General features: G+C 40.2%; 4 protein-coding genes across 6 annotated transcripts; 1 reads left to right on the top strand and 3 right to left on the bottom strand.

The window, feature by feature from the left end:
- Positions 1 to 2402: 2402 nt before the first annotated feature.
- Positions 2403 to 33686, bottom strand: ahnak (AHNAK nucleoprotein). The gene is made up of 6 exons (XM_088379445.1): positions 33484 to 33686; positions 27465 to 27528; positions 22530 to 22589; positions 22282 to 22438; positions 21951 to 22168; positions 2403 to 21870 (listed from the first exon to the last, which is right to left on the bottom strand). Exons 4-6 carry the CDS (start codon positions 22436 to 22438, stop codon positions 3244 to 3246), a joined length of 19002 nt encoding a protein of 6333 aa, XP_088235571.1. The 5' UTR covers positions 22530 to 22589; positions 27465 to 27528; positions 33484 to 33686; the 3' UTR covers positions 2403 to 3243.
- Positions 33687 to 46388: 12702 nt separating this feature from the next.
- eef1g (eukaryotic translation elongation factor 1 gamma) lies at positions 46389 to 55257 on the bottom strand. Its single transcript, XM_088379457.1, has 10 exons — positions 55179 to 55257; positions 54356 to 54514; positions 54155 to 54218; positions 50835 to 50977; positions 50179 to 50322; positions 49880 to 50009; positions 49073 to 49274; positions 48595 to 48767; positions 47494 to 47618; positions 46389 to 46730 (listed from the first exon to the last, which is right to left on the bottom strand). Exons 1-10 carry the CDS (start codon positions 55188 to 55190, stop codon positions 46572 to 46574), a joined length of 1311 nt encoding a protein of 436 aa, XP_088235583.1. The 5' UTR covers positions 55191 to 55257; the 3' UTR covers positions 46389 to 46571.
- Positions 55258 to 56103: 846 nt separating this feature from the next.
- Positions 56104 to 62382, bottom strand: polr2g (RNA polymerase II subunit G). The gene is made up of 8 exons (XM_088379469.1): positions 62239 to 62382; positions 61939 to 62048; positions 59468 to 59627; positions 58504 to 58554; positions 58354 to 58419; positions 57711 to 57782; positions 57582 to 57615; positions 56104 to 56512 (listed from the first exon to the last, which is right to left on the bottom strand). The coding sequence occupies exons 1-8, from the start codon at positions 62248 to 62250 to the stop codon at positions 56499 to 56501; spliced, it is 519 nt and encodes a 172-aa protein (XP_088235595.1). The 5' UTR covers positions 62251 to 62382; the 3' UTR covers positions 56104 to 56498.
- A 1168-nt stretch (positions 62383 to 63550) lies between these two features.
- LOC148404329 (uncharacterized) lies at positions 63551 to 67517 on the top strand. Of its 3 annotated transcripts, none has more exons than XM_088387759.1 (6): positions 63551 to 63770; positions 63846 to 64016; positions 64673 to 64772; positions 64956 to 65086; positions 65473 to 65786; positions 66663 to 67517. In XM_088387759.1, the coding sequence occupies exons 1-5, from the start codon at positions 63723 to 63725 to the stop codon at positions 65761 to 65763; spliced, it is 741 nt and encodes a 246-aa protein (XP_088243885.1). In that variant the 5' UTR covers positions 63551 to 63722; the 3' UTR covers positions 65764 to 65786; positions 66663 to 67517. The 3 variants fall into 3 exon arrangements, with proteins under 3 accessions (XP_088243885.1, XP_088243893.1, XP_088243881.1); XM_088387767.1 differs by having other exon boundaries at positions 66689 to 67517; XM_088387755.1 differs by lacking the exon at positions 66663 to 67517 and having other exon boundaries at positions 63552 to 63770; positions 65473 to 66246.
- The last annotated feature ends 428 nt before the right edge of the window (positions 67518 to 67945 follow it).

Below are 67945 nucleotides of genomic sequence, written 5' to 3' on the forward strand. Positions count from 1 at the left end.
TGTGAAAAGGTAGAGGTACATAACCACACACAGTAACAATGTTTGGCTCAGCACTGATGACAAAAATGCTCCATATGTTCTGTCAACTCTGAAATTATTATCGAGTAATATATTATCTTACCTGAAAATGGATTCAAAGTTTGAAACAAACTTTTAGATGCAATACCATCACAACTGCACGGTACTCGCTGTCTTCTCTTACAGCACACAAATGCTTGCCTCTCCACAAAGGAAAGGGGGGCACTTTCCTCTTTCAAAGGAAGCAGTTCCTTCCTTTTTCTGCATGGCCATAGAGTCACAAGAATCATGCAAGGATTGTCTTGTATTTGAGGTCTAATGCTTCTTTCACTGAACACGCAGCTAAACGTAATTAACTTCATTCACCAAACACTAAAACAACCATCGCAGCATAGAAAGTACTGTACAGAAAAATCTAACGTGAAAACAAAGATAGTTAAAACAATAAATTAATAATATAAAGACAATAAAACAATACAAAGTATCATGCTGAGTTGATAGCCAACAAATATATAAATGTGTTTTGAGACATGAGACAGACAGCGAAAAGGCTTGCTTTCCTAACGTTTAGCAAGAGGTCATTAAGGGAGGCACCAGCAATGGAAAAAGTTCAACCCCTCTGAGCCTCTGTTTATATCTCCAGTAGTGTCTTGTACACTGACCTGAGGCATTAATCCTATGACTTCTAGCTTGATGATACAGAGTACATCTCCAAGCAGCAAGTGAGTGAGGCATCTTCACAAATCGCTTCACATTACCTGCATCCAATAGCTACAGATGTGGAAACAATATACTAAAGGTGGGGTCATCTATTTACTGTATATGTCAGTGGTTCTTAACCTTGTTGGAGGTACCGAAACCCACCAGTTTCATATGCGAATTCACCGAACCCCTCGTTAGTGATTTTTTTTTTTTTTTAATTCAAGACATAGATGTTTCTTACTGGTGCACAAAATGAGCCATGCATGAACATCACCTTGTTCAAAGAACAAAACCAACACAATGCATGAACTCACAACAAATTACATACTGTCAAATCAGAATTTACATGATAAATCAGGTTTGTTTGGACCTCCTCTGACGAAACCCTGAGACCGACTCACCAAACCCTAAGAACCACTGGTATATGTACTGCAAATGTCAATGGAAATACGTATTTGCCAGCAGTGCATTGTGCAAGAATATTTGACTGGGAATGACAGTGACAACTGTAGGGTATTACTAATTAGGGTCCCCGTGCATTTTATGTGCCCTTCTTGAAGCTCAGGTCTGAGTCTTGGTGTCATCCCAATGAGAATACAAACAGACGTCCAGACAGAAAATGGGACAAGGATAGCAGTACAATGTACCCTTAAGCAGGTTCGCCCAGCTATGGCTCATCAACAGAGAATCAGATTATTGAATTATAGCTGTCCCTCTCTTCATATCAGTAATGAGCGCGATCTCACCACATTCCTCCCGAGGGCAGGAAAATATCATTGCGTGTGATTATCTGCTGTAGCTTTTATTAATGTGCTGTTGTGTTTAGTTATTTGTTTTTGCTTATTTAGTTTGATGATATCTTTGTGTATTATTAGTTATTGTGTTTTTTCCCTTATTGCTTCTTCTTTGTTGTTGTGATTATTTAATTGCTGTTGTGTTTTTTGTTTGATTATGTTTTTTGTTAATTGCTGTTGTATTTTGCACTTAAATGGCACTGGATTAATTGCAAATACACTATTTGTATTGGCTCTTATTAGTTATCGCAAGTGCGCCTAATGTTGTGTACTATAGAGAGATACCACGTTTTTGCCACCGGGGGGCACATTTCCAAATCATAGCACACAAATGTCTGGGATGAGCATTGTTATTTAGACCCAATGAAAACAGTTTGGAAAGGGTTGTCCTGGTGATTTCTAATCCAAAACGAATAATTTACTACAACATTCCTTGGACATTTTGAATAAATTAATTCAAACGATGTAGTTCAAATTTTACAAACAGGTACAGTTTGTCAGTCCATTGGCATCAACTGAAGAGATAATGTTATTATTAATAATTATGATAAAATGATACTTCCATTTACAACTCTAAAAACGAATTTAGGGTTGGTATGTGGATTGTGTTTTATTTGCTACTGCTTTCACTGCAATATTGAAGTTGCTGCAACAATTAAACAACTTTGTACTGTATGTTAGGATTTTGTATACACATTTTTTAAAAGCAATATATCCTTTTTGAATTTTTGTAAAAAACACATTTTATCATGATCACATAAAATTGGACTTATACACCAACATGGCAGTTAACACATCAATTACGCCTTGTTAGTGACTCACTGCAGCAGTTGGTAACCTTATGGAGCCATAAGAAACAAAGGAAGAAATTCAGGAAAGACAACAACATACATTCTTTACATTTTAATTAGTTTATCAGACAGAATGCACACAAAAGGAAAAACACAATTCACACTCTGTCTGCACATATCGGATCAAATTTCTCTGAATAAAGTTTTTCTTAACACACCATCAATGACATGTATTATTGATGACATTTAATGTTGTATGAAGGGTGTAAAGGTTGACCAGGCAAACTGTACAATAAACAGGTTTAAAAAAACAAAAAACAGATGAAGAGCAAATGTGGACAGTCTTTCAAGGATGACAAGGTGCGCTGAAAAGATATGAGCTTCTAAACATAGTGACATATCTGTGCAATTAAGATCTATAAAACATCACCAAACTTAGAGTATGTTATGAAGGCCCAGCTTTAAAATGCACAAATGACTGATAATACACAAATGAAAGCTTCAGACTAAAACTGGAAACTGTTTATAATAGTGTTTAACTGTATAAACTACGTTCCTTCAAAATAACAACTGTGTCTGTTTAGCGAAACAGACCCTGCATAAAATTATACCACAACCATTCATGAAGAACATTTAATTGAATGAAGCAAGACAAAATAATACCGGTAAGTGGAAAATTTGTTGAGATGGTATATTCGCAATAGATTTTGACTATGTACAGGAAAACAATATTTATCACAATACATTTTATTTACAGTTTGATAGGGCCTTTAAGTATCCCTCTCATTTCTGCCTATCACTGGTAAGTTTAAAAATGAGATGGCTGCATTTAATCTCTTAATTAGCAAATTGAAGTTTGAAAATAGTACACGTTTGGTATCTCATATATCTGTATGGAGAGAATGTCTTTTGGAGCTGGAGTTAAGGTCATTGTCAATTTAATAATTTTTTGGTGATACAGACAGTTCAATATTCGGGAACTTGAGAGCAGCCTTTGACGCACTATCATTGCTGGATGATGAGGACAATCTTGATTTTGGGGTGTCCAATGACACACCTACACTACTTTCCACTCCTGCTTCACTGCTTTCACCATACGTCACTTCATACGAGCCCTTTGACTTGGAACCAAAACCTCCAAAGGTGCCAAACTTCAACTTGCCTTTCTTTCCTTTGACTTTGGCTCCGCTTAGATCTAATGAAATATCACTGCCCTCTGCTTCTAGGTGCCCTGAAGGGGAAGCAACTGCAAGCCCCCCCTCATCGCTCAAAGAGGGAGACGGATGCCTTGACTTCTTGAAAAGATCCAGTGACGCTGACTTGCTTTTGGGTGAAACACTGAGTCCAGCATCACCCTCAAATTGTAATTTTCCTTCTCCACTGTGTACACTGAAATCTTTAGAGACCGCTCCTTTTCCACCGGTACTCAGGTTTACGTCTGTTCCTCGAAGGTCGCCTGCACTCCTGCCCTTTGCTTTCGATTTGCCAAAGAAATTTGGTACCTTCACCTTTATCTTTCCTTCACTTTGCCTTATTTCTGGATTGGAAACTGCAATATCCTGTGAGCACTGAAGTTCTCCACTGGCTGCAACATTTGCCGCAACCTTTCCATCACCCTCCTGGCGCTCAATTTGGGGCAGGCTAAAACCAAATTGTGGTACCTTGAGCTTGGGAAATGTTACTGTACCTTCAGGAAACTGAAGGCCTCTAAATTTGCCGCCAGCAGGAGAAATTTCGATTTCTGGTATTTTGATCTGGGGAGTCTTTAATTTCACATCCAAGCCTTCGCAACTGATATTTGAACTACTGGTAGCAGAACCCTCAAACTCTACAGTAGGGGATTTCAATTCCTCAGATAAAGATCCGTCACCTTTGAGTTTTGGGGATTTGATGTCAAGTTCTACGTCAGGAAATTGAAGTTTACCAAACATGGGCTTTTTCACTTTTGATCTTTGGACATTAATATCCGATGTTCCAGCTGTTACATCAATTGATGGTGTCTCTGTGTCAAAATCTGGCTTTTTTGCCTTTCCTGTCACTTTAGGAAGTTTAAATTTACCCCTCTTCCCCTTTATGCTGACATCTATATCAGGATATGACAAATCACCTTTCATGTTTGAACTCTCAAATGCACCTGTTGGACCCTTGACTTTTGGAACATTGATATCCAATTGGGGTGCCTTGATTTTGCCATCAAAATTTGATGCTGACATATCAATGTCACCTTTTAGGTCAGAAGTTAAATTACCTTTTGGCATGGAGATGTTTGGGCCTGAGATTTTGGGCATCTTCAATTTTGGTCCCTTGATCTTACCACTGGCGGTATCAATGTCAACATCTGGTCCTTCAACATGACCTTTCAAGCCAAACTCGGGGGCTTGGACATCAATATTAGCTTTGGGAAGGTTGACATCAATGTCAGGGCCCTCCAGTTTTGGACCTGCGAAGCCAAACTGTGGCATTTTTAATCTAGGAATTTCAAATCCACCTATAGTACCTTTGATCTTTCCACTTGGACTGTCAATGTTAACATCCGGTACTTCACTTTCCAATGTTGGGCCCTTTACGTTCAAACCTGCTTTGGGGAGATTTACTCCAACTTCTGGCCCTTGGAGATCAACTTCAGGGACTTTGATGTCAATATTAGCCTTGGGAAGTTTGATGTCAATGTCAGGGCCCTCCAGGTTTGGATCTTTAAAGCCTAACTCTGGCATACTGAATTTTGGTAATTCAAATCCAGTCTTGGGCCCTTTAATGTCAAGATTTGAGCTTTTGACACCAAATTTTGGTGCTTCAATGTCTCCCTCAATATTTGGCACTGATATATTTACATCACCTTCAAATTTAGGACCTTTTACGTTGAACTTTGGCATGTTGATATTCGGACCTGTGATTTTGGGCAAACCGAATTTTGGACCCTTAATGTCGAAATTAGCTTTGGGGAGACTGACATCTACTTCTGGGTTTTGGAGTTCAACTTCAGGGCCTTTGACATCAATATTGGCCTTGGGAATGTTTAAATCAACATCAGGGCCCTCCAGATTGGGACCTTTGAAGCCAAATTGTGGCATTTTTAATCTAGGAATTTCAAATCCACCCTTAACATTTGAATCTTGGATGTCAATATCCGCCTCAAAATTGGGTACTGACAAATCTACATCACCTTTGAGTTTAGCGCTTGGTACTTTTAAATCTATGTCAGCCTTCGGAAGTGACATGTCTGGATTAACATTGACCTTTGGACTTTCAAGACCAAAATCAACATCAGGAAGAGAAAATTTTGTTCCTGAAAGAGATGGCATTTTGAGCTTTCCTCCTTTGATTTTTACATCAGCATCTCCACTTTTTATTTCGGGTCCTTCAATGTCAACATCTGGAAATTGTATTTCTCCACTGGCCTTACTCATATTAAGATCAGCTCCTGGAATTTCCACTTTAGGGACCTTAAAACCAAATTTTGGCATTTTAAATTTGGATCCTTTTATTTTGGGGCCTGTTACATCCATGTCTGCATCCAATCCCTCAATACTACCAGTCTTTCCTTTGATGTTGATATTTCCGTGTGTCTGTTTCAAATCAATTTCTGGGTTCTTTACCTTTGGGCCCCTGAAACCAAATTTGGGCATTTTGAATTTAGATTTTTTAGTGCTGAAGCCTGGAACATCAACAGTAACATCATGCACATCAAGCTCAGCTTTTGGCAAATGGATGTTTCCTTCGAGGTCACCCTGAAATTTGGGGAGGTTTATGTCAACTTGAGGATCCGCTACATTGTGACCTTTGAACCCAAATTCTGGCATTTCTAATTTTGGTAATGCAAATCCACTTTTCGGACCCTGAATGTCAATTTTGGGACTTGTAATTTCCAGTTTTGATGGATTTATATCTCCCTCAATGTTTGGTACTGACATATCTATATCACTTTTAAGATGAGGGGCTTTCAAAGATAAATCCAGACTTGGCATGTTAATGTTAGGTCCTGAGACTTTTGGCATCTTGAATTTCTGCCCCTTGATCTTTGCACTGGGGCTATCAATGTCAACATCTGGGCCTTCAATATCGACTTTCATGCCTTTAATATCCAAGTCAACTTTGGGAAGCCCAACATCAATGTGTGGCGCTTGACTATCAATCCCAGGAACCTGGACATCACCTTCAAGCTTTGGTCCTTTGAAACCAAATTGCGGTATTTTCATTTTAGGTAATTCAAATCCAGGCCCTTTAACATCAACGTTCAAGCCTCCTTTAATGTCTGGTACTTTAGTATCTCCCTCGATATTTGGCATTGAAACATCAACATCACCTTGAAGCTCCTGGTCTTTGACATTGAAACCCAGATTTGGCATAGTAATGTTAGGGCCTGAGATTTTTGGCATCTTAAATTTAGGTCCCTTAATCTTCCAACCAGGACTGCCAATGTCAACATCTGGTACTTCAACATCCAGATCTGGACCCTTGACGTCTACGTTAGCTTTAGGGAGACTGACATCAATATTGGCCTTGGGAAGGTTGATGTCAACGTCAGGACCCTCCAGTTTGGGGCCTTTAAAGCCAAAGTCTGGCATTTGTATTTTGGGCATTTCAAATCCAGTTTTGGGGCCCTTAATGTCAATTTTGGGGCCCTTAATGTCTCCTTCCGGCAATTCAATACCTCCTTCAATATTTGGTACTGAAACATCAACATCACCTTTGACTTTAGGTCCTTTCATTTTGAAATCCAAATTTGGCATATTGATATTTGGGCCTGAGATTTTGGGCATCTTCATTTTTGGTCCCTTAAGCTTCCAGCCGGGACTGCCAATTTCCACATCTGGTACTTCAACATCTACATCTGGCCCCTTAATGTCTACGTCAACTTTGGGTAGACTGACATCAACGTTAGGGACGTTGACATCAATATTGGCCTTGGGAAGGTTGATATCAACGTCAGGACCCTCCAGTTTTGGACCTTTAAAACCAAATTCTGGCATTTGTATTTTGGGCATTGTAAATCCAGTTTTAGGGCCCTTAATGTCAATTTTGGGGCCTTTAATGTCTCCTTCTGGCAATTCGATACCTCCCTCAATATTTGGTACTGAAATATCAACATCACCTTTGACTTTAGGTCCTTTCATTTTGAAATCCAAATTTGGCATATTGATATTTGGGCCTGAGATTTTGGGCATCTTCATTTTTGGTCCCTTGAGCTTCCAACCGGGACTGCCAATGTCCACATCTGGTACTTCAACATCTACATCTGGCCCCTTCATGTCTACGTCAACTTTGGGTAGACTGACATCAACATTAGGGACGTTGACATCAATACTGGCCTTGGGAAGGTTGATGTCAATGTCAGGACCTTCCAATTTGGGACCTTTAAAGCCAAAGTCTGGCATTTGTATTTTGGGCATTTCAAATCCAGTTTTGGGGCCCTTAATGTCAACTTTGGGCCCTTTAATGTCTGCGTCTGGCAATTCAAGACCTCCCTCAATATTTGGTACTGAAACATCAACATCACCTTTGACTTTCGGTCCTTTCATTTTAAAATCCAAATTTGGCATGTTGATATTTGGGCCTGAGATTTTGGGCATCTTCATTTTAGGTCCCTTGATCTTCCAACCGGGACTGCCAATGTCCACATCTGGTATTTCAACATCTACATCCGGCCCCTTGATGTCTAGGTCAGCTTTGGGGAGACTGACATCAACATCAGGGACGCTGACATCAATATTGGCCTTTGGAAGGTTGATGTCAATGTCAGGACCCTCCAGTTTGGGGCCTTTAAATCCAAATTCTGGCATATGTATTTTGGGCATTGTAAATCCAGTTTTGGGGCCCTTAATGTCAATTTTGGGGCCTTTAATGTCTCCTTCCGGCATTTCAATACCTCCCTCAATATTTGGTACTGAAACATCAACATCACCTTTGACTTTAGGTCCTTTCATTTTGAAATCCAAATTTGGCATATTGATATTTGGGCCTGAGATTTTTGGCATTTTCATTTTAGGTCCCTTTATATTCCAACCAGGACTGCCAATATCAACATCTGGTAATTCAACATCTACATCTGGCCCCTTGATTTCAACATCAGCTTTGGGGAGACTGACGTCAACATCAGGGACTTTGACATCAATATTGGCCTTGGGAAGGTTGATGTCGATGTCAGGACCCTCCAGTTGTGGACCTTTAAAACCAAATTCTGGCATTTGTATTTTGGGCATTGTAAATCCAGTTTTGGGGCCCTTAATGTCAATTTTGGGGCCTTTAATGTCTCCTTCCGGCAATTCAATACCTCCCTCAATATTTGGTACTGAAACATCAACATCACCTTTGACTTTCGGTCCTTTCATTTTAAAATCCAAATTTGGCATGTTGATATTTGGGCCTGAGATTTTTGGCATCTTCATTTTTGGTCCCTTGATCTTCCAACCGGGACTGCCAATGTCCACATCTGGTATTTCAACATCTACATCCGGCCCCTTGATGTCTATGTCAGTTTTGGGGAGAGTGACATCAACATCAGGGACGCTGACATCAATATTGGCCTTGGGAAGGTTGATGTCAATGTCAGGACCCTCCAGTTTGGGACCTTTAAAGCCAAATTCTGGCATTTGTATTTTGGGCATTGTAAATCCAGTTTTGGGGCCTTTAATGTCAATTTTGGGGCCTTTAATCTCTCCTTCCGGCATTTCAATACCTCCTTCAATATTTGGTACTGAAACATCAACATCACCTTTGACTTTAGGTCCTTTCATTTTAAAATCCAAATTTGGCATGTTGATATTTGGGCCTGAGATTTTGGGCATCTTCATTTTTGGTCCCTTGATCTTCCAACCGGGACTGCCCATGTCCACATCTGGTACTTCAACATCTAAATCCGGCCCCTTGATGTCTATGTCAGTTTTGGGGAGACTGACATCAACATCAGGGACGCTGACATCAATATTGGCCTTGGGAAGGTTGATGTCAATGTCAGGACCCTCCAGTTTGGGACCTTTAAAGCCAAATTCTGGCATTTGTATTTTGGGCATTGTAAATCCAGTTTTGGGGCCCTTAATGTCAATTTTGGGGCCTTTAATGTCTCCTTCTGGCAATTCAATAGCTCCCTCAATATTTGGTACTGAAACATCAATATCTCCTTTGACTTTAGGGCCTTTGAGATGGAAATCCACTTCAGGCATGTTGATATTTGGGCCTGAGATTTTGGGCATCTTCATTTTTGGTCCCTTTATCTTCCAACCGGGACTGCCAATGTCCACATCTGGTACTTCAACATCTATATCTGACCCCTTGATGTCTAGGTCAGCTTTGGGGAGACTGACATCAACATCAGGGACCTTGACATCAATATTGGCCTTGGGAAGGTTTATGTCAACGTCAGGACCCTCCAGTTTTGGACCTTTCAAACGAAAATCTGGCATACTAATTTTTGGCATTTCAAATCCAGTCTTGGGGCCTTTAATGTCAACTTTGGGGCCTTTGACACCCGCTTCCGGAACGTTAACATCGCCCTTCATATTTGGTACTGACACGTCAATGTCACCTTTCAATTTAGAGCCTTTAATTTGGAAATCTACATCAGGCATGGAGATGCTTGGTCCTGAGATTTTTGGCATCTGGAACTTCGGTCCTTTTATATTGCCAGTGGGACTTTCAATATCAACATGTGGTCCTTTGATGTCCAGTCCAACATCCTTAAGTTTCAAATCAGCTTTTGGAAGGCTGACATTCATTTCAGGCCCTTGAGTTTCCATACCAACACCCTTGATGTCAATATTAGCCTTTGGGGGTTTTATTTCAATGTCAGGGCTTTCCAATTTTTTAGATTTAAAGCCGAAGTCTGGCATTTTAAACTTTGGTAATCCAAAACCACTCTTTGGACTCTTAATGTCAACTTTGGGACCTTTAATTTCAATGCCTGGAGTTTTTATTTCTCCCTCGATATGGGGTAATGTTACATCATCACCTTTAAGTTTATGACCTTTAAGGTGGAAATCCACATCAGGCATAGAAATATTTGGTCCTGAGATTTTGGGCATCTTCATTTTTGGTCCCTTGATCTTCCAACCAGGACTGCCAATGTCCACATCTGGTACTTCAACATTTACATCTGGCCCCTTGATGTCTACGTCAGCTTTGGGGAGACTGACATCAACATCGGGGACGCTGACATCAATATTGGCCTTGGGAAGGTTGATGTCAACATCAGGACCCTCTAGTTTTGGACCTTTAAAGCCAAATTCTGGCATACTGATTTTTGGCATTTCAAATCCAGTTTTGGGGCCCTTAATGTCAACTTTGGGGCCTTTAATGTCTCCTTCCGGCAATTCAATACCTCCCTCAATATTAGGGACTGAAACATCACCTTTGACTTTAGGGCCTTTCAGATGGAAATCCACTTCAGGCATGCTGATATTAGGGCCTGAGATTTTGGGCATCTTCATTTTTGGTCCCTTGATCTTCCAGCCGGGACTGCCAATGTCCACATCTGGTATTTCAACATCTACATCTGGACCCTTGATGTCTAGGTCACCTTTGGGGAGACTGACATTGACATCAGGGACCTTGACATCAATATTGGCCTTGGGAAGGTTGATATCAACGTCAGGACCCTCCAGTTTGGAACCTTTAAAGCCAAATTCTGGCATTTGTATTTTGGGCATTGTAAATCCAGTTTTGGGGCCCTTAATGTCAATTTTGGGGCCTTTAATGTCTCCTTCCGGCATTTCAATACCTCCCTCAATATTTGGTACTGAAACATCAACGTCACTTTTGACTTTAGGTCCTTTCATTTTAAAATCCAAATTTGGCATGCTGATATTTGGGCCTGAGATTTTTGGCATTTTCATTTTGGGTCCCTTGATCTTCCAACCAGGACTGCCAATGTCCACATCTGGTATTTCAACATCTACATCTGGCCCCTTGATGTCTATATCAGTTTTGGGGAGGCTGACGTCAACCTTAGGGATGTTAACGTCAATATTGGCCTTTGGAAGGTTGATGTCAACGTCAGGACCCTCCAATTTTGGACCTTTAAAGCCAAATTCTGGCATTTGTATTTTGGGCATTGTAAATCCAGTTTTGGGGCCCTTAATGTCAATTTTGGGGCCTTTAATGTCTCCTTCCGGCATTTCAATACCTCCCTCAATATTTGGTACTGAAACATCAACGTCACTTTTGACTTTAGGTCCTTTCATTTTAAAATCCAAATTTGGCATGTTGATATTTGGGCCTGAGATTTTTGGCATTTTCATTTTGGGTCCCTTGATCTTCCAACCAGGACTGCCAATGTCCACATCTGGTATTTCAACATCTACATCTGGCCCCTTGATGTCTATATCAGTTTTGGGGAGGCTGACGTCAACCTTAGGGATGTTAACGTCAATATTGGCCTTTGGAAGGTTGATGTCAACGTCAGGACCCTCCAATTTTGGACCTTTAAACCCAAATTCTGGCATTCGCATTTTTGGCATTTCAAATCCAGTTTTGGGGCCCTTGATATCAACTTTGGGGCCTTTGATGTCTCCTTCTGGCAATTCAATACCTGCCTCAAGATTTGGTACGGAAACATCAACATCACCTTTGACTTTAGGGCCTTTCAAATGGAAATCCACTTCAGGCATGTTGATATTTGGGCCTGAGATTTTGGGCATTTTCATTTTTGGTCCCTTGATCTTCCAACCAGGACTGCCAATGTCCACATCTGGCACTTCAACATTTAGATCTGGCCCCTTGACGTCTATGTCAGTTTTGGGGAGACTGACATCAACATCAGGGACAGTGACATCAATATTGGCCTTGGGAAGGTTGATGTCAATGTCAGGACCCTCCAGTTTGGGACCTTTAAAGCCAAATTCTGGCATTTGTATTTTGGGCATTGTAAATCCAGTTTTGGGGCTCTTAATGTCAATTTTGGGGCCTTTAATGTCTCCTTCTGGCATTTCAATACCTCCCTCAATATTTGGTACTGAAACATCAACATCACCTTTGACTTTAGGTCCTTTCATTTTGAAATCCAAATTTGGCATGTGGATATTGGGGCCTGAGATTTTGGGCATCTTCATTTTTGGTCCTTTGATGTTCCAACCGGGACTGCCAATGTTCACATCTGGTACTTCGACATTTACATCTGGCCCCTTGATGTCAATGTCAGCTTTGGGGAGACTGACATCAACATCAGGGACGCTGACATCAATATTGCCTTTGGGAATGTTGATGTCGATGTCAGGACCCTCTAATTTTGGACCTTTAAAGCCAAAATCCGGCATTCGTATTTTTGGCATTTCAAATCCAGTTTTGGGGCCCTTAATGTCAACTTTGGGGCCTTTAATGTCTCCTTCTGGCAATTCAATAGCTCCCTCAATATTTGGTACTGAAACATCAACATCACCTTTGACTTTAGGGCCTTTCAGATGGAAATCCACTTCAGGCATGTTGATATTTGGGCCTGAAATTTTGGGCATCTTCATTTTGGGTCCTTTGATGTTCCAGCCGGGACTGCCAATGTCCACATCTGGTACTCCAAAATCTACATCTGGCCCCTTGATGTCTAGGTCAGCTTTGGGGAGACTGACATCAACATCAGGGACGCTGACATCAATATTGGCCTTGGGAAGGTTGATGTCAATGTCAGGACCCTCCAGTTTTGGACCTTTAAAGCCAAAGTCTGGCATTTGTATTTTGGGCATTGTAAATCCAGTTTTGGGGCCCTTTATGTCAATTTTGGGGCCTTTAATGTCTCCTTCCGGCATTTCAATACCTCCCTCAATATTTGGTACTGAAACATCAACATCACCTTTGACTTTAGGTCCTTTCATTTTGAAATCCAAATTTGGCATGTGGATATTTGGGCCTGAGATTTTGGGCATCTTCATTTTTGGTCCTTTGATGTTCCAACCGGGACTGCCAATGTTCACATCTGGTACTTCGATATTTACATCTGGCCCCTTGATGTCAATGTCAGCTTTGGGGAGACTGACATCAACATCAGGGACGCTGACATCAATGTCTCCTTTGGGAAGGTTGATGTCGATGTCAGGACCCTCCAATTTTGGACCTTTAAAGCCAAAATCCGGCATTCGTATTTTTGGCATTTCAAATCCAGTTTTGGGGCCCTTAATGTCAACTTTGGGGCCTTTAATGTCTCCTTCTGGCAATTCAATACCTCCCTCAATATTTGGTACTGAAACATCAACATCACCTTTGACTTTAGGGCCTTTCAGATGGAAATCCACTTCAGGCATGTTGATATTTGGGCCTGAAATTTTGGGCATCTTCATTTTTGGTCCTTTGATCTTCCAACCGGGACTGCCAATGTCCACATCTGGTACTTCAAAATCCACATCTGGCCCCTTGATGTCTAGGTCAGTTTTGGGGAGACTGACATCAACATCAGGGACGCTGACATCAATATTGGCCTTGGGAAGGTTGATGTCGATGTCAGGACCCTCCAGTTTGGGACCTTTAAAGCCAAATTCTGGCATTTGTATTTTGGGCATTGTAAATCCAGTTTTAGGGCCCTTAATGTCAATTTTGGGGCCTTTAATGTCTCCTTCAGGCATTTCAATACCTCCCTCAATATTTGGTACTGAAACATCAACATCACCTTTGACTTTAGGTCCTTTCATTTTGAAATCCAAATTTGGCATGTGGATATTGGGGCCTGAGATTTTGGGCATCTTCATTTTTGGTCCTTTGATGTTCCAACCGGGACTGCCAATGTTCACATCTGGTACTTCGATATCAACATCCGGCCCTTTTATATCTATGTCAGTTTTGGGGAGACTGACATCAACATCAGGGACGCTGACATCAATATTGGCCTTAGGAAGGTTGATGTCAATGTCAGGACCCTCCAGTTTAGGACCTTTAAAGCCAAATTCTGGCATTCGCATTTTTGGCATTTCAAATCCAGTTTTGGGGCCCTTGATATCAACTTTGGGGCCTTTAATGTCTCCTTCTGGCAATTCAATACCTCCCTTAATATTTGATACTGAAAGATCAACATCCGCTTTGGGTTTATGGCCTTTCAGATGAAAATCCACATCTGGCATGGAGATCCTTGGCATCTTCATTTTTGGTCCCTTGATCTTCCAACCTGGAGTTCCAATGTCAACATCTGGTACTTCAACATCTAAATCTGGACCCTTGATGTCTACGTCAGCTTTGGGGAGACTCACATCAACATCAGGGACCTTGACATCAATATTGGCCTTCGGTAGGTTGATGTCAACGTCAGGACCCTCCACCTTTGGACGTCTGAAGCCAAATTCTGGCATTTTTATTTTGGGCATTTCAAATCCAGTTTTGGGGCCTTTAACATCCACTTTTAGGGGTTTTATATCCACTACTGGAGCTTTAATATCTCCAACATTTGCGATATCACCTTTGAGTTTAGAGCCTTTCAAATTGAAATCCACATCAGGCATGGAGATGCTTGGCAGTTTGAATTTCGGTCCCTTTATCTTTCCACTCGGGCTGTTCATTTCAAAATCAGGTCCTTTGATGTCCACATTTAAATCTTTGATATCCAAATCAGCTTTGGGGATATTTACATCAAATTCTGTGCTCTTGAGTTCAACCTCAGGTATTTCAACTTCAAGATTAGTCTTCGGAAGGTTTACGTCAACATCAGGACCCTCAAATTTGTTACCTTTGAAGCCAAATTTGGGCATACTGATTTTTGGCATTTCAAATCCAGTCTTGGGGCCCTTAATGTCAATTTTGGGGCCTTTGATGTCTCCCTCCGGCATTTCAATACCTCCCTCAATATTTGGAGCTGAAACATCAACATCACCTTTGACTTTAGGGCCTTTCAGATGGAAATCCACTTCAGGCATGTGTATATTTGGGCCTGAGATTTTGGGCATCTTCATTTTTGGTCCCTTGATCTTCCAACCGGGACTCCCAATGTCCACATCTGGTACTTCGACATCTACATCCGGCCCCTTGAGGTCAATGTCAGCTTTGGGGAGACTGACATCAAGGTTAGGGACCTTTACATCAATATTGGCCTTGGGAAGGTTGATGTCAACATCAGGACCCTCCAGTTTTGGACCTTTAAAGCCAAATTCTGGCATACTGATTTTTGGCATTTCAAATCCAGTTTTGGGGCCTTTAATGTCAACTTTGGGCCCTTTAATGTCTGCTTCCGGCAATTCAAGACCTGCCTCAATATTTGGTACTGAAACATCACCTTCGACTTTAGGTCCTTTCATTTTAAAATCCAAATTTGGCATGTTGATATTTGGGCCTGAGATTTTGGGCATCTTCATTTTTGGTCCCTTGATCTTCCAACCAGGACTGCCAATGTCCACATCTGGTACTTCAACATCTACATCTGGCCCCTTAATGTCTACGTCAACTTTGGGGAGACTGACATCAACATCAGGGACGCTGACATCAATATTGGCCTTGGGAAGGTTGATGTCAATGTCAGGACCCTCCAGTTTGGGACCTTTAAAGCCAAATTCTGGCATATGTATTTTGGGCATTGTAAATCCAGTTTTGGGGCCCTTAATGTCAATTTTGGGGCCTTTAATGTCTCCTTCTGGCAATTCAATACCTCCCTCAATATTAGGGACTGAAACATCACCTTTGACTTTAGGGCCTTTCAGATGGAAATCCACTTCAGGCATGTTGATATTTGGGCCTGAGATTTTGGGCATCTTCATTTTTGGTCCCTTGATCTTCCAACCAGGACTGCCAATGTCCACATCTGGTATTTCAACATCTACATCTGGCCCTTTGATGTCTAGGTCACCTTTGGGGAGACTGACATCAACATCAGGGACGCTGACATCAATATTGCCTTTAGGAAGGTTTATGTCGATGTCAGGACCCTCCAGTTTGGGACCTTTAAAGCCAAATTCTGGCATTTGTATTTTGGGCATAGTAAATCCAGTTTTGGGACCCTTAATGTCAATTTTGGGGCCTTTAATGTCTCCTTCCGGCAATTCAATACTTCCGTCAATATTTGGTCCTGAAACATCAACGTCACTTTTGACTTTAGGTCCTTTCATTTTGAAATCCAAATTTGGCAGATTAATATTTGGGCCTGAGATTTTTGGCATCTTCATTTTTGGTCCCTTGATCTTCCAACCGGGACTGCCAATGTCCACATCTGGTACTTCAACATCTATGTTTGGCCCCTTGATGTCTACGTCGGCTTTGGGGAGACTCACATCAACATCAGGGACGCTGACATCAATATTGCCTTTGGGAAGGTTGATGTCGATGTCAGGACCCTCCAGGTTTGGACCTTTGAAGCCAAAATCTGGCATTTGTATTTTGGGCATTGTAAATCCAGTTTTGGGGCCCTTAATGTCAATTTTGGGACCTTTAATGTCTCCTTCCGGCAATTCAATACCCCCCTCAACATTTGGGACTGAAACATCACCTTTGACTTTAGGGCCTTTCAGATGGAAATCAACTTCAGGCATGTTGATATTTGGGCCTGAGATTTTGGGCATCTTCATTTTTGGTCCTTTGATGTTCCAACCGGGACTGCCAATGTCCACATCTGGTACTTCGACATTTACATCTGGCCCCCTCATGTCTAGGTCACCTTTGGGGAGACTGACATCAACATCAGGAACGCTGACATCAATATTGGCCTTGGGAAGGTTGATGTCGATGTCAGGACCCTCCAGTTTTGGACCTTTAAAGCCAAAATCTGGCATTTGTATTTTCGGCATTGTAAATCCAGTTTTGGGGCCCTTAATGTCAATTTTGGGGCCTTTAATGTCTCCTTCCGGCATTTCAATACCTCCCTCAATATTTGGTACTGAAACATCAACGTCACTTTTGACTTTAGGTCCTTTCATTTTAAAATCCAAATTTGGCATGTTGATATTTGGGCCTGAGATTTTGGGCATCTTCATTTTCGGTCCCTTGATCTTCCAACCGGCACTGCCAATGTCCACATCTGGTATTTCAACATCTACATCAGGCCCCTTGATGTCAATGTCAGCTTTGGGAAGACTGACATCAACATCAGGGACCTTGACATCAATATTAGCCTTGGGAAGGTTGATATCAACGTCAGGATCCTCCAGTTTGGTACCTTTAAAGCCAAATTCTGGCATTTGTATTTTGGGCATTGTAAATCCAGTTTTGGGGCCTTTAATGTCAACTTTGGGACCTTTGATGTCTCCTTCTGGCAATTCAATACCTCCCTCAATATTTGGTACTGAAACATCAACATCACCTTTGACTTTCGGTCCTTTCATTTTAAAATCCAAATTTGGCATGTTGATATTTGGGCCTGAGATTTTTGGCATCTTCATTTTTGGTCCCTTGATCTTCCAACCGGGACTGCCCATGTCCACATCTGGTACTTCAACATCTACATCCGGCCCCTTGATGTCTATGTCAGTTTTGGGGAGACTGACATCAACATCAGGGACGCTGACATCAATATTGGCCTTGGGAAGGTTGATGTCAATGTCAGGACCCTCCAGTTTGGGACCTTTAAAGCCAAATTCTGGCATTTGTATTTTGGGCATTGTAAATCCAGTTTTGGGGCCTTTAATGTCAATTTTGGGACCTTTGATGTCTCCTTCTGGCAATTCAATACCTCCCTCAATATTTGGTACTGAAACATCAACATCACCTTTGACTTTACGTCCTTTCATTTTGAAATCCAAATTTGGCATATTGATATTTGGGCCAGAGATTTTGGGCATCTTCATTTTTGGTCCTTTGATGTTCCAACCGGGACTGCCAATGTCCACATCTGGTACTTCAAAATCTACATCTGGCCCCTTGATTTCAACATCTGCTTTGGGGAGACTGACATCAACATCAGGGACGCTGACATCAATATTGGCCTTGGGAAGGTTGATGTCGATGTCTGGACCCTCTAGGTTTGGACCTTTAAAGCCAAATTCTGGCATTTGTATTTTGGGCATTGTAAATCCAGTTTTGGGGCCCTTAATGTCAATTTTGGGGCCTTTAATGTCTCCTTCCGGCAATTCAATACCTCCCTCAATGTTCGGTACTGAAACATCAACATCACCTTTGACTTTCGGTCCTTTCATTTTGAAATCCAAATTTGGCATATTGATATTTGGGCCTGAGATTTTTGGCATTTTCATTTTGGGTCCCTTGATCTTCCAACCGGCACTGCCAATGTCCACATCTGGTATTTCAACATCTACATCACGCCCCTTGATTTCAACATCAGCTTTGGGGAGACTGACATCAACATCAGGGACTTTGACATCAATATTGGCCTTGGGAAGGTTGATGTCAACGTCAGGACCCTCCAGTTTTGGACCTTTCAAACCAAATTCTGGCATTTCTATTTTGGGCATTGTAAATCCAGTTTTGGGGCCTTTAATGTCTCCTTCCGGCAATTCAATACCTCCCTCAATATTTGGTACTGAAACATCAACATCAGCTTTGAGTTTAGGTCCTTTTGTTTTGAAATCCAAATTTGGCATATTGATATTTGGGCCTGAGATTTTTGGCATTTTCATTTTTGGTCCCTTGAGCTTCCAACCGGGACTGCCAATGTCCACATCCGGTACTTCAACATCTACATCAGGCCCCTTCATGTCTACGTCAACTTTGGGTAGACTGACATCAACTTTAGGGACACTGACATCAACATTTGCCTTGGGAAGGTTGATATCAATGTCAGGACCCTCCAGTTTGGGACCTTTAAAGCCAAAGTCTGGCATTTGTATTTTGGGCATTTCAAATCCAGTTTTAGGGCCCTTAATGTCAACTTTGGGCCCTTTAATGTCAGCTTCTGGCAATTCAAGACCTCCCTCAATATTTGGTACTGAAACATCACCTTTAACTTCAGGACCTTTCATATTAAGAGCTAGACTTGGCATGGTGATGTTTGGGCCTGAGATTTTTGGCATCTTTACTTTAGGTCCCTTGATATTCCAACCTGGACTGCCAATGTTAACGTCTGGTACTTTAATATCGAGATCTGGACCCGAGCTGTCTACGTCTGTTTTGGGGAGACTGACATCGACATCAGGGACCTTTATGTCAATATTAGTCTTGGGAAGGCCAATGTCAACGTCATGGCCCTCCAACCCACCTTTAAAACCAAATTCTGGCATTTGTATTTTGGGCATTGTAAATCCAGTTTTGGGGCCTTTAATGTCAACTTTGGGACCTTTGATTTCTCCCTCTGGCAATTCAATACCTCCCTCAATATTTGGTACTGAAACATCAACATCACCTTTGACTTTAGGTCCTTTCATTTTGAAATCCAAATTTGGCACACTGATATTTGTGCCTGAGATTTTGGGCATCTTCATTTTTGGTCCCTTGATCGTCCAACCGGGACTGCCAATGTCCACATCTGGTACTTCAACATCTACATCTGGCCCCTTGATTTCTACGTCAGTTTTGGGGAGACTGACATCAACATCAGGGACACTGACATCAATATTGGCCTTGGGAAGGTTGATGTCAACATCAGGACCCTCTAGCTTTGGACCTTTAAAGCCAAATTCTGGCATTTGTATTTTGGGCATTGTAAATCCAGTTTTGTGGCCCTTAATTTCAACTTTGGAGCCTTTAACGTTGCCTTCCGGCAATTCAATACCTCCCTCAATATTTGGCAGTGAAACATCAATGTCACCCTTCATTTGAGGACTTTTAACATGTAAATCCAGATTTGGCACGTTTATATTCGGACCTGAGATTTTTGTTGTCTTCACTTTAGGTCCCTTGATGTTCCAACCTGGACTGCCAATATCAACATCTGGTACTTCAACATTGAGATCTTGACCCTTGATGTCTCCATCAGTTTTTGGGAGACTGACATCACATTTCGGGACCCTAATGTCAATATTGGTCTTGGGTAGGTCTACGTAAACATCAGAACCCTCCAGTTTGGGACCTTTAATGTCAAATTTCGGCATACCAATTTTTGGCATTTCAATTCCAGTCTTGGGGCCCTTAATGTCAATTTTGGGGCCTTTAATGTCTCCTTCCGGTAATTCAATCCCTCCCTCAATATTTGGTCCTGAAATATTAACATCACCTTTGACCTGAGGACCTTTTACATTCAAATCCAATTTCGGCATGTTGATATTCGTGCCTGAGATTTTTGGCATCTTCACTTTAGGTCCTTTGATGTTCCAACCTGGACTGCCAATGTCAACTTCTGGTACTTCAACATCGAGATCTGGACCCTTGATGTGTACATCAGTTTTTGAGAGATTGACATCAACTTCAGGGACATTGACATCAATATTGGCATTGGGGAGGTTTATGTCAACATTAGGAGCCTCCAGCTTTGGACCTTTGCCACCTGGAGAAACCTTGATATCAACTTTTGGGTCTTTGATAGCAATTTTAGGTGCTTTAATTTCTCCATCTGTACCTATAACTTTAGAGCCTTTAAGAGTCAAATCTGGAATGGAGATATGTGGACCTGAAATTTTTGGTGCTGTGAAATCTGGGCCTTGAACGTCCATCTCGGGAATCTTGACATCAATACCAGTCTTTCTCAAGTTTATGTTAATGTCAGGGTCCTGTTCTTTGGCTTTTATATTTTGTTCAAGACTCTGTAATGACAGATCTTTGTCTCCTTTGATTTGTGGGCCTTTGAGATCCAATTGCACATTTGGCATTGTAATACTCGGGCCTGATATGTCAGATTTGGGAATATATTTACTAATCTTTGTGCCCTTTAGTTCTTGAGTGTTTATCTCAGGAGTCTGGATTACCACATCTTGTATTTTTACATTCCCATCCATCTTTGGGGTTGACGCGTTCTTTTTTCCTTTTATTTGTGGACTTGCCTGATTAATCTCAATTTCCTGAGTTTTCACATCAAAATTTGAACCTTCTGGTACATGTGATGTTATATTTATTTGAGGCATTTTGAAATCCCCTTCGTTCTGCTTAAGAGTTACGTCTGGGCTGTGAACATGATACTTTTTTGTTTGAATGCTGATGTTAGTATTTGCAGAAGGACGTTTCGATTCACTTTCAGCATCTGTAAAACCTCCACTCAGGGAGATGTTTGGAATATGAATGGAGCTGGATTCCTTCGCATGTTTGTCACTAATGGTAATTTCAGGTAACTTTACCTTTGTTCCTTCACCCTCTTGTATTTTATCTATGGATGTCACAAAAATCTGCTTTCCTTTTCCTGGTACAGACACACAAATTGACCCTTCGTTGTCATTATCTGTTGTAAATTCTTTGCTACCTCCTGTCCCTCCCATTGAAACATGCCTACTACCAGTGTTTGAACTTTCTCTTAGCTTGTAAGAGACATTGCCCAAGTCAAAAACTCCTCCTTCAGCTCCCACTTTACCTGAAGGGCTGCCATGTGAGATTTTTATTCCGACTGAGCCATCCTCTGCATCTGGATTTTGCCCCTTGAAATCTGAGCTTGAAAGCTCAAGTTGCTCACTTATGCCACTCGGCATATCCACGGTGTAGGTGGTGATGCGACGGGTTACAGTTGTAATTGTGCTGCCATCGCTACTTGTGCTGCTATGCCGCTCCGTGCGCACATCAACTCCTTCGGCAAGGTCTTCAGACTTGAGTCTTGGTTTGATCTTCCTTGTGTAAATCCTTTTGTAGTCCTCATCATCCCCACTCTGATCAGAGAAAAACAGAAGGCATGCAGCATTGGAATAGTACCTATGTGCTGATTACATAAGAGCAAAGCAAGACTTACGAGGAGGATGTCTGGACTGGTGCTTCCTAACTTCCCCTCCCATGTCAAAGTACCCAATGGAGAACGACATGGTGTGCTCAGGGGAGAGCAGCATGGGGATTTGTCTTTATTTTGTAGTTTCAATCCAACCTTGTGACGGTTCAGTGTCTTCAGCAGCTCAGATGTTTCTTCTGAGCTCATTTTGTCAAAATAGATTGTAGCACCCACAATCTGGTCACCTATTAAAATAAGTTGCACGAGGTTCAGTAAGAACAATTAATAAACTACGTTTGGTAGCAATTTACTAGAAAAACAAAAGAAAAGAATAAAAGAAAACAAGACGAAAAACTACCTTCATAGACTTTTCCAGATCGTGCTGCTGGTGACTCTCCTTTCACTTCTTTTACAAAGATCTCTCCTTCACTTGTCTGTTCAATCGTCAGGCCAGTTTTATCTGGACCCTCCCAGTCTGGAAAGAGCACTTCCCTTGTTTCTTCTTCATCCGCCATCTATACATATGGACAAACATATAATAATCGCTAGTCACGATCTGTCAAATGCGAATTTGTCTTTACTTTGTGAAAAATGTATCAGAGATACCTTGTTTTGTTTCTTTTGCACTCAAGCCCTGGTGGGAAAGAACGTCACCCTCTTGGTTTCCTGCATGAGGAAAATGTTATTAAAGCATTGCAAATGCAGAGACAACTAAATACATTTGATTTCATTCCAGACAACACTGTATTTCACTCACGTCTCAATCATTAGACAATTTACCCAAATAATCTGACTTGTAGTTCCCAATGATCAACGCTAGAGGTTGGTAAAATCCTTTCAGACAATACAGGCTCATTCTCACTACTTTAAGTCTTGAGTCAAATCGTCCCTGTTTTGCAAAAGCAACCCAATATGACACCTCCGCCTACTTTAAAAATTACAATTGCAAAACAGTTATCACTGCATGCATAATGGTAGGGAGGTAGAGAGGTAGATAAGGCGGGTTTAGGGTGGATGGATGGATGGATGGATGGATGGATGGATGGATGGATGGATGGATGGATGGATGGATGGATGGATGGATGGATGGATGGATGGATGGATGGATGGATGGATGGATGGATGGATGGATGGATGGATGGATGGATGGATGGATGGAAGGAGGGAGAGAGGTAGATAGATAGATAGATAGATAGATAGATAGATAGATAGATAGATAGATAGATAGATAGATAGATAGATAGATAGATAGATAGATAGATAGATAGATAGATAGATAGATAGATAGATAGATAGATAGATAGATAGATAGATAGATAGATAGATAGATAGATAGATAGATAGATAGATAGATAGATAGATAGATAGATAGATAGATAGATAGATAGATAGATAGATAGATAGATAGATAGTAATTTCAATATTTGGTGGCCAGCAAATGATTAGTAATAGCCTGGATAAACAGTTTGGAAAACAAATGATCTGGTCCTTCACAACATCAGCACAGTCAACACTATAGAATGATAGACACACTTTTTAAAAATATTCAAATAAAGTTAATGTAAATACTTAATTATGTCTTACCATCCAGTCTAGTATTTAATACTTCTCTATATAACTATATCCAATATTATACTTACGTTACTAATCTTTGGTGAATATGCTACTTTTTAAAAGATATCAAGCAGCAAAGAACATATTTGGTGGCCAGCAAATGATTAGTAATAGCCTGGATAAACAGTTTGGAAAACAAATGATCTGGTCCTTCACAACATCAGCACAGTCAACACTATAGAATGATAGACACACTTTTTAAAAATATTCAAATAAAGTTAATGTAAATACTTAATTATGTCTTACCATCCAGTCTAGTATTTAATACTTCTCTATATAACTATATCCAATATTATACTTACGTTACTAATCTTTGGTGAATATGCTACTTTTTAAAAGATATCAAGCAGCAAAGAACATGCGGAATCTGACAAAAATAAAAAACCAGCACAGCATTTGGAGGATTTGGAGAATTTCATTTGACTAAACATCATTAAGCAAGGGGTTGTATTCCTGCATGGTTTGCATCCTGGACACTGCTCACATGGATGCACCATGCAATATGCTAATAAACACGTCCATTTTAAGATTGGCCCCATGTGACTGGAAGCATACGGAGAATGCATGCAATGCTTTGAGACAATATTAATCTTGCTCTCTAAAATAGATTTTCTTAGTCTCTCGAGTCTGAATACAAAAAGCCAGGGTCAACGCTCCAGCACATGCAGGGTAAAGGGATAGTACAGATTATGCCGATGACTCACAGCCATCTGCAACCCGATCTTCTGACTTCATTTTTACTCAGTTATTGTGACATGTTACCTCGACTGACGTTTGAATCTATTCCAACCTCAGGCATTACAATAAATGTTGTTTGACAGACACTGTCATACATTGCTTGAGACCACAATTTAAGAACCCTGTTGGATAATGTTGGACTTATTCTGACTGCTCCAATAATCCCATTCAAGCTGTGTTTCGAAAAATCTGAGAATTGCCATTAGATGTTGCTACAGATGAACCTCAATTTTACACACCAAGCAAAATGGCAGACCTGTGATGTTTTGCTGCTACAATACGTTCCTGTCATTGCATCATGGCAATATACTCTACTGTCATTAATTGGGCAGATGTGCACAGACCAGCAAGTGGTTGAAACATCATCATAAACTACTCGTCAGCTAGTTACTGTCAATCACTCTATTTTGTTTCAACTGCATTCTGAGCTCTTACTCAGTTGTGAAAATTGCTAGTGTTAGACTAAGGATTCCATCATACTGTTTGTGATATGTACTGCAAATTGCAATCAGAGAATAAAAACATTGTGTCAGTCAAAACTGAAAATTATTATTTGTTGGATTTTCCCTCTAATTTTTACTTTGGGTCTTATTTGGCTGTGCAGGGTTTGCCCATGTTATGCAGCCCGTGATGGTAATTATTATTAATATTTGTTTACCCTCTTTCTTTTGCAAATTTCATAGTTGCTCTTCTTCACCGTGAGTAAAACATTTGGAGTGTAGTTTTGTCACACTTTTGCTATGTTTCGAGAAAGGGAGGAGGGGAGGGGTTGCAGCTACCGGCAAGAAGGCTGGAGGAAACAACTTTAGTAGAGAAAGGTGAGGGCAGGAAATGATGGGCAAAAGACAAAAAGTGGGTGAGATAGCTGAGGAATTGCTGGACACCTTATAAGTTAACTAGAGAGGGAATGAAAGAAAACAAGAGAGCAGTAAAGCAAATATAACAAATGGTTATCGCAGGAGTGAGCTCCGAGCTTGGTGATGGGCAAATTGAGTAAAAGACAAAAAGTGGGTGACATAGCTGAGGAATTGCTGGAGGAATGACACCTTATGAGTTAACTGGCGAGGGAGTGAAAGAAAACAAGAGAGCAGTAAAGCAAATATAACACATGGCTATCGCAGGAGTGAGCTCCGAGCTTGGTGAGAGGTGACGCTCAAGGGTAGTCCTAGTCCTTCAACCTTTTATTAAATTCTATCTCAAGTATTCCGATGTCCCTCTCTTTGAGAAGTTTATGATACGATAATTGCTCTTAACAGATCCTGCTATATACAGTCGATATTAAAAATCTACACACCCATTTAAATGCCAAGCTTTTGATGATTAAAAAAAATAACACCAAGATAAATAATTTCAAAACGTTTTCTACCATGAATATAATATTTAACTTTTATGAAATCATTTTAACATCTCTTAAAAAGTGTAAGTAAAATAAACAACTGCAATAATGTGGTTGCGCAACCATGCACAACTTCTTATATATGGGATATGGGTGTGGTCAGATTTCACATTCAAACTCTTGTCAAATGGGACTCGACACTCACCTGCCAGCATGTAACATGGCTTTGATTAACCCCAAACATATTTCAGATGTTCATTTTGGGACTTTTCTTTTGTTTCCTGACAGAAGCCTGAGTTTCTTGTGCTAACACTTACTACTGTTTGGAACTGTTAGTAATTCCCTTTACCTTGACTGAGATCTCAATTTAAGCTAAAGAAAAACAGCTCCAAAACATAATTTTGTCACCACCAAGCTTCGCTGTAGGAATGGTGTTACTTTGGTGATCAGCAGTGTTGTGTTCACTCCAAACATATTTTTTGAAATTACGGACAATTATAACCATAACCGGACAATAACAAATTTCTCAGATAATTTTGAGGGATTTTATGGTCCGATGAAAGCAAGTTTGGAAATTTTGGAAACATTCCAAACAAACACTGGTACATAAAAAAAAATAAAAAAAAATGCTCATCACCAAAAGAACACCACACTCACAGTTGTGCCAGCATCGTGCTCTGGAGCTGATTTGGTTCAGTTGGACATTGGACTTTTTTCAAAAAAGTGAGTCCGTCGAATCAGACTAGAACATCTTTATTTAGGTTCAATCAAAGACACTTAAAACAGTAGCAGGTGTGTTCTGAGTCTGAGTCTGCGTCTGACTGCTTAATTTGGAACGCACTTACTTATGAGAGGGTGTGCACACTAATTTTGTTTTGTTTAGTTCTACTGCCACTCTTGAAAATATTTTTTAATCAACTGAGTTCTACAGGTTATGGGCCACACTAATGTTGGAATTTCCTTTTAATTATTTATCTTGGTCTCTGGGCTGTCAACTAGACTGTGTATACTTTTTCATACCCACCATAAAATACCATCTTGTGACAATTAATTTGAAAGGATCATATAATTCCAAACAGACTGTTTCTCAATGAGTAAGCTTCTGTTCATCATAAGACAAGCACGCAGTCACACACCATGACAGTCATTATCTGTTCTTTCCCTTTTTACGTCAGTGCCATTCTTTGTGTGCCGTGTTTCTGAAATATTTTGAAGATGTACAAACAGGTTTCTTTAAAGGGAATATAAATTAAAGCATAGAGTAGATGAAACACTATCCATCACATATGGTGTGGTTTGGAATGCATTTAGAGCAAACCATAGTGGGACAGTGAGACAGACAAAGCCTTTATTTACTGGACTGTGACCAAAGAACATATGGATGTGCCTCTCTGCTCTGCCATTGGTCTACAGGGACAACACAGAGTGATTTCTCCGCGCCTTTTTTTCCACTCAAAGGGAATAAATCATCCAACGCTGCTGACTATAAACAGGCAAGACTTGCGGGACCTTATGGATTTGTTTCATAAGAAGGGGGTTCGAGGAACCCAACAGGTGGTGGCTGGGGGAGGAACAAGGGGGTGGCAAGAGGAGGAAACAGGGTGCAAAAGTGTCAAGTTTCTATTCGAGTTAGAACAGCGGAGGCATGATCTCGAGTCAAAGGAGGCTTTGCAACAAACATTCCAGCACATTTTGCTCTCTGCATAATGGAGGGCTGTTCTGAGGTCACACTGACAAGATGGCCTTGGAGTACAGAAGTGGGAGGGTGGGATCAGAAGTTTAGTTTTCCTTTCCTGACCAGTAACAGATGTATACAGAGGATTCCTTTTTGACATCACGTCAAGGACAATTACCTTGGATCGCTCAAGCGAGGCCAAGGGCTTCAGTCCGATGCGTTGGTTCTTGTTTTCTTGACTTCTGGTGACAGAAAAGCAGACAGGGTGGTGATTCATTTAAGATGGTACTTCCACATTGTAATTGGATCACAATAAACAACCAAATAAGCTCTGCAATATATTGTACAAAGAAGAAACAGAAGATAATGATGCTCAATTTAGATTTTCCAGTTCCGCAGTGAAAGGTTGACTCTCCATGACATATAGCCAACTTGTTATCATATTGTTAACATCGGATGTGTTTACCTTAAAATAAAATAAAAAACTGGCAATGTTTTATCATATATTTAAGTATTTGCACAGCTCAATTCTTAATCCATTTTTTTAAATATCACTTTTCTGGCATCGTTAATATGTTTTCTTGCTGTGACTTGCTCAAGCTCTTACATGACTACCGCAGATTGTTGCTTCAGCCCACTGGCACATTTGGAAACAAAGCCTTCTCTTTGTTAGAGCAAAGTACAAACAGAACCAGACTGAATGTGTTTAAAGGCAGGCATCTACCAGTGGGAACATGCCCCTCGGAATAATTCTTTTGCGACAGGCTGTGCAGCTCCATCGTTAACTTCTCCCAATTATTATCATTAGTCGGTTAAGTTATAAAAAAAAAAAGTGATATTTCTTTCCAAAACCCTTAGTTTGCCTAATTTGTCGGTATTGCATATTTGAACTAACTTTCCTCCAAAATAGTAGGAACATTGCTGAGATAAATGCTACCCGATAGCAGTTGTTCTTTTGTTTGCGTAAGGAGAGCTGTGGTACAGCAGCTGTGCACACTTTGCATCCCGCACTCTTGTTGCGGTATCATAATCATCAGGCTGCTGTTGAAACAGCAATGCCATGAAATGATTCAAACAAACTCACAGGTGTAGTCACTAAATTTACAGAAAACAAAATTAGGTGTGTGAACTGTATCATGTTATGACTTGCTTGTGGTGAGATTTGTTGCTGATTCACTTGTGTTGACTTTGTAGTGTGTCAAAAGATAACAGACACCCTTGATACCCAAATATGAGACCACACAGTGGACACCAACAGTGGGTACACAAAAATGCATGTACAGAAGAAAGCACTGCCTGTGGAGTCCACAAGTCCACTCACATTGCTTCACCTCTGCTATGCTTGCGGCGGGAGAAGCTCAGAGCATGGCCCCACCCAGACCTTCAGTCGCACACATTCCTTGATAGAGCTGCCGGGCCAGCTGGAAGGGAGCCCAGCCTCTCCCCGCACTGACTAACTCCACAGAAATGTTCTCTTCCTGCCTCACTCGGGCTCCATTCTGTGCTGCCCACCCCACTCCCCCTGTCTACAGTGAGGCCACCACACCCCCAATGTGCAGGTTCTGCTTAAATAAACAAGAACACCACACACATTCACATTACTCACCATCCAGCATGCGCTCTGAAACACTGGGTTATCAAAGATCACTATCAAATTGTTATTGGCTACATTTGTGCTACAGTCATGCAACTAAACACGTGTTGTACACCTTTGTTCAAACAGCTAACCCTAGTACGGCAAATCAGTCTGGGATTCAAGTCAGCTCACGTCAACTTGGTTGCCAAATGTAATCATTTTGATGAACACAAAACAGCAGCCGTGTGACCGTGGTTACGGCTCAAGTGTGAGTGAGCAAGCCACTTTAAAGGGTTCGGCAAGGCGCGAAAATAAAGGCCACAAAGAAGAGAGGGAAGAAAGGTGGTAGCAAATTATTGTCGAGCAAAATGGACTCCCTGTTCTCACACTGTACAACTACAGTATGGGGAGAAGGCCTCCGCTCACTATTCCTGAAAACATGCAGATAAAGTATGTATGTGTGACGCATAGAAAAGGAATGCATGTCAAGATAAGTGGTTCTCTTCTGTGCTCCACAGTCAACGTTCAGTACTGCATCCCTAAACCAAACCACAAGTCCTGAATGAGAACAAAGCCTGCCCACTGACGCCAGCTTGCCCACTTATTAAAACTGTTGTCAGTTTGGAAGAGGTTGGAAAAAAACGAGAGATAGAAACAAGGTCGAATTTAAGGTCGAGTTAGATGCAGGGCAGGTTTTCATTGTTTTCTCTTGCATTACTGGATATGTGAGGTGGGAGGACCTTCGATTGAATTTCCTCTCCTGAGGTTGATGTTTGAGAGGGAGTGTTTCCTTCAAAACACCAAGGCTTTGTCAAGAAGTGTTGCTTTTTTTGGACTGATTCCATTATTTTCCTTTCTGCAATATTAGGATGCAGGACAACTTTCAACAACTGTTTTTCACAGTACTAATATCATATTTTCTTTACCTCGGCTTATATTACCATGTGCGAAAACTGCCACAACAAAAACAAGATAGCATGTGAGGCTTTTGCACATGATCCATAGCAGCATTAGACACTTCATAATTAAGTTTGGATTTGTTTCTGTCCATGACAGCTGCCATTGGAACAAGAACAAGTGCAAGTCCATTCATAGAGCTAGAGAGCAAAAGGTGAAAAGGAGGGCAGAATTGCAAGCATAGTTTCAGAAGGTATATTTATAGTTATTAGACTTTCTTTGACGCAGAGTGCTCAGAAAATTAGACCTGAAGAAAAGTTGAAATTATTTTTGAGATTGCAATGGGAAAAAAGCAAGCCTATTTGCTGTTTGATAAAAATTACAGAAAGAATCCTTGATCTACTTTTTTCTGGTGGTTCAATTGTTTGATGAAAAATCTGAAAGTAACCTTTGAATTATGTTAGTCACAAAAAAAACAGAAACAAACAGGCAGCGGTAAATATAACACTGCAGCATGTCTTCCCTCGTGAGACAATTTGGCTTGTAAGGCTTTCTATGTAAATAAGTTTTGTTTTATGGCAGATGTATTACCACACCTCTCAAATCACGTAATCTCTACAGACAGCCAACGCACACTGCGGACATTGTGAGACATTCCAAACTTGCGCACTGGATGGACGAGAAGGGAGTGGCTGCAGTGTGGATTGTCTAGGAGGGCTTTTAAAAACTTCACACACTATGGTTACATGTTTAGACACTGCTAGAGAATGTGAAAACTCCCCTCACAGAAACACTTACTAAGTATCTAAAAACCTGCTCTCCACATATATACATATATATATGTATATATATAGTGTATATATATATATAGTGTATATATACATATATATATATAAAATTATATATATATATATATATATATATATATATATATATATATATATATATATATATATATATATATAAATTCATGATTCAATAGCTGTCACCCTTGTTAAGTTTAGCCTCTATAATCGATCCAAGCACGTTGTGGCTGCCTCCCCACATTGGTTTGTCCTCCTATCAACATTCTAACAGGCCCAACAGAGGAAAAGGAAACGGAAGTGTGTGAGACCACTTTCTTTCCGTTCTCCCTGGCTCATACGGTTCCTTTTGGCCAGTATGGCAATGCAATAAGAAAAGACCAGCCAGTGCTGAAAAAAAAAAAAAAACATGCCAAGCCTTTGCCTTAAGGATGAAAGTGCTGTTGTTCATTAGTGAGCAAGACTGTGCAAAAACTTGGTGGTCAGGTGATCATTGATTAATTTATGATAATAACAATAATAATAATAATAATAATTATTATTATTATTATTATTATTATAAATTACTTAATGTTGATGGTTTGTATTGATAAGTGGGTGCAAATAAGATCAGTTGCATTTTGGCGGAGGTCTGGCCTTTACTGATTTCCATGATAGCTTATGACACACTGTCACATGGTTGGCACAGGCACCAAAGTGCCAGGTGAGTGACAGGATGAAAATAGCATAATTTCATGCAAAAGAGTGTTTTTGATGAAAACGGTTTCAACAACTTCACATGACACCATAATATAGTCTCTGTGTCAGTTCATTGCTTAGTGACATGAGTATTCAAACAAACGGCATTTGCCTCGAGCCAGAACAAGGCCCCGTTCACTGGGGAGTCTTTCACAACCAGTTCTGAGGCTTTCATCACCTCCAATCTACATTGCATATTTATTCATTTTTGTGTCATGCAGGTATATGCATGACAGAGTAACATGTTATACAACCTTCACACCACATTATCACCAAGTAAAACATGAAGAATGACATTTCAAGAGTACTATTGCCAAAGTACACTACAAGAGACCCTTTGCCCGCCCCCCGAGAATGATTTGGCTCTGTGAGCGACCTATGTCAGAGTTAATCACCTTGACAGGAGCAATTTGAGAAACGCCAGACATTTACAACCTTAGAACCGACAGCAAAGAGTCTGCAGAGAAGAGCAACAGTGCACTGAAATGCGTTTTCTTTTTTGGGTGTGGCAGGCGAGCGCTGCGAGGCTGGGCAACTGCACACGTTGACATTTTACTCTTTGATAGAATTCAACGAGAGATGAAGAGATGAGTTGACTTTTTGCTGCAGTAACCCAGTCCCCCCCCCCCCCCCCCCACACACACACACACACACACACAGACATGCACACACACCCCGGTTTTACTCGCTTGGAGTGAACTTGATCCAGATGAAGAAGATTCTACTTGGAAGCATATCTGAAAAGATGTTATATATTTTTATCAAACTTGTAGACACAGGAAAGACATCTTAGTCACCAACGTGCAGAGGCTTAGTTCCCTCTTTATGCCTCAGACCTGGTTTCAATTAGCTTGTCTTTCCAAACCACTGCATTCCATTACCCCACCACCACCACCCCTGCCCCCCCTCACTGACTCCCTCCTTCGTACTCTCGCTTCCCTTCTTCCTCTCTCCTTCTACCCTCATCTCTCCTGCCCTGTGCCCCTGTCCAACCAAGGACACGTGAAGAAACAGAGAAAGAGGAAAAATCTGGCAGAACAAAATATTTGTAGCATTGAGCCATGAGGTCAAAACAGCAACTTTAAACTTTCTTGTTTAAACTTGTTTAAACTTTCCACTGTATGACAATCTATTCCTGGAAAGTTATGCAAACCCAGGGCTCAAAGAAATTATCACAAAAAAAAAAAACATACACATATTACAACGATGAACCAGAATTGTATGTTTTCAATTATCCAATAACCTCAATTGCATAATGACAAGTAAACTAAAGTTAAAGTTATTGGTTTAAAGTTATTAAAACCAAGCATATATTTCCTTTCCGCAACCAGCACTGTTGATACGTTTTGGTACTTTTGGTAGATTTGCTATAAATGTTTAAGCATGGAGATTTCAGCTGCAGAAAGGGTGTGCCTCTGTGAGGAGAAGAACACAGGCAGAGAGAAAAAGGAGGGGGTGGAAGGAGGCGAAGGAGAGGAATCCACACCCAGACTGGTTGGTGGCTTCAGACGCGCATGGCTTTGTAACTTTACTTTTTAAACGTCGACGTGCCTTGCAAGCCTTTGCCAATGCTGACAGACAACGCAGGAAAACATCAAGTGATAAGATCAACGCTGCCAATTTGAATCTTATCTTGACAGTCATTGCGCTATTCAACTGTCATCAAGTGTGCGGAATACTCCAGTGCAACTTGAAAACCACAAATCCACGTGTTGAATTTGAGCAATTTTGGAATGTATCGGAGTTTTTAGTCAAACAAATCCCAATGCAAATACAACGCAGTAACTATCACAGCGAGTTCAGCTTTAATCCATGAAAAGTCTTTGACTCGCAAACTGTTGCGCAGTTAAAGGAAAAGTGAAGTGCGCAATTCCACTCCGCTCCTGCAGGTACACACCCACTTTTGGAACCTGCTCTATTTTAACTTAAAAGGGGAATTATCATAACATTTTAACATCACCCCCGCCTTTTAGAAAAAAAAAAAAAAAACACTAAGAAATGTTCACTCGTGATACTCACACTCAACACTACTGCCATCTGAACTGTGACAGAAATGCTGGACTGCCAAGTTTTCCACTTTTTGTTAATTATTACAATGTTTTTCCCCTATGATAATTACTTGAGATAAAGCTCAGATGACAGCGAGAATATGAAGTATGTATAGTATAAAACTGGATCCATACCTGTGCGCACACGTTGCGCCCGAGAAGCCTCACACAAGCTTGAGCATCCTTGAAAACGTTGTCGTCTTTCCCTTCTACCCAGTCCAAGAAGAGCGCTTCTCAACTTTGACGAAATTCTATGACTTCTCCAACTTTTCGATCAAGCAAAGTTTCCAGGGCGTTTTCTTTCCTCCCACCCGCTCTTTCTCCCTCCCTCCTCTCTGCTGAGTTGATTTTAACTTCTTTTTTTCCCTGTGTAGCTGCTCCTCTGGGCTGAGCAGAGTGCTCGGATAGGGTGCTGGGTTGGGTTGCTGGTTTCCAGAGGGGAGGGGACCAGTGCGAGGGAGTGGTTCTTCGCTGCCATGGGACAACCTACGAGGGAGCGGCCCTTCGTAGCCATGGGTCAACTGACTACTCCACATGGGGGACCTTAAAGCAAAAAAAGAAAGCAAATGTCAACCGTAAGGTTATGACAAAAGAACTTTACCTTTGTTAACATATTGCACTACTAATACAGTAGTATAAAAATATACAATACACAGCAAAAGTATAAAAGTACATATCTACTATCACATATTGGACAGCATATCTGACTCAGAGTTCAAGGTTCACATCTCGCCTCTGGCCATAGTGGGGTTTGCCTATGCTCAGGCTTGTTCCCAAAATCCAAGAGACACTAGATTCATTGAAGACTTTGATTCAGGGATCTCAAACTCAACTTATGTGAGGGGCCGCTGGAGAAAGTCTGGATGTGTCCTTACCGTATCCACCATACCATATCATAGCTCGGCTCATCGACCTGAACTATGATACGTAGTGGGTGATTGAAAAAAAACGATTAATCGTTGACTCATACGCACCAAACCCTTATTATCTGTTAACTGTCACAACACGTTTACAAATGGGGCAATAAATCAATCAAAACTGCTTCGGCACCCTGGATTAACAGACAAGAGTTTGGGGCCGCCTAATATCGCACACTAATTCCAAAGCTACATTCAGCGAATATCTAATCATTAGTTTTTATTCATTTCTACGCCAATCAGTCAAAAAATGTCTTTATTGTGCACCTGGCCAGTGGCATTAAAAGGTTTGGAACAGCTGCAATAAAGGACTTGCTCTACAGAAAATGGCTGGATGGATCACTTCTTACTTAAGTAATGTAATTTAGCCTGCAATGACTGATGTCAAACACGTGACGTACACTTCTTCTTTTTTGATAAAGCAGCTTTGGCCTCCCCATATGATTCTAACACATTTATGTCTGTGGCCTTATTATAATAGCTACAATGTGCTGAATTTTAAATGAATTTCTTGTGTCATAAGCCCATAGGAAATTGTTTTAAAATATTTTTGTTCACAGTTCCATAAGATGATAAAAGAAAATGGGGACCACACAGTGATCTAAACATGTTAAGAAGGCATTTAAAAGACTTTAAATGACTCGAGTGCTTTGCTTGAAAATTGCATATAGTACTTAAGTTAGCTTTTACTTTAGGTTCAAATGTTTTTGAAAAGCTAACTGACTCCACTTTTACTCCAATCGTTTCTTTCGCTCGTACATTTTGTATTTCTGCTTTGATAAAAACAGCAATATCAGAAACTATAAGAAGGAAGCATTACTGTACTTTCTTCCCTTCCAGCTTTTTTAGTAAAAGACAGTTACATATATTTAAACAGGTGCAAATTTGATGAGGCGCTTAAAAACCCGCTCATTGTAGCATGCACAGCCCCTCACATGTTTCCCATTTTCTCTCACTATCAATGGACATCAATCCAAGACGCTGACATTTTGGCTGAGGCCCTGTGTCACACCCAGTCCACGCAAATGCAGCATGCTCAAACTCATCTTGAAACTAAAATGTTTTTTACTTTGCCGCTTGTGTTGAAACAAACAAAACCTATCCTGGGATATAAAAGCATATGCGGTTCACATGACAAACAAGTAGCAATGAAAGGAGAGTGCATTGTTTTAAATTCATGTTAGAATCATGGCCAGTAGTGGCATGCCAAATGAAGGCTTTTAAATAAAACCCTGGATGAAAAGTACACTTAAGTGTTTATTACTACATAGTTTACACGCAAGCTTGTACAGTGCACATTAACTGTTCGGAGTCCTTGAAACACCTCTGGTCCATTTGTCACGCCCATGATTTTTTTTTTTTTTTTTTTGTGGCTGGAAGTGACTGTCTGCTGCAGCACAACAGGGAGTGGCACAACGACACGCACATTCATGTGCACTTGCCTTAATATTTTGTTGCAGCAATCACAAGACCGTAGATGTTGTTGTTCTAGATCCAGTGTGAAGGACAGAAGCTACTGAGTGTGAATTGGTGTGAATGCTGATATAAAAGCTGCGGAGTGAGTTTAGATAAGCCACACTTCTAGTTTCTCTACTCCTTGGACTGCAGCTGTGTTGTAAATAAACATTGCAAATCTGCAGGACTTTGATCAACAGGAGGTTCTGTGAGTGAGTTAGTCAGTGAGAACATTGAATTAAGTGGGGAGTCATACACTAACACAACTGGCAACTCTACAAAGCTACTAACACCAAAACACTTTTTCACAGCATGTTCAATAAACAACATATGGTATGAAGGTTATGCTTCGCTCTATTTTGACATACATATACTTTCCCATTATTTCTAAGTGGTTACTGTTTCTGATTTTAATATTTGAATGTATGACGTGTATCAGAAAAGTTCCATCGTATGTCCCACCAAATATTCAAACTACAAACAAGTTTTTTCCTTTGAAGTAGGCCCCCTGGAGTCTCTGCCTCGACTTTGTGCATTCATGGAGGGATCCCTTCGCAGCTCCATCATCATCATCATCAGACTCAACTACCTCACATTACATAGAGGTAAATATTCCGTATGACGATGCCATGTTGCATTTGTGTTGCAGCACACAAGAAGCATGGTTTGGTGTCATGTGCCTCTCTCGTGTGTTCTACTAATGCACTTGTTTGCTCAGCTCCGCGCATGTGCTTCACTGATGAGGCGTGGCCTTTTGAAGAATTATTTCAGCTCACAGCTATTGTGGCTTCCAGATGGACAACTTTTGTGAAACATGTTTTCTTTTGTATAACATGCTTTGCAACCTTTAAGATTTCCATGCTCACAGAACTAGTCGTGAGTAACCACCGTTTTACATCTGCCGAGGGTGACGGGGTGTTTACTGTTTCAAAAGAATTTGTGTTTAAAATGATGAGTCAAATCTAAGCGAGTCTTTCCTGAGCCCCACCCATTAAAATCATTCAACAGTGGGACTTAGATGACCCTATCAGCAGATAAACACAGTCAAATAAATCCAAACTATTGTGCAATCAGGGATTTTGTGTATTACAATTGAGGACGATTTCTTAACATTATTCACACTGGCAACACATTTTAATCAACCAAATCCCTGCCTACCATTACTTCAAGGCAGGTCACTTGAGCTGAATACTAGGATATGTGCAAATGAGTGTTTTTCCTGCATGGTTGTAGGTGTGCCGACCATCCTGATGGAGAGCAAATAACTTGGCTCAGATGTGCTCTGAGTCACTCACGCTCATGGCTACAATGAAAACAGGATAGCTTAGACAGCAAAGGAGAGAACATTTAGATATCAGATTGGGGCGCGACTGTTTGCGCACACACCGACTTGAGCATTTATCTGACAGAACCATAAAGATGAAGAGAAGTCCAAGCATTCCATTACAGAATGTGGATAGTGCACATCAAGCTGATAATTCAATTGATAGCTGTTGTTAAACTGTTCAATCGAGCATGAAAGCTAGCAGCCATGTCGATTGCCAAGTTTGGACTCGTATTGAACTCCAAATTGTGACCTTGAGAACAATCTTCTCTTTGCGCACTCAACTATTAAAGCATAATATCTGATGAACAATTTGTCACTGGTTTTGTTCTCGCCTCAAAGATTCAGCCGAGTTCTGAAAGTATCAGTGATAATGTGTTTCTTGTCTTTCAAGGCTCGAGGTAAGCGGTTTTGCATCGCAGTTTGCAAGTCGAAATTTGCTTTTTGCACTTCATCAAAACACAAGCGACAAGCTTCAGCATGCTAGCTAGTGTGACAAATCTTTGCAGTTTTGCTTCTAAGGCAGTAATCATGGCCTCCACGGTGCCTGGCATTAATCTGCCAAAAAATGCTCCTCAAAATTACTAATATGCTACTTAAATGAAGTAATCGATTAACAAAACTACTCCTCAAAGAAAAAAAAAAAAACTGAATTGAATTGAAATGTACCGGGAGCATAAAACAAACACCAGATTGTCAACATTACAACTATACTAACACTATATACCAAAAAGAAAAGATGTGATCTAGTATAGAAGAAGAAAAATAAGATTCAGTGTTGTAAACATCTGACTGGGATGAACCAGAGGATAACTCTTTAATGAAGAACAATGAGTCATGTGAACACTTACGGTAAGTTACCAATGCTGTCAAATCACAGCGAACAACTCAGGTGCACAAGGTGAAAAGCCTGGAGCATGAGCTTCAAGAGAGGGAGAAAAAGAAAGAGTATGTAAATACTTAACAATTTAATGGCCCACCCAATGTTTATGGGTTATGACCTAACTACCCTAAATGAAAGAAGTTGGTAATTAATAAAATAGTATTTTGTGTTTCTGCAATCATCAACATAGCAGTATGTGGTAGATTTTGAAAGGACAATCTTCTTTGGAAATATAATCATCAAAGATAGCTGTGAATTTTCCAATTTTCTATTTTCCCCAAGAAATTGATCACATTTTATTCCTGAGATGCTAAATTGTAGTAATTAACATTCCTGAACATGTTTTTTGTAATGCTTGAATGTATTATAGAATCCAGTTTAAACTTAACTTACATTCCTGAATTTTTTTTTTAAGTATTTCAATGTACTGTATAAAAAAATATATATATTCCGTAACTCCTGTTCAAAGTAATAAAAGATCAAAAGATCAATGAAACTGGAACGTTTAAGCCCTTATGCTGAACAAATAAGGGTGGGTGGTCTAACATGCAATCAAATTAATTTGCTATAGCATTTGTCCTAATTTGCCTCCTGGATGAATGTCAATATTCACAAGCATTTGTCTTCATGATGTTTGCGGGAGAGCTGGTTAGTTGCCAGCCAAACACAGGGCTGGTCTAAAAACAATAATGATAGTATGAATTGTACATGACTTGTAATTTGGACTGCTAACATATAGTCTGCATTTGTCACAACATAAATGTTTACCTGATCAAATCATTGCACTTCAACAAGGCAAGCTTGTGATTAACACAAACAGCATTTCCATTGCAAACTCTTCTTAGCTGTGTTGAAATGCAATTAAGTCTTGAAAGAATCGCTTTTGCACCCTAGAATACTTCGCAAAAGTGGTCATTCACTCTGCAAATTTAATCGAGTGAAACAACAACAGCGCGTTAAGCTGTTCATGCACAATACAACCTTGTCGGTGTGATGACAAAAGGACACCAACATAACCAGTGGTGCGACTGTGGCCTGAGTGAATCAAAATCATGTATGTGCAATAAATGAAACAACACGTGAGATGTCGCGAAATTATTTTTTCACAATACTACTATTACAACATGGCTTTTTTACAATTAAAACTTTACAGCCTTATATGCATTATCTTCTCAAAAGGCCCGTAACAGTCCAGCTCACATAAATTGACCATAATGTACACTACCTTTCAAATGTTTGGGATCACTTGGAAATGTCCTTATTTTTAAAATAAAATAGCTATTTTTGTCAATGAGGATAACATTAAACTAATCATGAATACACTCTATACATTATCAATGTGGTAAATTATAATGGTAAAAATCTCTGTTTTTTAATGCAATACCTACGTAGGTATATAAAGGCCCATTTCTAGCAACCAGTGTTCTAATGGTCCGTTGTATTTGCTAATTGTGTGAGAAGGCTCATGGATGATTAGAAAAGCCTTGTGCTATTATGTTAGTTTACATGGAAAACACTATATTGTCTGGGTGATCTCAAACTTTTGAACAGTAGTGTGCTTAATAATTGTAGCCCAAATATGAAAACAGACCCACATTGTGTGTGTTTTTAACATTAATTGAACTAATTCATTCAGCACCAATTAGTTTCTCCTGATCTTTGCTAAATAGTAAAAGAAAAGTGAAACAAAGGCATTGTATTCTCATGGCCATTCACCAAGACAGAAAACATTAATTTAATTTGTCTCAAAACAATCTTTGTCTTGCGGTATGTATTGTAAGATGTTTACACACTTGTGATTTTGTGCTACTTTGCCCCAAAGCGCAGTGACTCAGCAGACGGAGCAAACATATTGGCGCTCCTGAAAACCTACAAAAAGCTAAGATCACAACCTACATGATTACAACTCGGCCCAAATTAGTTGTAGTTGATGGCAACAATGTGCAAAACTTGAATTATAAATTGTTATAACTCCTTTTTCGGACTGGGACCGGTTATGTCAGGTACATCGCCATAGTAACGTATCACTGTTGTGTATCTGTCATGTATCTTCCTGGAAATCCCCGCACACAAACACACACGCACAGAGATGATTCACAGAGTTGGTCCTTGGGCATTGAAAAGAATGCGAGGAAAAGGAGAAACACTGAATTGTGGTTTCAACAGCCAGTTATGACTCACAAACACGAGGGAAGAACAGGGAGGGGGTGAAAAGATTATTCTGGGATGGCTGCTATAGCAACAAAATAAGCAAAGGGGCAGGTACTAGCTGGGCTGTTTCCCTAGCAATGGCCTTTGTGTGTATGGATAAATATCACATGCTACGAAACAGTTTGTAATAAGGAACTTTGGTTCCGCCTTGTACTTTATTTTCTTTGAAATGACACACTGACACACTCCTCCCTTTGCAAGTTGAGCCTTGCTTCTGCCACCACATCGATTGCACAGTAATGAAGTTACTGAGGAACCTCCTTCACTATTCAGCGTTGAGACAGTAATGTATCTCACAGATACATACAGTTATGAAACGTTTACAACTAATTAACCCACACTGTCTTGATTCCTGGCCGAGTGATTGGGAAGTTTGTGAGCGTTTGCTTCACCCTGAGGAACACCTCCCGTCTGTTGCAGACTCCTTCCCGAGCTGCGCATTCCACTCATAACTGTAAATGTTTCAACACCCCAATTTTTTTCCTCTGGGTGGGATGAAACCACCAGCAAGTCCAAACATGTGAAGTGAAGCGTTTACAGTACATGTGAGGGTCATAGTATGTACTGTACTATTTCCTCAAAAGCATACGTCAGGGCCTCAACGTGCCACTACAAAAGAAGCGGACACACTGCGGCTCATTCAATTTATTGTAGGTGGTATGCTTTATATTTCTGTTGAATGAGAATTGACAACCATACCTCTCTCTACTTGTCCTCATGAGGGCAACGGGTAAATAGAGCCTATTCCGGCTGACTTTGGGTGAAAAGGCGGGGTCCATACACAGGACTGATCATGAGTCAATCTCATGGCAGAACTTATAACCAGCGGCCAAGTTGAAGACTGAACTTTCAGTACACGCCCAAGCCACAAAGTGTCTGGGAAGATATTGTTTACAGAGGCATATGTTCTCAGTGTTGTTCTACTACACCCTAAGTAGCAACACTTTATGATCATTGCCTGCATCAATACTTCGCAATATTGTGGTCATCAGAGAGTGCCTTCATTTTACTTTTCTGTGACAGTAGAAGTCATCATGCTCCACCTTCAGATTCGAGTAATATGAGCTGGAGGCGACTCTGGGGTTTCACATCCAGGAAAGCAGGGGCTGCCTGTTTTCCCTCTACCGTACCTCTGCCTTTCTTCCCTCCCATCATGCACTCTCACACCGCAAGGCAACACAAACTGCCCGAGAAATAAACGCCTCGTTTTGTTACGTAACGGCGTCTGCTTTGGTAACGATACTGTGTCATTTTGTATTTTGCTGCTCTCGTGGGGCTTTGTTTTTTTCGCCCCTTGGCAGAATTCTCTCTGACCTCCCTCATAGCATTCCGGTACTGAATGGCTACACTGCATTTAAGTGCCACGAAGAAATGTGTAACTGTGAGCACACAAAGGAGGAGAAAGGCCCCGCTAAACAATCTGGCGCTCACTTTTCTGCCTAGGATACTGTTACACAACCCCTAGATATGCATTCCTATACAGGTTTTTTTCTAGTTGCCTTTGCTTTACCATTAAAATATCTGCGGGTCCACGTCAAGGAGTAAAGCCCTCAAATGCTGAGTAAGGATCCATTTTCCTGCCTTAATTGCCCCTGAAGTTGAGTGTGTTTGTGTGCTTAGCGGGATCTTTAAGCCCAACCCCAAACTCGAGTGTGAGGAAGCCTCTATAAAAACTCAGAGGGTGGCTCTGTGCATGTGTGGCAGTCAAGAGCTGTTTTTGTCCACTTGGAGACATTCCTACGCCAACTGACTTCTCTGGGCCATAAAGGCTACGGCAGAGCCCTTAAACATGTCAGAGGGGGAAGGCCTTGTCTATTTAAGGCCAGCAGCCATTGCTTCGTTTTTTTAAAAGAAAAAAAAGTTGTGCATTCCTTGTCTAATTATATGTCTCTCATCTCTGAACAAAATAGGATGAAGCAAAAAAAGAAACAGCTTCAATGTTTAGATTGTATCCACAGTAGGAGAAGAGATTTGAGTACCAAACCGTAGAACTGTGAAGAAGTAGGCCATTTTACTGCCACTGTTTTTGTTGTTGTTTCTTTTTCATCTTTAATTTTTTTTTGTACTTTCAAGGTGTTAATCAAAACAGATTGTAAATGATGTAGCAACGAGCCATGCAAATGACCATTAGAGACAAGGGAACAACTGAGTATAGTGAAGCTACAGATTACAGGCATCAAACTCAAGGCCCATAGGCCAAGTCTGGCCCCTCCACTGCAAGTGGTCCGTGACTATGAAAGCCTGCCACAATTTTTTTTGCTTTCCATTCAATACTAGTTATATACCATAAAAATCATAATAAGAATCAGGGTCAATCATCACAATAATTAGGGTTCTCTCAAAAAACTCATGAGGAGAACAAGCGGTATAATACCCTTGCACTCTTGTCACATTTGTAGTCTGCAGTGCAGCTCAACTTCTCACTTGCAGATGTCATGGCTACGTATGTTAGAAAAAAAATGCAAATTTTAGCAGCATTTAAACAGACTCTCCCTGGGCATTCAGATACATACATAGAGCCAAATGAAAATAAATAAATAAGGGGGGTTCATCACAGTGGTGTTACAAGTGCGGCACTGGGGCAAAAACCATGTGCTGCTAACTATCATTCACATATTGTTTTAGATGTGCTTAGTAAATGGTTTAGTGAGATGCACTAGTTAATTCAATGAATGCTAATAATTGGGAAATAAGTTTCTAATTACTTATGCTATTGCTTACTTAACTCATATAGAGTGTGTTTTAGTTTAAATTATGTGCACTTTTAATGCCAAGTTACTGGGTGATAATAGGCAGATAATTTACAGTAACTTTAAATTTCGCATTTAAGGTGTCATTGATAGCTAATATATTGTAGTTCTTGGTTATTAAGATTTCTAGATGGATGTGGAAATTTATGAGAACGATTTCTTCAGCTGATGCTACAGGAGTCTAGCAATCAGAACGACTAGACTAAAAAACAGCTTTTACCCACACACTATTAGACTCATGAACAAATTAGATCACAATCTAGAGATGTGAACCATATGCTAATATTTTTTGTAATTTATGTTATTTAATTTTCATTTCAAAAGTCAATAAATCTGTTCCTATTTACACTAAGGATAAACCATTCGTTCTGCTTTTTGCTCTCTTACTGTACTGAATGTGAATCAAACCATGACTTTACCAACAAGACAAGTACATGGAGATTTGTGGTGTGCAGGTACACTCTTAGCAAATATACATTTGTGGTTTCACTGATTTAACTGCCCCACCTGAGGGCAACCAGAATGTAACTGTATTTGTGAACTGCAATGAAATTATGTTTGACATCCCTGATAGAGCACGAAGAGACGATGGATTCAACTGCTTTGATAGTTTGCTAATGCTACTATACAGTACATGTTGTTCCTTCTTTTCCCAAAGTGCTTTATAATTTTACATCCCAACGGGCCTCAGAGGTTAGAGGTCAGAATTGGTGGCAAAGTGAAGCACTGTTAAGCACTTCCGCCTCACAGTTCAGAGGGTGCGGGTTCGATTCCACCGCCGGCCCTCCCTGTGTAGAGTTTGGATGTTCTCCCCTGCCTGCGTGGGTTTTCTCCAGGCACTCCGGTTTCCTACCACTTCCCAAAAAACTGCTTATTAGGCCGATTGAGCACTCCAAATTGTCCCGAGTTGTGAGTGCGAGTGCGACTGGTTGTTCGTCTCTGTGTGCCCTGCGATTGGCTGACAACTGGTCCAGGGTCTCCCCCGCCTACTGCCCGATGACTGCTGGGATAGGCTCCAGCACACCTGCGACCCCCGTGGGGACAAGCGGTATAGAAAATGGATGGATGGGCCTCAGAGTTCTTCTGCTGCAGTGGCACTCTGACCTGAATTGGTCTATAAAGTCGGAACACGCCATAGTTTAAAATGTTACTAATATGCAAACACAGCAGTCAAGTTCGACTGTTATAAATAGAAATCATAAATCAAATGAAAATCAGTAAATACAGTGTTAAGTGTGTCTCAGTGTCTTCGACTCTTTACTAGAATGGATATCATTATCAACACTGATTAATCATTTGAGAAAAAAACGTTTTAGATTGCGCATCAGCCGTACAGATTAATTAGTATCTAATAATTAAGTAGCTCCCTTTTACAGTGAGCTATTTAATTTGTAAATTGTAAAAGTCTTCCATTTGGGAATCAGGTGGCAACAATCACAAAATGAGAAACAAAAAGAGCTGTGAATACTTTCTGGATGCACTATAAATTGTTTTTTAGAATTGCGATAACTTTCATTCAACTATCATCCATCCATCCATTATCTGAACCTCTTATCCTCACAAGGGTCGCTGGCCCACCAGTCTTTGAGCGGCAGGCGGGGGACACGCTAAACTGGTTGCCAGCCAACCACAGGGCACACATGGACGAACAACCATTTGCACTCACACTCACACCTTCGGACAGTTTGGAGTGGTCAATCGGCCAACATGCATGCCTTTGGAATGTGAGAGGAAACCGGAGTAGTACCCAGAGGAAACCCACGCAGGCACGGGGAGGAGTATGCACACACCACACATGAAGGCCGGAGCCGGAATCGAACCCAACCCACACTGTGAGGTGGACGTACTAATCAGTCAACCACCGTGCCGCCCATAACTTTAACTTTGGACAGATCATTTCTCATTAGGTGCTCTGGTACGATCAGAGCATTAGACCTGGGGGGTTCAGAGTATATCCTGTAAAATCAGATGCGCAGAACATGACCATGTTCCCACGGGGGAGGAGGGAGACAGCCATCTCAGAACCTGAACTTGTGAGACAACCCAGCCAGTGTTTGTGCGCCTCCTTCCCGAGAGCCCCACACTGCAACTGAATTTAGGGAGGAAAACTGTCACTCATACAGACAAAATGGGCATAGAGGAAGGAGGAAAAAACAATGGCCATAAAGAGTAAGGGGGGAAAGGCTCGCAAAGATAGAAGGGAAAATGTTGCTATTGGCCCAAGACAAGTTTGTTCGTAGCTCACTTTCATTAAGTTTGAAGTGACTAAACATGGGAACCAGGATATTGTGTGGAGCTATTTTCTGTTATTGTGCAGAAAATCTGCCAAAACCCATAAAGACTGTTTACTTGTGTTGATTTCATATTTCCTTGCACGACGGAAAGGCGCTTGTAACAACACCCATTTGCCACCAGTATTGTTGTAGCCACTACAATGCTGTGGGCGAAGTTATTTGCTCAAGTTACAGCGGCCCTCCTCTCTCGTCCAATGTGATCCACAGGATGAGTGAGTCATGTGTTCACTGCTGTGGGAACATTTCCATTTTCTCTATTTCCATGAGCGTGCAGAGCAAACTAAAATGGCCTCCCTGGTGCATTACTGGAGTGGATTTGCACTTAGCTGGTTGGAAAAAATTACACGTCTGAATCATGTGTATCTCTTAAGATGTGCGTGCATGCGTGTGCTTAGGCTGGGGACTCAATCGGACGGATTTCATTAGTTATATAAAAAAAAAAATCATAAATTTGCTTTAATCATGAGTTAGTCGTTTGTATAGGCAAAGTATGTTAGTGCTCTGTTTCCAAGTTGTATGCAGTCTCACAAGACTACTGATGTTGGGTGTGGTTCAAATTTGAGCTCAGTTTTGTTACCGTTAATAGATCAAGTTACTTTCTAACCATGAGTTCTTATAATTAGTGGTGAAACCTAACAGAGACGTTGTTAGTTTAAATGAATCCTTCTAACCCCCTTATACTGTTCAGGGCTGCAGGGAGCAGAGGTTCAAACCAGCTCTGTAAGGCAGCAAAAGTATACTTTAGACAGATGGCACTTAATTCTTTAGTGTTTAGCTCTTCTTAGTGTTGAAGTGGAAACCGACGACAATAACAAAGCAAACGGCTGTAGAACATTTCTGCGGTTTTATGCAAATTACGAAACTTGTTTTTGTCTTGATCACGAACAGTCACATGAGTTTTCATAAGTGAGCATTTGTTGCCCCCTACAGGAGGTGCAGTAAACAGCAAGCAAATACCAGGGCTCCAAATTTAGGAACATAGCAGCTTTTTTCTGTAATGTCAATCTAGAAAGTAGCATATGAAATAAGATGCATTTCTCAGGACCTTAGCATTAATTGCAACAGGATTGTTCTGGTTACTGTTCTGGTTGTCTGGGAAGATGCATCACCTCTCATCCAAGCAGGCTTCATAACTTCAATCAAATGGGCTAGGGACAAATGCACTAGGTCAGGATGTCTAGTTTACAGTCAGACCGCAAATCAAAGTACAATAGCATTGTGGAAAACTTTATTTTGAAGATGACAACAAAACAAGGTTGGGACCACAGACAAATCCAAAACACCATCAGTTTCAGTTGTGTTAGAACCTGACAGCTCAAAGTCTGTATGGTAGGAAGCTTCGCAAGCACAAGCGCAAAGTGCTTTCGTTCAAACTGTGCCGCTGTCCACTCATTTAAAGATTTTGCCCTGGTTTACGGCTTTGCCCACATGCTTGAATTCTCCCTCCCATGAGAAGTATTCCTTCACCATCGTCTTGCACTCCTCACTGTTAGGATCCAGCTTGCGCCAGTCATATGATTCATAGTCGATTTGCCAGTCTGGAGATAGCTGGGGAAAAACAAAGCAATCTTTTGAATATCAGTGATCTAGTATAACAGCATAACTTTGCACTTTCCACTGCAAATGAGCCACTGGTTTAAGCTTGAATATTTTGTTCCATTTTCATCTTTTTGTGATCACAGCATGAACCAGCCTTTTTAACTCACTGAACCAGAGATGACTGGGATGAATGTGATCAACTTACTTTACCCTTGACTGATTAAGACAACATGCCATGGCTGGGCACTGCCTTTACCCAATGACAAGGGATGACATTTGTGGAGTGCCAACAAAACTCACATACAGAGTCATCTTCTTTTCCTTTCGGCTTTTTCCGTCAGCTGTCGCCACAGCAAACCATCTGTTTCCATCTCACCCTATCCTGTGCTTCCATTTCTCTCACCCCAACTAACTTCATGTCCTCTTTCACCCCATCCATAAATCTCCTCTTTGGTCTTCCTCTTGACCTCCTGCCTGGTGGTTCCATCCTCAGCATCCTTCTACCAATATATTCACTATCCCACCTCTGTACATGTCCAAACCATCCCAGTCTGGCCTCTCTGGCTTTATCTTCGAAACACCTAACATACCCTGTCCCTGATGCACTCGTTCCTGATCCTATCCAACCGCGTCACTTCGAGTCATAGGGAGTTAATCAGTGAGGCAATTAAATGGGATTGACGATTGAATGTACTGAAGGCCCTTTGATAAGTTGATTTCCCTAAAGTTATTTCACTTTTTAATGTAATTCTGCAGTTCTAAAAGCACTCACAGTGAAAGCCAGGTTTTGGCCTCTGAAGACCCAGATTCCAGAGATGCAGCTGTTGTTGTTGGTACCAAACAAAAGAACACTAGCAAAAGCATTCTTTCGGAGTTTGTCAAGTCGCTGGAACATCCCTGAGGAGGACAAAGGGAATAGCATTATTTGATTATGTGGTAGGAACAACTAAAATATGCAAATACATGAAAACAATTTACACAAGAGTGATTGAGGCTGTCTTGTGGAAATCTGTTTTACACCATAACCACAGTGTGAGGTAGCTTTATACTCAGTAACTCAGAGATGGGATGATTATGGATAAAACCGTGTCTTCCCCTTTCAGATTAGGGCATTGTGTCATGAAAGAGGACAACCTGCCAAATGTTAGTAGACAACCCAAACGGAGGGGCAAAACACAAGGCATATATTTTGGATTACGATAAAAGTACATTTTAAATTAATTACATCAAATATGCATTATGTCATTGACAAAAACAATACATTTCACTGACTGATGACGTGAACTAATTTTAAGTGTTTCTAAGGGTGTTTTCACACCTGGACTCTTTTAAAAGGTCCAAAGTCAGGCCTCTTTAAGTGGACCAAAAAGTGGACCAAGAAGAAACAAACTCAGTTCTTTTTGTGTTCACATTGTGAGTGTATTTCAAAGAGGACCGAGTTCTTTTTCTGTTTTTGCGCCTGCAGTCACGTGACCAATCTACGGTAAGCCAAGGAGGTTACAATACAGTGCAAAAAGGCGAAGTGAACCCAGTGCGCTTTGTGTTCACAATGCACAGATTAGGTGAACCGTTGACTTTTTAGCGAACGGTACTGAGACCGCCTTCTGAGGTGGGTCTGAGTACGGTTGGCGTGTTCACATATGCACAAAAAATGCTGAGTCATCGATCTGAGTTCGTTTAGAGGGCTGAAAGGGACCAAGTGTGAAAACACCCTAAATTAACAATGTTATTTTGTTGATATGGTAAAGTGCAACAAAGCCAAAAAATTTTCTAGCTCACACTCCTTCCCAAAAAAGAACCTGAACTGTTCGTTCAGAAAATGTACAATTGAGCAGAAAAAGAATACCTTTAAATATATTTCACTTCGGCTCACCTGAGATAAGGTTGCAGCTTTTGAAGACCTCTGCAAGCTCTTCTGAATATTTGTACTCTGCATACCAGATTGAGTACCCCTCTGGATCAAAGTTTTCCCAGAAATGGGGAATGGCTACTGTTAAGGTGTCCTCATTGGAGTATTTTCTTTTGAACTCATCCATGACAAACGCGCTGGAAAAAACAAATTATATCTTAGTTTAGTTATGTTTAAATATATAGATTATTAAAAACATTTTCCCGTTGAAGTTATGATTTCAAATATGACCACAGCATGAACCAGCCTTTAAACTCACTGAACCAGAGATGACTGGGATGAATATGGACTAATGTTTTTTCTTCCCCCATCAGATTAAGATTATGTGTCACAACCAGACACCACCTTGCCCAATGACAGGGGACAACAACCTTTCCAACTATTAACACAGTTTACTACCATTTCAATGTTAGGTAAAGATCAAAGTTGTACTTTAATCTACCTCTTGGGTAGCTCTGCAAAGGGATCCTTGGTTTTGGGCTCTGCAGCCAAAGCAGCATCACAGTCATCCATCTCTTCTGGTTCAGGCTTCTTTTCCTCCTTTTTCTTCTCTTTCTTCTCCTGAGGCTTGGCTGCCTCTTTTCCAGCCTTCTCTTTCTTGGGAGGTGCATCTTTTTTGGGCTGCATCTCAGCAAACTTTTTAGCTAGGGGAGGGAAAAAAAAAAAAAAAAAAAAGCTGACATTTCCTGTTTCTACGACAAAACCATTAGAAAGTGCCAATGCAGCTCCTTGGCTTAATTGAGAAGCCATAATTAAATTAAACGAAAACATTAGAAAGGAAGTGTACTATCCTGCCACATAGGTGTTATCTGACCTGCCTGTCTGAGTGAATATCAGTCATACTTACATTTAACAACTAGAATAATTTGAACTTTGCACTTCCATGTAGGGGCCTTCATGGGTGAAGAAAACTGCAAAATTTAATGTGTACGTGTTTAATTGTGTTATGAGAATTCGAAGCATAGTAATTAAAATTATTCCTGACAGGCATTAAGTTCACAGTGTCAACCAATCATCTCTTAATGTCTGCATTTAAAAAAGGACATCTCATAATTTAGTGGTAAGCATCTTAGCATGATTGTTATCCATAAAGGATAATTAACACTAAATTAGTCTTAGGTAGAAAAATCATATATTTCTTTGCTAATTTGACAAAATTTAGACACTTTAGAGATTTAAATGTGCATTTTTCCAGCTTTCAATTGAAATTAACATGTAGCTGAGGTACCGGTACCAGAAAGTGACGCACCATCAAACTGAGCCATTTTTTCACACAGCTTGACCACTCCGAGGACAGTCTTGAACTGGGGCTGGTTAACACATGTGACAAACCAACGAGTCACGTTGGGATAAGGCTGACGGAAAGATGGTTCAAGAACCTACACGGGGGGAAAAAGGGAGTATTAAATGAAAACTTGTACTTTCTGGGGAACATTCCATTAAGTAGATTTTTGTCATACAAAGTGTGATTTGCCAAGTAATTCTACTATTTTCTCATGAGGATAAGCGGTTCAGATAATGGATGGATTGAATACTTAAATGGCTAACCTGCTTGTAAAGCCACAGCATGGAGCAGGCCACAGTGATGTCAGCAAGGGTGACCCTCTCCCCAACCAGGAAGGTACGAGTATTCAGGTGTTGGTTGAGCACTCCAAGCACCTTCTTCACATCCTCTTTTGCCTGCTCTGTGGCCTGGTCATAGCCAGAGGGAAAAAAAATTATGCATATAATATATCCATTTGCAATGATTACTAAAAGCAGATGAATCAATTCAAATGATTGAGCAGAGACGAAGGTTGCCTTTAAGGACAGTGAGAACCATCAAATCAGTTGTGACCATAGCATGAACCAGCCTTTGACTCACTGAATCAAGAGATGACTGGGATGAATATGGACCAATTATCTCACCCTATCAGATTAAGACTTTGTGCCATAGAAAGGACACAGCCTTGCCCATTGATAGGGGACTGCCTAAAATTGGGAGGTCAAGACACTAAATTTATATTATTCTAAGTTTAAAATAGAACTTCACCACCCACCATAGAAAACATGCTGTCACTGATTTATCTGGGTCTCTAATTTTGGCAAGTGGGAAGAATGCAGGAAAAACATTCTAATAGCCCACACACAAAACAGTACAAAAAAATCCAAACATGGTTATGTGGGCAGATTATTTAATAGTACTATTTGAACATGCTACACACCTGTTTGTTGAACTGCATAATTCCCAAGGTAGGGAACACCCATGTGCTGGCCGGAGGGACAATCTCTGAGTCAGCAAAGCTCACCCACTGGAGGACCTGAGCTGAAGTTTGGGGTGTGGCACCACGCAGGACATCATTGCCCACTGTATTTGAAGGGAACAATGTTACAGAGGGATGTTGAATAAGGCTACATCACATCAGTCAATGCCTTCTTACAACCACTTGTTTTTCCATTCTTTATCCAATCTTAGCGTTCAAATGTGATCACAGCATGAAACAGACTTTTTAACTCACTGAACCAGAGATGACTGGGATGAACGTATATGATCAACTTGCTTTACCCCTGAAAAAGTAAGACAACATGCCATGTCCAGGCACTGCCTTCAGCCAATAACAGGGGGATGCCACTTGTAAAGTTAAAAAAAAAAATAGGTGTACAGTGGTAGATAACCCACAGTACAGTCCGTACCTTGATAATTGCGGTGTGGTTTATGGTACTTTTGTGCGTACAAAAAACACTTTTTTTCTATCATAATATAGCTTTATTTTGCTTTTCAGCAATTTTCCCCCCAAATCTGGGATTAATTTAATCAATGATTAACACTAAAAGGAAAATGCAATATTTGCAACCATACTGTAGCTAGTGAACTTGTAATGAGTATCTTTAAATAGTGTTAAAGCACAATTCAGAGTTTTAGTTATGATTCTCTTTACTACACAAGGTTTGAGTTGAATTGAACAAGCAAATGGAAAAGGTAAACGATGAAAATGGAATCTTATTTAATAGGTGTGTGTTTTGTAGTTTGTTCAATTGGGAGTTCCCGTAGCATGAAGTCATCGCACGTCTTCCACTCTGCTCAAATTTTGAATATAGTACATTTTGCATTTTTATTTCATAAAATCATAACTGTGGCTGGTCTAAGAAAAAATGACCTCTCCATGTGTTGATGCAACTTTAACTCTCTCTTGATACTGGAAATGTGAGAAGTACTCTCTGTGTTGCCAGTTGTGTACAGTAAAATAAATGGAAGACAAAGGAACAAGCTTCTGATGTCTCCTGGGTTTGGGATCACAAAAAGTCCTAAATAGTGACAGCACTTACAGAATCAGCAAATGAAAACATTAACTAATGACTGCCAACATTTACAAGTGATTTTTTTAAACAAGGAGCCCAAAGTAAAAGATGATACATGGACCTCGCGCTTGAAGACATTGCTCAGAGGCACGCCCCACGCTATCAGGGATCAGTTTTCCCAACTCCTGAACAGCAGTGCTTTTTACCTACATGCACCTACAGCAAGTTGCGCACCCTGCACTTGTCCTTAGCGAAGCACATTGCTCAGAGGCACGCCCCGCACTATGAGCGCTAGTTGCCATTGTGCCGACTCTTTGTGCACGGCGGTGGACTTGTTCCTACGTATATGGCTGTCGCCGCTCTCGTGCCAGACCTCAAGGCCGTGCGTGGCCAATATGGAACTGTGCGTGCTAATCGGCGTGATTACCACCACCACCACCTGTGCCGTGTTACCCACTGATTCGGGCATGTATATCGACGCCATTCGCCGGTCAATCGTCGCTGTTTCGTCTACTTTGACACATGCACGCCTGCTACCTGATCCGCTGTCTAGCGGTACATCTGGCTGGTGGTCTGCCTTGACACACCTTGCCTTCCACCCGATTCCCGTCTGCCTGATCCGCTGTGTAACGAGATCCCACCACGACCATGACAGCTCATTAGTCGCCTCTGCTGGTGATCTTGACTTTCTTTTTGCTACCCCTAGATAAAACAGTCCCAAGCTTGTCCGCAGTGACGCACATTGCTCAAAGGCAGGCCCTGCGCTATTTAAACACCGTTTTCCCGTCACTTATAAACCTGCAAAGTAGCGCATTCACAAAAGGTGAAGTGGCGAGGGATCATTGTACTGTGCAGGCCCCTTCTCCCCACTCATATTTTAAGACGACCTATTTAACAGTCTGTCAGTGGTATGTTGGGGAGAAATATTACAGAATAAATTCTAAGGTCATCTTTAACGCCTTTAATAGGCGAGTCATTGCCGCCAAAATTCATATGCACATTCCTACTCTTATTCACTTCAACCTGTGAAAATATGAACGTGATGATGCCTTTCATGTAATTGACAGAGCAATGAGAAGATAGATATATTATTCAATTCATTAAATGTCCTGGTAGTTTTTAGAGCTGCAGCTATCTTGTATTTTGGTATTTTGATATACTACTGAAATTTTGAATCAGCGAGTAATCGGATACAAATACAATACATTTTGGTTGGTGAGCAATACAGAAGACAAAAAACATTTCTACCGCATGGCCAATTGGTTTTCATTCATACATAACATTTTATACCGAAATGTAAACTTATTCAATTCATTAAATGTCCTGGTAGTTTTTAGAGCTGCAGCTATCTTGTATTTTGGTATTTTGATATACTACTGAAATTTTGAATCAGCGAGTAATCGGATACAAATACAATATATTTTGGTTGGTAAGCAATACAGAAGACAAAAAACATTTCTACCGCATGGCCAATTGGTTTTCATTCATACATAACATTTTATACCGAAATGTAAACTGCATAGCGGAACACCATTTCACTTGAAACATGACTGAATTTTTGGACCAATCTCTCCCTATAGTTCTTGGTTTATGAGACAAAGTGACGTCAGAACCTCAAGTATCAAAATTGACAGCGAAAACAACAAACTTGATTACTCAAGCCTGATCCGCATCAGCATCCAAATGTGCAGAGTCTATTCCTCTATCCATAATTCTATTGCTATAGGGCTCCAATGCTGTATGCCAGCGCTGGAGCAGCCGCTTAACATGACACCGTACAATGTGCTAATGGGATTAATTTTTTTTGTGTGTGTAATTGGTGCAGGTTTGGTGACATTCTCAAAAGACAGGGAAAACAATGATGGCGCACCTATAAAGAGCTCATACGATGTTGTTCTATGAGTATGAATATGGCAATGTAAATAGGAATACTGACAGAATGGCATTTTAAGGTCTTACTTTAGTAATTGCAGCCGATTAAAAATGTAAATGTGGGCAAATAGTTATGCAGTTTTGAAGATAAAACTCTCCTAAAAACTTCTACACTGTTGCAGAAACATTTCAAACTAACTAAGCATGTGGAAATGGTGACAACATATAGGCTTCAGCTGCCAAGAGTAAAAGACAGGTCTATATCTCATTTCAAACCTTAAAATCATAAATTATTGAGGGCTTGCATCAACTAAGAGACTCCCATGAGAACAATTGCTTTAATTGAAAGCTAGGAACACATCAAAATACTCACAGTAATGAGCAATGGCGTTACTCTCAAACAGACAGAAACCATCATCTCCCTGGTAGGCAGGTACCTACAAGCAATTGGTTAAAAGCAAGTTTTTAGACAATATGACTAATTTAGTTATATGTGAATGGCCCAAGTGAGTCATCAAACAATTTTTTGACCTGCAATACACCAATCTCAGAGATTCCGAGGATGATAACCAACCTTGCCCTGGGGGAAGTTGGTAAGGAAGGCAGGAGTGCGGTTCGTCTGCCCGAAGGTAAAGGCAGGGGCACTGCTGGCCACTTTGAGGGCAGCGCCGCTGTACTGGGCAGCAATCTGAGCCTTGAAGGCCCTCCAGTTCTCTGGGTAAGTGTACAGAGTCTGGGAAGATGGGGCACAAGAGAAAGGCATCTCTCATTTGACCTTTAGCAAGTATTGAATAATGATGAACTATAACTCAACTGTACCTTTATGTTTAAGTTAACCGACCAACGGTGAACTAACCAATTTGTACCACTATGAACACACGAATCCAATTGTACCATCACTTACACTAAGCCATTATCCATCAAGTAACCAAGGTGGTGTTCATAGATAAAAATTTATATTTAAAAAATATTTTACACAAAAAAAACCCTCTTGAATAACGCATTCATTCTCGCGCATTCGGGTGCGATCGGTACTAGCTCGCAATCGCGTAAGAAATCGCGTCACTAAAACAACGCTCGAACATGGGTCAGCGTTTAAAATTCAATTGAGGAACCGGCAAAACTGTTTTCACGATAAATACAGCTAACGTGGCACAAGCCTGGGCCAGGAGATAGCCGTCATTAGCTGACTGCAACGTCATTATAGCGCATCTGTACAGCGGTCACTAAATTAATTCTCCGCGGCAAATACAGCTTGATATCATAGTGTAAATCACCGAGATCTTAGTCGGCACCCCATGGTAAATTGTAACTACAATGATTACTAAGATTTAAGGCAGATTGCGAAGATGAAGTCCACATGAATGAAAACTCCAGAGACACTCCATCTTACTCACCCCTGCCGCCATCTTCAGGACGAGAGAAAGAAAGAACGTCGGCGCACCCCAATGACGTATTTACGCTGCAACAAGACGTACGTGTTAAAGAGACGCCTCACTTTCGAGATCAAACGAAAAACACAATAAAATAAGAATGAAAATAAAAATAATAATAAACAATTCATCTGGTTCTTGAAACGTTTTCCCTATGCTGTACTAATTTTGCAGGGGAAAGTTTTGACTAATTTCTCTTCATTCACGTTTTGTTTGAATAATTTGTGTTTTATGACATTTTACATGCACTGTTTTCTAAAAACAGTAGGCCCATGCATACAGAACATTGACGAACTCTTTACAATATACTTAACACAATTCTTCATTTTAAAACATTTTGATCTACTATGCTGGAGAAAGGGAAGGGCCTTTTCTCTTCTATTATGCTGTGCCAGTGCCCAAACCATTGCCCATAGACAAATTGATGATGTTGGTATGGAAGAAGTTACACAGGGCAAGCCTGCCAAGAACATTTTAGCAAACCATAACAGAGATTAAGAGCTACCGAACACTCAAGTCCCTCATCCATGTCCTCTTGCCTCAGAAATGCTGCTCTACATAAATAAAAATTCTCACAGACTTTTCAACATCGAAGTGGAAGCGCTAACAGCTAAAGAAAAAAATAAAGAGCAACAACTATATCACCTTCCTTTTCTAATTTCGGTAAGTGCAATAACAAGGGAGGCAAAATATTTGTTCAAATAGAGCCATATGCTGGAAAACTTAAAATGTTTCAGAATCATAATTTCTAACGTGCAGTACTGCCCAGTCAAACTCGCCGCAGAACAATAAAAAAAAAAAGTGCAACACACTCATTTATATGGTAGTGCATATCATTTTTACTCAACAAATATACGCAAGATAATTTAATGAAAACAAGACTGACAGATATAACACAAAATGTTTATTATGTCCTGTGGTTCATTTTACAAACAATAAATCATATAATACACTTTGAAAAAAGATATACCTGAAAACATAAAATAAAGTCACACATTGCAGTGATGATAGAAATTGTGTATTTTGTCACTAACATGAGTAAACCTTTCCCGTTAAAATGAATACAAAGTAAAAACAAAAAATATTTCAACAAGTCTCACATTGCCACTTAAAATGAGACCTAAAAATCAGGTGACTACTCACAACATTGATGAAAATGGAAGTGTAGTACCAATAACACTATTAAACTATAGCTCTTCCATTAAAAAATATCGGAAAAAAAATAGGCTTAATCACCCGTTACAAAGAGACACTAATAACTAATTGAATCTCCTCCGATGCAGATCAGCTCACAAGACCTACAAAAAAGAACAAAAACACTTGGAATCGTTATTTTTTAGGGATCCAGAATGCCCCTAAATAGTGCAATTTTGCCCTAAAATTTGAGAACCTGTAAGTGTAATGTTCCCACATTGAATTTACCAATTTGTTGTTGTTTTTAATAGATCCGAGTTTTGAAAATATTTTGCTGCTGACAAACCTATGCTCCATATTTAAGCCCATATATCAGTAATGAAGTGAAAATGAAAGTGAATAACATTAGGAGGGTCCAGATAAAAAATTACACAGACACCAGCCAAAAAATTAAAGCGCATCAAATTTTATCATAAATCTCCCAATATTAGCACTTATATACAAAATAGTGATGGGAGAAAATGAAGCTTCAATTTTGTTTCATGAAGCAATTGTTGTATTTTTTCTCCTCGAGATGGCATTCTCTGTTGAACATTCAGCTAAAAGCACAGTGACTTGCCATTGTTAAAGCCTTTTTTACACCAACAGTGCCATGAAGTAAATTTGAAGCTTCATTTCCCATTACTAGTATACAAGCAGTCCAGTCTATACTACGCTCTTGCTCTTCTATCCAACAATGTCTGTATGTATCTAGCATGCAGAGCCTGTGAAGGAGCTAACAGAGCAGAATATTCAAGTGCAGCAAATTCTCATGTGTGAGTATGATTTTATGTAACCCAAATGTTTAGAATAAATGGGTCATACATATAGTTCCTGACTATTGTTCTTTATGTGAATAGGATCACTTGATCAAGTCTCTCCTAACAATTCATACAAAAGAATAAAAGCATTCCTGCTGATATCGCATTGGACAGTACTCTAGGCTACAATATCGGAATTATCGAAAAAGTTGTATTGGGACACCCCTAATGAGGATTTACTTTCAAAGTCAATTGACTGTATGTGCCCCTAAATTTTGTGCGCTAAAAATGTCAGATTTGGGGCCATTGTGGTCAAAGGCCCTGGTATGTACAATAGTAATTGAATTATACATAGCATACTTTATATATTCACTGCAATTAATGGTTTCTAATAAAATCTGACACTCCCCAGACAATGTGAAGTAAGACTCACCGAGATAGTCATCCATTAGCGATCCAATGGCAAACTGAAAAACACACATTTTTCTCATCAGATTTGTACAAAAAAATCAAATAAGGAATGGTGTACACTGCCATTTTTTGGAAAAGAATAAATACGCACAATGTCATTTTTGTCGACTCTTGTTCCTACAATCTTTAACCTGATCTCATCATCTTGCTGGATCACGATGTCCTGGAAAACGAACAAAATTGGATATAACATTGAGTAGCTTGAAAACTTTTGACTGAGAGATTCCCAAGTTGGAAATAGACATGGTATAGCTTGGTAGCGCTTACATAGAAGACACAAGTGGTTTTCTTTGACAACTGGATTTATGATTCCTTGACAAATAATAACTCTAGACCCTGTTCATCCTTGTCACTCAGAAAGAGAATCTTAGCACCTACAACCACCAGCTCTATCTCCTGTTTTATGCTCAATACAACCGTATCCAAAACATGCAACATGTAACAATTTTTTCTAAGTTGTTTCAGCGTTTCAAAAAATAATTCCTGTTTTTAATTGGTCATTTTGATATAAATTTCATAAAGCAGCAACCAAAGGCACAAACTGGAATTTACCTTTTAAAAAAATTGCATCATACCGTCTTACCAATCGCATAATAGTTCTGAAATGTGCGCATGCATGTGCCCAGAAAAAAACAAGCTAAAAGAATTGTTAACTCACATCTGGAAGAATTTTTTTTCCTATGTAATTTGTATTTTCACTTGATCACAAAATACACCGAATATACGTATTTTACCTCATCAACAGTCTTATAACACGGTGGATTAGAGTTGGGATCAAACTCCATTTCTGAGGGGATGGACTGCAAAAAGATACATCTGTTAAGAGCGACTGGAACAATGTTTGGTTTGCAAAAGGCAGCAAATGATAGTGAAAGCTGGCTCACGTGTCGAGAGATGAAACATGACATGGGTCCAATTTCTGTGAACAAACCAAGCTGCAAAAGCAGAAAAAACAGCACACGTAAGTAAGAGGAGCAAACTTGAGCATGTGAATGTGAACAAACACAAAACACCATTTCAACGTTTCTTTAACACTTCAGTAAACCGATTCATTCGGGAAAAAAAAACATAAAACCCTAACCCTATAAACCCAGGTTCATATAATGATCATGAAGAATAGTTAGTAACTGAGGGCAATGTGGTGACAACACATCCATTTTCTGACACGGCTCATAAAGGGATTGAACAGCACATATTAGGGGGTTCTGTACCTCACACCCCAAAACAACAACAGTCCTCGCCAAGGAACCCGAATATTCAACTTCTCCAAGTTCATAAAACACATGTAGATTGGTTGGACGAATTCCCATGCACCACGAAGGACCCTTCCGAGGGTGTAGGCCTGCTCCACTGTTCCACAGACAGGACAATGGTGATGGCAAAATGCTACAATTTAATGGGCAATGGCATTGAACATATGTACCCGTTGAATGTTCTCGCGTTCCCACTTCTTCTTGGCTGATGCTACAGGAGTCTAGCAATCAGAACGACTAGACTAGAAAACAGCTTTTACCCACACACTATTAGACTCATGAACAAATTAGATCACAATCTAGAGATGTGAACCACATGCCAATATTTGTTGTAATTTGGCTCACACTTGAATGTTTAAACTGTGCAATACCTGTAACCCTTGAATAACTGAATTTTGGCACATTACATGTATAGGCTCAAGGTGTCCCCCGCCTACTGCCTGAAGTCAACTGGGATAGGCTCCAGCACAACTGCGACCCTCGTGAAGATGAAGCATTTCAGAAAATGGATGGATGGATTGCTCAGTGTTAAGGTTGCGTTTTTACTCTGAACATGACCGACCAAAAAAAAAAAAAAACACATCTTGAGTCTCACCTTGTTAACCTGTGTCACTACAGCATCCACAACTTCCCCTTTAAATGGCCGGAAGACAATTGCCTTGTATTTTACTGGATACAAAACAAACCCTCTGCCTGGCTGGATCACTCCTGCCCCAATGTTGTCAATGGTTGTGACTGCGATGACAAAACCATACCTGAAAGAGAAGCATACTTAAGTAAGGGGTCTTTTGCTAGTGTAATGAGACTTTCGTGGAGGTGAGTTGATATACACTCTATGTCCCATTTACAACGGTCCTGCGACTGACTGGGTACTAGTTAAAAAAAAAAAAAAAAAAAAAAACATCTGCTCTGACTGGTAAAATACACTTTGGGCAAGATTTCAAACAGAAGGTGCTAAGTGATGTGTTTGTGCTAACAAAATGCGCATGTTGTTGGTAAATTGTCATGTGTGACCTGCATGTGCCAAAATGGATGCAAACTAGATTGGGCATGAAAACCAGTATGGAGGCTGATCCTGGTTCGGGTTAGGGTTATATGTACTTCTATCAAAAGGCCCACATTTTGAGAAGTTACATTTGCACATTGTGGGACAAGTCTATGCAAAGTGATTAATTTATTATGCGCAAAGTGATTAATCAATACTAAGATGAATTGCCTGGACTGATTTTGTGTCTTTAAATACTGCATCTGAGAGGCAGGTGCAAACCTGGAGTTGCTCAGGAAAAGGAGAGGCAGTGGGGGGAAGTTTTTAATTAATGTAAACATTTTCAAAATGCCCCCCAAAAAACATCAAATGCAAACAATGCAATTTTGGAGCCTGTCAATGACTGTGGGGCTGCTTTCGAGCCAGTCACTTCAGTGGCTGGCTCCGAGTTCTGTTTCCTATTGCCATACTATGTTTTGTAATACACTTCCTGCAAGTTGTTAACCACAGTTTGATTAAAAACTAGGTTCTAATTACACATTCAAGTGTTTCCGAATCTACCGGAAGCTTGAGGCACAGAAGTGGGCGTTACATGTTGGAGTTGGTCAGTGGAAGACAAAGTGAAAGTAAAAAAAAACAGTGACTGTGAAAGCCATGTAGGCGCCTGGAGAGGAGTTTACACAATTCCACACAAAGCGGATTGGAAATACAGACTATTTGTGCATCCCTGTATCTATATATATTTGCTCTAGCAACCTCAAGTCGGTAGCATAACAGCTTGAGAGAAATTAATGGTCAGCCATACATGAAATGTTAAAACACGGCAACAATCTGGAGCTGCATTTTCAATACATGACATTTTTACATGTGACATATGCACAGTAAAAACAATACTACAGTAGCCAGTTAAAGGTTTGTCTTCTGTGACGTCACAATTCTGGAAATACCCAAAGGTGAGAGGGCACTAGTTTCAAACCGCAGACAATAATTTTTTAAATGTATTTAGCAATTAATACAATTTTAATAACATTTTTGCATTGTGAAAGGGTTCGAGAGGTCTCAAGAAAAACTTTTCAATCTTTGCTCCACACCACATACAGTACATCCAATAGCTGCTACACACTGAAGAGGCGTTACAGCTAACAAAATATGGCTTAAGCACAGTTTCTGGCACCCCAAACTTACTATAGTGATTAATTGAACTACAGGGGAAATTTATCAAATACCCGTTCTTAATCCAAATCTATCGTAATCTTATTACTTATTGAAATGCAGCCAAAAAAAAAAACGCTCTCAGAGACATTATCAATAGGTTTATTTATGTTGGCGTAGTAAACAGTTGTTTGATTTGGTTCCCCCGTGAGATTTTGTTCACGTTTGCGTCAGTCAATTTTAATTTTTATAAAGGATTATTCTCATTTGATGTCTTTAAATTCATCCGCGTTCTGCCATTGAAGCGGGGTGCATTCAAAGACCAGTCGTAAAGACGGAACACTCACTCACTTCACCAAAAAGCAACGATATAATTACGTGAGCAAAGCAAATTAAAGCAAATTAATAAATGCAACAATATTAATTCGCTTTGAAAATACCTGAGTAATAAAATGGATGGATGAATGATGATTACAATTAAGAATAAAGTCTCCTTTGTAATATATACTCCTTGTAGCATGTAACGGTACCCAAAAGGAGGAGTTTCTTTGCATCGAGGTTTATGCAAAGAGCTCACGTAATTATATCGTTGCTTTTTGGTGAAGTGAGTGAGTGTTCCGTCTTTACAACTGGTCTTTGAATGCACCCCGCTTCAATGGCAGAACGCGGATGAATTTAAAGACATCAAATGAGAATAATCCTTTATAAAAATTAAAATTGACTGACGCAAACGTGAATTCTTCATGTTTTTATTGAAAACAACATAGTGCTGACGCCGTACGACGCCGTACGGCATCGGTTTTTCGCTTTCCAAACAAGGCGTGCGCGCTCCCGCGGCAGGGGGAACAAAATCTCACGGGGGAACCAAATCGAGCACAACACCGGCCCGTTTTACATGTTTCTCTACAGAATGCAGGATGAATACTTACTTCCCGGTGCAAGTGCCCTCTACTTCTGTAAAAAGCTTCTGCTTCACGGTATTTAAAAGATTGGGACCAAAATACCTGGGATGGAGTAAGATTTCATGCTCCAAAGATATCTGTGAATATAAAAGGGCATCACAAAATGAGGCAAATGTGACTTTGGCTTGCTGCACAACATTTTGTCCCAAAGTTTGAAAATAATGCGGGTACATATGGTGTTTAGTATTCAAAACTATGAAGTACAAAAGGTACACGAGCCATTCAAAACTGCCGATATAGTATGAAGAGAACAAGACCCACACTTACATGGTAAAACATCTCTTCTTTTGTGTTCAATCTGTTCTCGATGAAAATATGTTACATACTATGGATTTTGAATACCAGTCAGAAAATGCCACACTACTGCTCCCTGTCTGTGGCGTTGAAACGGTTAGGACGATTTCAGCGATTCCCCCCCCCCCCACTCCCCTGCCCTGCATTTTGACTGTCAGGTTTGTTTGGCATGAAATGTTTCAGATTAAACTGATTTCATGTAACAGCGGGTGAAATAGGTGGGCGACACCGGTGAATTGTATGATCAACCGAAATAAAAAAAAAAAAAAGGCTTTTTTCAGGCGATAATGTTTATTTGCAAGAAAGTAAGAATTAATACGTCGAATGTCGACCACTATCGGCCGGAGGAGATTGCGACAACTGCATAAACCGAAAGAGCAACCGGAAATACTAACGTAATTTGGAATTATCTGTCGCAAAGATTCCGGAACGTGATATCGGATACCGTAAAGCCAAGGAGAACGTAAAGCAAAGAAGGAAGACGTAATTCAGACGCACGACAGATGTTTTTTTTTATTATTATTTAAATCACAAATATACAAACGTGATCAAAATCAACAAGAGAACACAAGGCAAGGCATATAGTAACTAACCAATACCACACAACACCAACAGGTAATAAAAAAATATATATATAATAACAATAATGAAAAAGAAAAGCACTATGTATATGTATATACACATTATAATATACTTATGTATATTATTTCTTACTGGTCTGTATTTATTTATTTTTTTACAATAGAAAAAGTTCTGTTACCTCACACATCTGCTGACAAATAAAGTAAATGAAATTTCTTATAATATTATTCACAGGTATCCAACCAAACATTAGATTCTAAAGTTTAGGAAAGATATGCCAATGACTGTACACCAACAAAGATGGAAAGATGTATCCCGATTTATTATTGATTACGTGACTCTGAGTTCACTCTTTACTGGAAAAATGTCTGTTTGGTGTCTTCAATAACGATGATTAAAAAACGTAACAAGTTTTTATTAAAAAGGTAATAATTATTCTTGCAAAATTCCATATCCACAAATCCAAATCCAGTCATTTAAAACCACAGTTTTTTTTTCATGTTTTAAACAGAACGCAAACGATACATAAAAACTATTTTAGATTCTAAAAACGAGGAAGCAGCTAAAACTGTTGCTTTACGGTCTTTATTTGGTATTTTAGTTTTGAATCCCCCTGACTCTTCTTTTCTTTATTTTATGTGTATTAAAAACTTTGTTGTTTATATTTGTAAATGTAAGTAGACTTGTTCAATAAAGATTGTTAAAAAAAAAGCGTAGCATCAACACAGTAGTAGAGCAATTGGATTGGTTGACTCTTGAAAAATGTTAGGCTAATGCATCGATCGGCTCCTGCTAAAGTATCCACATTTTCAGCGAGAGACAGAGTGTAAGTTGCTCTTAAAACGTAGCTGCCTTTTGTATAAATCCAGGATCTGATGGCGAGTATCTTCGTCCGGAGGTTCTTTCTGGTGTCCACTCAACTTGTAAGTTATAGGTCAAACAATTGTTCAAAAGTTATTTTCCCTGTGTCTCTTGTAACCTTGCTTTCTTGCGTCTAGAAATATCCGCTGTCGAGTTGTTTGCGTCTGGCCAAGCCAGCGAAGGAGACCGCCGCCAGAGCTAGACTTTTCTCCAGTGATCCTCCAGAGAGAATCGGCCGTTATCCAGTTCCTAATAAGAAAGACTTGCCTTATGATATAGTGGAACTTATGGAGGAAGTGGAGTTCAAGGTAGGAAAACTAAAGCGACAAGATACTGGAAAACTGCTACGGGGAAACTTTGCTGTGTGATCGATTGGCGGGTGCTGCTTGCTGATGTGGACCGTGCCCGAAATCCCTTAGAAATTGTGACTCCAAATCTCGAAATTGACTAACTATTAAAACTAATCAACTTCATGGCTGTATTCAAAACGAATTGGTACAACTGTTAGTCAAACGTCTCTTCACTATTGCTGTATACAAATCAAATGTTATCCTGGTCAAACCTCGAGTTTATATAGGCATTGCTGTATTCAAATCATGTTATACTCAATCTCTGTTTTGCTTTGTTTTCAACTTTTTATTCAAACTTCCAGTTTATTTGTTACTGCTGTATTCAAATCATGCTGTACTGGTTAAATCAAAGTTTTTCTTTTGTTTCTCACTTTTCTCTTCATGGTATATGGTGGTAAATAGGTTGCACTATACAAATTTAGATTGTGTATCTGGCAGTGAAATCTCGGTTGTAATCAGGACGGGACTAGATAAGCGAAATTGCTTCCTACTGCTTCCCATTTCGACAAGTCATATCAAACAAATGTGAAATGAATCTGTAATAAGCATGTTGTTTATGTGCTTGCCAAAATAAACAAATCAGGGGTGACTGTAACAAACTTGTTTGTTTACAGGGAGGATTCTTACCAAATGTCTTCAAAGTCCTCTCTCACAGACCTGCAGAATTTCGAGCCTTCTTCTCTTATTACAATGAACTCATGAGCAAGGAGACAGGTGTGTCTACCACTCTTTGTTACACAACATGGCATGTATTGTTAAAAGTGGGCATAAGAAAATGTACATTGTCTTGTATACAAACAGTATAACTAATTGTTACAAATGGTCGCTTGCGTTGAACCAAAACAGAGTTACATTTTGTTTTGACCAATATTACACTGATATTCTTTTGGCTTCTAGGTGGGCTTACCAAAGCAGATCGTGAGTTAATCGTGGTGGCCACCAGCATCCATAATAAGTGTCTTTACTGCGTGGTTTCCCACAGTGCACTTCATCGCATCTACTCAAAGAACCCTACCCTCTCAGACCAGGTAGCACTTGTGACAAACCGAATAATTGCTATTTAAGTATTTAACTATTTCACTATTTGACGTTTTAAATTGTTAAGTCAGATTCATTTGTATATTAGAGTATACAAATCAACTTGAACAGATGGATATTGTACTGTACTTTATTATGTACAATAAGCAGCAGAGTCAAAGGCAGTTCTATACATAGTACATACAGTACTTCTCTTTAAATCTTTGTCTTCGGGTTTGTTTGATAAAATGTTTGTGTCATTATTGAACCTATTTACCTGAAACTCCAATTTAAAGTAATGTTGTTATAATATGACATGTTTCACTGTAAAATAACTTTACAGCTAATATGAGCTGTCAAGAATATCCTCATGAGCTCCCTCTGACTCCTACCTTAGGTGGTAGTCAACTATGAAAATGCAGAGCTGCAACCGCGTGAGCGCGCCATGTTGGACTTTGCAATGACCGTGTGCCGCGCAGACACCATCACTGAGGAGCACTTCAAGTCCTTAGAGGAAGTGGGCTTTGATAGAGAGGACGCCTGGGACATCGCTGCCATCGCGGCCTTCTTCGCCATGTCTAACCGGCTCGCCCACCTCACTGACATGCAGCCAAATAAGGAATTTTACAACATGGGCCGCATACCCCGAGACAAGAGCAAAGACAAGGAGGGCAAAGACAGCAAGTGACTTGCCTGACAAGTTTAATTTAGGTGAAAATATATAAATAATATTAATATATAAATTATTATAATTAGGTAAATTAATTAAATGTACACTCTATACTTGGCATACAGTGGTGAAATGATCATTTTGGGCTGTCACTGTTTGGGATGAAAAAGATTAGATTATCTATTTCCTTCGTTTTTTTGTTTCTGTTTTTGGTATTTTGAGGCACATTAAATCAAAGTTCTGGATTCGGCCTTAAAAAACACATTTGAAATGAATATGTGGATTTGCGTTGTTAAACAGACAGAAAACCCTAATGAACTAACTGCTTATCATAAAATTCAGACGCTTCCTTCTTGACTTACTTTTCGATTGGTGATCAACACTAGGTGGCACAAGAGCATCACATTTTTGGAGCGATTTAAAGTTATAGAGTCTCCACCTTTGTTAAAAACGATTTTTTTCCTGCACTTTATGGAAAATAAATTCTTTCAAATACGAGAAGTTGTTTATTTGCATAATGTAATTGGCCAATGTACAGTATACCAAGAAAAATATTACTTTGCTCTTTGCTAATGTATAAAATAATCTGGGAAAATGTGAGGACATGAAGTCGAAAGTCATTTCCTCAACACTGTTTACACCTGACGGAGATTGATCACATGAAGACAAGATGAACAGCTTTCAGATGGAAGCATTCATCCATTTCTTTCTGTAGCCTTGTACATTGACGGATGAATCAATGCAATTATATCTTTGCTTTAAACTATAAGGGGATATTGCACATCTTTCTCCCGTGGCTCATTAGATCTAATATCAAAACAAGTTAAATTTGGGTCTCTATTTAGTTCAGGCTGTGGGTAAAAGGTGTGTAAACAAGTACGTGTTCTTCTCTCTCTACACCAACGATTGCTCCTCAGGTGACTCTTCTGTGAACTCTCATCAGACTGATCCCCGGGACAGTGACGAGACTGCTTACAAACAGGAGGTGGAGCGGCTGGTCCACTGGTGCAACCACCTGGAGCTGAACCCGCTCAAGACCGTGGAGATGACAGTGGACTTAAGGAGAGACCCTTTGCCACTTCCACTCCTCATCATCCTCAGTAATGCTATTCCCACCACAGACACCTTCAAGTTCCTGGGTTCCACAGTCTCCCGGGACCTGAAATGGACTGGCCACATAGACTCTGTCTGGAAGAAGGCCCAGAAGAGGTTGTACTTTCTGAGACATCTCAGGAAGTTCCACAGGAGCTGCTGAAGACCTTCTACACTGCCGTCATCCAGTCTATCCTCTGCACCTCCATCACTGTCTGGTTAGGATCGGCCACCAAACAAGACAAGCACAAACTGCAACGGACAATCAGCACTGCGGAAAAGATAATCGGGACCAACCTCCCATCTATCCAAGACTTGTACCTGTCCAGGACCAGGAAACGTGCAAGTAACATCTCTACAGACCCTTCTCACCCAGGTCACAGTCTATTCGTACTTCTCCCCTCCAGACGGCGTTACAGAGTGCTGTACGTCAAAACCAACAGAAACAGACACAGCTTCTTCCCCCTGGCTGTCGCTCTGATTAACTCACACCACTCATAAAGTCTCAGAGACATCACTGGGCAAAAATATCCTGGTCTTGTCACTTAAATGTTGTTTGTCTCCTGAATGTTGTTAGTCACTTAAATGTACAGAGGTTGAGATCAACCGGAGTCAAATTCCTTGTTTAGTATGATCAAACTTGGCCAATAAAGCTGATTCTGATTTAGTCCTTAATATAATGTTGGTGTTTGGTCACAAGTCCATTCTTAAATTTCACTAAAATTACCATCACAAATATTTTCATTTGCAAGCTCCGTATATTCTCTATACTGTACTGATATTAAGGGCACCATTATTTTAACATTTTTACTCAACATGTTTTGTAGAAAGAGCAAATGATGACTTTGTCATGTTGGGTTACATTCCAATCAATATCTTGGATTCAAATATTGGGAATACTACACTCTCCGTACTCATGACGTCTATGGATTACTGCTGGATCTCTCCACAGAAATGCAGCAGCTCTTCCACAAACTCCTGTTTCAGATTAAAGGGTCCCAGATTGATAATCCAAATGCACATTCACTCAGATTACTACATCCATGTGGATTACAGGTCATGTGCCTTCTCATATTTGCTCATAGAGAACGATTTAAGCCTTACTATT

Source organism: Syngnathus floridae, chromosome 1 (genome assembly GCF_059516105.1).
Source record: "Syngnathus floridae isolate MCC-2025c chromosome 1, RoL_Sflo_1.0, whole genome shotgun sequence".
Classification (NCBI taxonomy): Eukaryota; Metazoa; Chordata; class Actinopteri; order Syngnathiformes; family Syngnathidae; genus Syngnathus; species Syngnathus floridae.

Coding starts and splice junctions, on each gene's coding strand:
- ahnak (XM_088379445.1), bottom strand. CDS start 22,438: ATGGCGGATGAAGAAGAAACAAGGGAAGTGCTCTTTCCAGACTGGGAG. Junction 22,169..22,281: donor ATCTGGAAAAGTCTATGAAG/GTAGTTTTTCGT, acceptor TTATTTTAATAG/GTGACCAGATTGTGGGTGCT. Junction 21,871..21,950: donor CCAGTCCAGACATCCTCCTC/GTAAGTCTTGCT, acceptor TTCTCTGATCAG/AGTGGGGATGATGAGGACTA.
- eef1g (XM_088379457.1), bottom strand. Junction 50,010..50,178: donor TGCTGTGGCTTTACAAGCAG/GTTAGCCATTTA, acceptor CCCCCCGTGTAG/GTTCTTGAACCATCTTTCCG. Junction 49,275..49,879: donor AAAAATGGCTCAGTTTGATG/GTGCGTCACTTT, acceptor TCCCTCCCCTAG/CTAAAAAGTTTGCTGAGATG.
- polr2g (XM_088379469.1), bottom strand. Junction 57,783..58,353: donor GTTATAAGACTGTTGATGAG/GTAAAATACGTA, acceptor TTCGTTTTCCAG/GACATCGTGATCCAGCAAGA. Junction 57,616..57,710: donor GAGTCGACAAAAATGACATT/GTGCGTATTTAT, acceptor TGTGTTTTTCAG/TTTGCCATTGGATCGCTAAT.
- LOC148404329 (XM_088387759.1), top strand. CDS start 63,723: ATGGCGAGTATCTTCGTCCGGAGGTTCTTTCTGGTGTCCACTCAACTT. Junction 64,017..64,672: donor TGGAGGAAGTGGAGTTCAAG/GTAGGAAAACTA, acceptor GTTTGTTTACAG/GGAGGATTCTTACCAAATGT. Junction 65,087..65,472: donor ACCCTACCCTCTCAGACCAG/GTAGCACTTGTG, acceptor CTCCTACCTTAG/GTGGTAGTCAACTATGAAAA.